Source organism: Neopsephotus bourkii, unplaced genomic scaffold (assembly GCF_033783945.1).
Source record: "Neopsephotus bourkii isolate Nb327-2 ecotype Australia unplaced genomic scaffold, CSIRO-AGI_Nbou_v1 NB_716, whole genome shotgun sequence".
Classification (NCBI taxonomy): Eukaryota; Metazoa; Chordata; class Aves; order Psittaciformes; family Psittacidae; genus Neopsephotus; species Neopsephotus bourkii.
In genome coordinates, this window is record NW_026901215.1 from 540,505 (window position 1) to 601,452 (window position 60,948).

General features: G+C 57.1%; 5 protein-coding genes across 9 annotated transcripts; 3 read left to right on the forward strand and 2 right to left on the reverse strand.

Annotated features, from left to right (window-relative positions):
• Window positions 1-727: 727 nt before the first annotated feature.
• Window positions 728-21,060, forward strand: ARAP3 (ArfGAP with RhoGAP domain, ankyrin repeat and PH domain 3). Of its 4 annotated transcripts, none has more exons than XM_061353942.1 (34): window positions 729-926; window positions 2,630-3,718; window positions 4,328-4,374; window positions 4,638-4,711; window positions 4,925-4,995; window positions 8,970-9,239; window positions 9,464-9,533; window positions 10,276-10,396; window positions 10,616-10,803; window positions 11,473-11,579; window positions 11,685-11,884; window positions 11,997-12,082; window positions 12,244-12,426; window positions 12,668-12,806; window positions 13,114-13,245; window positions 13,317-13,470; window positions 13,578-13,680; window positions 13,905-14,103; window positions 14,194-14,257; window positions 14,558-14,721; window positions 14,835-15,047; window positions 15,171-15,276; window positions 15,704-15,851; window positions 16,032-16,100; window positions 16,360-16,434; window positions 16,545-16,659; window positions 16,788-16,916; window positions 17,059-17,192; window positions 17,324-17,406; window positions 17,622-17,657; window positions 17,956-18,019; window positions 18,103-18,240; window positions 19,186-19,224; window positions 19,858-21,060. In XM_061353942.1, the coding sequence occupies exons 2-34, from the start codon at window positions 2,670-2,672 to the stop codon at window positions 20,419-20,421; spliced, it is 5,334 nt and encodes a 1,777-aa protein (XP_061209926.1). In that variant the 5' UTR covers window positions 729-926; window positions 2,630-2,669; the 3' UTR covers window positions 20,422-21,060. The 4 variants fall into 4 exon arrangements, with proteins under 4 accessions (XP_061209929.1, XP_061209926.1, XP_061209928.1 ...); XM_061353944.1 differs by having other exon boundaries at window positions 4,331-4,374; XM_061353943.1 differs by lacking the exon at window positions 729-926 and adding an exon at window positions 2,284-2,500.
• LOC133212475 (proteinase-activated receptor 3-like) lies at window positions 21,029-23,306 on the reverse strand. The gene is made up of 2 exons (XM_061353947.1): window positions 23,115-23,306; window positions 21,029-22,363 (listed from the first exon to the last, which is right to left on the reverse strand). Exons 1-2 carry the CDS (start codon window positions 23,209-23,211, stop codon window positions 21,339-21,341), a joined length of 1,122 nt encoding a protein of 373 aa, XP_061209931.1. The 5' UTR covers window positions 23,212-23,306; the 3' UTR covers window positions 21,029-21,338.
• A 1,377-nt stretch (window positions 23,307-24,683) lies between these two features.
• Window positions 24,684-29,771, forward strand: FCHSD1 (FCH and double SH3 domains 1). Its single transcript, XM_061353948.1, is given in 19 exon segments — window positions 24,684-24,761; window positions 25,015-25,112; window positions 25,372-25,417; window positions 26,282-26,355; window positions 26,559-26,703; window positions 26,783-26,919; window positions 26,996-27,059; window positions 27,154-27,282; window positions 27,477-27,599; window positions 27,684-27,779; window positions 27,863-27,970; window positions 28,074-28,178; window positions 28,430-28,660; window positions 28,749-28,832; window positions 28,943-29,099; window positions 29,185-29,390; window positions 29,514-29,613; window positions 29,685-29,754; window positions 29,756-29,771. Coding segments are annotated over 19 exon segments (2,010 nt in total). The 5' UTR covers window positions 24,684-24,740.
• Window positions 29,772-30,183: 412 nt separating this feature from the next.
• On the reverse strand, window positions 30,184-40,995 carry RELL2 (RELT like 2). 2 transcript variants are annotated; one of them, XM_061353951.1, is made up of 8 exons: window positions 40,297-40,525; window positions 39,705-39,918; window positions 38,038-38,103; window positions 37,894-37,960; window positions 37,405-37,593; window positions 33,062-33,632; window positions 31,272-31,314; window positions 30,184-30,987 (listed from the first exon to the last, which is right to left on the reverse strand). In XM_061353951.1, exons 2-7 carry the CDS (start codon window positions 39,910-39,912, stop codon window positions 31,273-31,275), a joined length of 1,143 nt encoding a protein of 380 aa, XP_061209935.1. In that variant the 5' UTR covers window positions 39,913-39,918; window positions 40,297-40,525; the 3' UTR covers window positions 30,184-30,987; window position 31,272. The 2 variants fall into 2 exon arrangements, with proteins under 2 accessions (XP_061209935.1, XP_061209934.1); XM_061353950.1 differs by lacking the exon at window positions 40,297-40,525 and adding an exon at window positions 40,571-40,995 and having other exon boundaries at window positions 30,186-30,987.
• Window positions 40,996-46,073: 5,078 nt separating this feature from the next.
• HDAC3 (histone deacetylase 3) lies at window positions 46,074-59,416 on the forward strand. The gene is made up of 15 exons (XM_061353949.1): window positions 46,074-46,228; window positions 46,446-46,528; window positions 50,187-50,329; window positions 52,033-52,114; window positions 53,031-53,087; window positions 53,179-53,234; window positions 55,076-55,209; window positions 55,484-55,564; window positions 55,648-55,721; window positions 55,933-55,997; window positions 56,711-56,800; window positions 56,915-56,973; window positions 57,338-57,417; window positions 57,786-57,943; window positions 58,195-59,416. Exons 1-15 carry the CDS (start codon window positions 46,174-46,176, stop codon window positions 58,262-58,264), a joined length of 1,287 nt encoding a protein of 428 aa, XP_061209933.1. The 5' UTR covers window positions 46,074-46,173; the 3' UTR covers window positions 58,265-59,416.
• The last annotated feature ends 1,532 nt before the right edge of the window (window positions 59,417-60,948 follow it).

Here is a 60,948-nt window from a genome sequence, read left to right on the forward strand (position 1 = left end):
CTGAAGGATGCTGTGAGATATTAACCTCAGACACACTCTGTGTGCAAGGTTGGGTAAGAGCAGAGCTGCACCAACTGCCAGCCCCACTGGGGCTCTTGCACAAAGCATTGCATTACAGGCACCCATGGTGAAAACACAAGGTCCTTGCAAGGGAGAAACCCTCCTGCCGTCCCCGTGACACCCAGACCCTGGTGCCATCCTGCCCCTCAGCTCACTCCACTCTCATGATGGGGCAGCAGCAGTGGGGTGGGTGCTGCATCCCCAGCATCCCTAGAGCTCAAGGCAGGGATCTGTATTCCCAGCATTTCACCCAGCCAGCACCAGCCCTCCCCTGTCCCCTCATAAACATGGACATTTCAGCCTATTTCCACCAGTCTGGCAGCACCTGCACCCTGCCTTGTTCTGGGCCATGATGAGTATCTCCTCTGCGTGTGGCCATAGGTGGGAGCAGCCCATAGACCTCGATACACCTGACAACGTCAAACATCTCCCTCAGCTGTGCAGCCTTTGGTGTGAGTGAAGGTTCCTCTATGGCAATGCACGTGGGGAGCAGGTCCTTCACTGGGAAGGTGAGGGAAGGAGCACGAGGGGGTGAGCAGGGAGGATGCAGCCCCCAAAGGAGGGCAGAGCGTGGTTGAGGGGCAGGACACGGGGCAGGCAGGGGCAGGGTCATGCCGGGGAAGGGGCAGGCCGGGGCAGGGATGGGGGCCGGAGGGTTGGGCTGTAGGAGGGACCGGCAGCGGGAGGCGGGCTGGGTGCCTCGAAGCCAGGCTGTGCCTGCAGCAGCTCCTGCGCTCGGTGCCTGCGGGCCGAGCCCTGTGCCCGGCGCACACCTTGGCATCACCCTGGAGCCCAGAGCAGGACGGAGCCCGCAGCGGCGCTGCCACCGGCCGGGGAGGGCTGCGGACCCCGCTGCGGGGCGAGAGGTGAGGGACAACCCCTGCGGTGGCAGGGGGCGGATGGGGCAGAGCTGCGGCAGAGCTGGGGCAGGGAGGGAAGGGCCCTGGCTGGGGCAGTTCGTGCCCGCTTCCAGCCCCCTGCACCGGATGGTCCTGCAGGGACAGGGACGGTGTCCACCTCCCTGTGCGATGCCATTGCCCGTGGGCACAGCGGGACGGCCCCAGAGAGCCACAGCCCAGCCAGTGCCCAGTGCCTGGCGTTGGGGGGTTTCTTGGGAGCCAGGTCCTGGCAGGCGGCTGCCTGCTGACCCCCCCCCCCACACACACACACCCTCCCCAAGCAGGACAGGCAGCCTGCAAAGCTGTCTGCAGGTCCCTCAGGGCAATACAGGCACCGGAAAGGGGGAAATTGACCCATTTCTGCTGGGTACAGCCCTTTAACCCTGTGGCAGTGATACCCAACCCACACCCTTATCGGCCATCACCCTCCGTACCCCCCTGCCCAGCCCTTTGTATAAGTGCTATCTCAACAGGCTGCAGTGTCCCCATGCCTTGCTCCCCACCCACTGCTCCCCCAGCTTCTCAGCCAGCTCCTGCCATGGCTGTTCCTACTCAGTGCACTCTGGTACACAGCCACTTGTCCTATGGGGAGCCCCCCATGCACACACACACACAGGGTTGGGCACACACATGTAAGCAGAGCCCTGCTCTTCACATGTGCTTGCTGACAGCATCCTCCTCATGTGCTCAGGGGCACCACAGCCACCAGCAGCGCACCAGCCCCATGGCACTCTGGTGCAGCCAGCAGTGGGGAGCAGGCAGATGCCTGCACAGGGATCGTGCAGCGGGAATCCTGGCCTGGCTGTCCCTCGGCTCCTGCGGGAGGGGGCAGGGGATGTGTGGGATCATGCAGGCAGCAGGAAGGAAGCCTGTGCTGAACAATAGGGGGAAATGGAGGAACTGGAAAAAGACCGAGTGGCAGCAGAGTCAGCACAGATGGTTTAGTGCGGAGCAGCGTGATTCATGGGAAAAAGGCCCTCAGCTCTCCGCAGAGACCACGGCTCTGTCCCAGAGCTGTGCCAGCACAGATGTGGGGATGGGGGTCCCGAACAGCGTGCTGAGCCCCCAGCCGTGCCCCTCTGCCTCGAGCTGTGGGTGCTGGCAATGGGCTGAGGTGGGTGGGAGGCTTCCCCCCCCTCTGCCGTGAGTCACGCTGACCTCTCCCATGCCCTCGCCAGCAGTGACAGAGGGAGATTATGGTCTGTCCTTCCGGCTGCAGAGCCCTCCCCGCGCTGGCCGGCTCAGGAGCTCATCCCCTGGGAGGGGCCCAGCTGCTCCCCCCCATTATCCGCCTCGGGGCACCCCTCTGGCTGCTCCCATCCTCCTCACACCCAGCCCCGTGCCTGGCAGAGCCCGCGATGTCCCCGAGCCCGAAAGCTGCGCAGAAACCCGCTCCCTCGTGAGCCCCCGCCTGCTCCGTTCCTGCCTGGTCTCGGGTCACGGCCTCGTCGACAAAGCGGGGCCAGGATCCGGCAGCTCCGGGGAGGGGCGAGAGGCTTGGGGCTGAGGAACAACAGGATGTGGGCTCCTGGAGCTGGGAGGTGAGCGACAACGGGGAGAGCGGTGAGGCAGGGGGAGCTCCGGGAGCTGCCCGTGCGCCCACCCACAGCTGAGCACCCCTGTCCCCCTCTCCTTCTGCCTCCTCATCCCCTTTCTCTCCTCTTCCACAGATGATGGGCTGAGCATCCGTCGCAGAGGCACCCCAGGGCCATGAGCTCTCCGTGTGGTCCTGACTCCGATATCGCAGACTGGCTGGCCACCATCCACTTGGAGAGGTACCGGGATGTTTTCAAGCAGCATGGGTACCATGTGGCCAGAGACGCTGCCTCGCTGGACAGTGACCACCTGCAGCAGCTCGGCATCACCGCCACTGGGCACCGCAAAAGGATCCTGAACTTGGTGCAGCAGACACAGGTGCTCAGTCAGTCCTGGAGAGGACCCGCAGCAGAAGACACCCATTTCCAAGCCATTGAGGGCCTGGATGCCCCCCAAACGGGCAAGGATGCCATGAAAACAGAGCCAGGAGGGGCCACTGACACCTTGGGGACACAGCAGCTTGCGGCTGCGCCCACCCAGGCATCACCTGCAGACAAGGACCCTGCTCCTCCCCTCGTGAAGCCCGTTCCCAAGCCAAGGACGGTTTTCCCTCGCTCCAAGCCGGAGCAGGGCTCAGCGCCTGCACTGCCAGCGCGCCCCACGGTGCCGCTGCACACACACAGAGACGGGGCCACTGCAGCCTTTGTGGTGCTGGAAGGGTTTGTGCCAGGGGAGAGCTCCACGGATCTGGAGAGCCCGGAGCCCCGGCCAGCGCAGGCGGTTGGGTCAGGGGCAGCCGTGGCCATGGGCATGGGGTTATCCCGGCTGCGGGTGCGGGACATTGCTCGGGAGGGGACATGGTCCCCGCCAGCTCTGGATCATGGACAAACCCTGGAGGCATCAGAGAAATTCCCCCTGTCCGCCCCGTTTGTCCCACCACGGCACAGCCACAGGGTCCCAGCAGTGGAGACCGGCACTGGGGGTGTTCCAGAGGCTCACCCTGCATCCATCCCAGCCAGGAGAGATCCCTTGCCATGCCCCAGAGCAGCCCCGCAGCCCGCCTCAGCGCAGGGCAGGATGGAGATGGTGTCCAACGTCATCTATGAAGGACTCAAGCGTCTGTCAGCACCCGCTGAGGACTCGGGAGGGGAGGAGGGTCCCCAGGGCCAGGCTCAGCCCCCAGCTCTGTCCCCGCAGGAGCCGACCCAGCTGGACAAGCCTGAGTAAGCAGATGCATTCCCTCCTCACAGCGAGTGGAGGGGGTTGCAGAGCAGCCAGATCCAAGGATCCGGAGACCCCCTCCATTCTCAAGACCCCATTCCCAGCCTGGCCCTGCCTGCCTCCCAATGCTGACAAGCCCCTTTCACCACCCTTCCCACGCCTCCCCCAGGCTCTGCATGGAGCCCAGCCCGCAGGGCAGCTGGGATCCCTCTGAGATGACAGGGTGACCATGGGCCCCTGGATTGCTCCACTGCTTGGGGGGAGAAGCTGCTGCCCCTCCTCTGCCCCCCCTCCCCAAGCAGCAGGGCTGGGGTCCCTGCCATGGTGAGGGGTGGCTGAGTGAGGGTCTGAGTCTGGCTCAGGTGGGAGATTGTTAGAGGGGGTCACCTGGGATGGGAAATGCCTGGCAGCCCCAGGGGCTATGGGAGGAGAAGGGAGCAAAGGAGGGCGCTAGGAGCAGGGAAGGGTTGCTGTGCATCCTTGGGGACAAAGCTGGGTTCTGCCCTGGTCAGACGCAGCCTCAAGCCCATCTAAGCCAGATGGAAAAACACGATGGAGAAATCCCACCCCATCCCAGCCGCAGCCACAATAACCCCTCTCCTGTTTTCCAGCAGTCCTGGATTGCCCCCCGTCCCACAGAGACCCACCAGCACATCAGGTGAGAGCACCCAGGGTGCGCAGCCGGGACCTCCTGGTGTCCCCAAGGAAGAGGGGTAAGGGGGACACCCTCTGCCTTGTCCCCAGGTCCTGCCCTGTGCCCCTGTCTCACTCAGGGACACATTTGGTTCACATCTCTGTGGTGTTGTGGATGTTGGGTTCACTGTGGTGGGCTCATTGGGGGGTCCCCTCCAGGCCTGTCAGTCCTGGCTGGTTGCAGCAAGCGCTGCTGACTTCCTTTCCCTCCCCTGTCTCTGCCCGCAGAGGTCAGTGAGCAGCTCGTCAGCCCCTACAGCGAGACCATCTTTGGGCACATAGCCCCATCACGGGAGCAGAAGGTGAGAGGACATGGTGGGGATGGTGGGTGGCCCTGATGTCACTGCAGCCCATCAGCTGCTGGTGGTGACACAGGGGTGCCTGGCAGTGCTGAGCATCACTGGTGGGCTGTGGATCACAAGTTAAGCCCCTTTGCAGTGGGCCAGGCTGGTTGAGGAGGTCTGGGGTGTGAGAAGGCAGAGAGGAGGGGAGATGTGACCAATATCTCCTCCCAGGGTGCTGGCATCTCCTCCGATCAAAGCTGCGAGGCAGTGCCTGAGCTGGACTTGGAGCGAGAAGCGTGCAGGTAGGAATCACCTCCTCTGGGCTCAGGGGCTGGGATTTGCTTGCCAAGGGACAGGGACACCCCTGGGGACAACCTGAGAGGCAGTGGGGGCTTTTCCCCCACTGCAGAGCAGATCAGGAGTGTCCGGGATCAGGCCAGCAGTCACAAGAGGAGCTGATGGGCTCAGAGACGAGAAAGGGCCGTGCTGGTGGGTGGCCCTCGAGGGGTCAGTGCTTGCCAACAGATGCTGTGGAGCCGTTCCAGTGGTTCTGGGCACCTACACACCAGGCAGAGCCTGGATTTGGCTGCTGGGAGCAGGAAAACCCCAGGGAGGACAGGGATCAGTCAGAAATGGGATGGCTCTGAGGACCAGATGAAGGAACGTGCGACCTCCAAAGGCTCCAGCATCATTTGATCAGCATTTGCTGTTCTGTCACACACTGTGGTGGACAGTGAGATTGAGGGGCACTTTAAAATGCTTTTGAAATGTCCTTTCCATAGCTCCTGATACCATCTCAGAAAGAGGAAGGAAAGTTGCTCTTCCCATTTCGGATGGGGAGGGTTCCTTTTCCTGTGTTGCTCAGAGAGGAGGCGCTGAGCTGCAGCTCTGTGTCCTACAGCTCTGCCGTGGCTTTGTTGGCCAATACATCCCCATGCCCCTGCCTCTCTGGTCCCAGTACTGGTTGGTCCAGCACTGGGAGTGAGTGTGATCCAGTGTCACAATCCCAACACGGGCTATGGGCTGGAATTGCAATTAGCTGGGAATAGGAGCTTTGGAAACAGAAATACTGACGTCGGCTGTGGAGCCACTGAACCAGCAGTTCAGAGCAGGGCTGGGTGCTTGTGGGTCACAGTTTCCATCCATCAGCTTCCAGGAAGCTGGGATGCAGAGCATCCTGAGGGCATCAGCTGGGTGCTTTCAGCCCTGGACCAACCAGGGTCTGGCTGAGAAGAGACAGGATGTGACCATCAGCAGCACCAGAGGCAGCAATTGACAGGGTTTTCTTGCAGCCTGAGCACTAAGGTTGGGGCATGGGGAGTTGAACAAGAGAGAAAAGCCTCTGAAGACCTTTTGTACTGTGCTCGTGAACCCGTTTGTTGGGCTGATCCAATGCTTTCCTCCCCACCAGTCCAACCATGATCCCCCTGGAACAGAGCTATGGGCTGTCTATATGAGATACCTTCTCTCACCCTCTTCTGGGGCAGTTCTGTCTGGACCACGCTGCTCCCTGGCTTGGAGTCTGGGCATTGAGGGTCAGTGTCAGAAATGAGCAGAGCTGCCTTTGCCAGCAGCAAGATCTCCTCAGCAAAGAGGAATGAGAAATTCCCCTTGAACCTGTGAGCTGCATCTCTGCGGGTCCAGCAGAGGCTGGAGCATAAGCTGGGATTCACCCACTCTGACACCGAGCACTTTCATCCAAGCTGGTGGTGCTCAGCCCCATGAAATGCTGGTGTGGAGGATAGCATCTGCCCTGCTTCAGACAACAGTCTTGGCAGGAGAGAGGTGGTGGCACAGCAGTGCCTGTGTCACCCCATGGAGCTCAGGGCACTGGGTCAGACAGCAGCTCTTTGTGGTGAAGACAGTGGACCTTACCCTGGTTTGCATCAAGACTCACGATGAGATGATCCACAGGAAGATAGGTACCCAGACTGCTGCTCCCCACACCTCAGGGCATCTTCTCTGTGGAAGAGAAATACTGGGAATGGTGTATCCATGACAGCTTATTCCTTAACTCCCTACCTACCTCAAGGTTGATTGTCTGGCCCATGACCCCCAGCTGAAGTAACCAGATCCATCAGCAGCTCCTTGGTCCCCTCACCACCTGCAGATCCCTTTCCTCCATCACCCACCCTCCATCTCCCAGATCCCCCATGTAAGCACTGACAGGCTGAGACTGCCCCAACTCAGTGCACCTCAAGCATCACGTTCCAGGCTCAGCTGACCTGGAATTATGCTTTCCTTGCCCTGAGGACTCATTTGGCCCTAAGTTTGGTTGTTTGCATTGCCCAGCACCAGCTGAAAGGGAGATGACTTGGCCTTAGCACACTTGCTTGGAGGTTTTGAGCTTTCCTCTACCAACCCTGTCCTCAAGGGCAGAGCTGGGAATTGGCCTGGGTCTTGGTGTGCTCCTGCGATGCTGAGAGACCCCACTCCAGCTGGGCCATGAGCTTTGCTTGTCCCTGCCGGATGCTGCTTGTCCTCCAGCTCTTTGTGGCGTCAGTGGCTGTAAATCATGGCTCAGGAAGGGGCTGTCATGGAGTTTTCCTCTTCTTATCTTGCCCTGACCCATTAAGAGCATCTCTCTCCCACTTGGCTCTGACATCAAGGCTGATGTCCGCCTATGATGTGCAGAGTCCTCCAGCTACCTCACTCCCTGGGCAGCCCCTCCTGAAGGAGCTGGACACCAGGCTGGGACTGCAGCCAGATCCATCACCCTGCCAAGGCTCTGTTACACTAATTCAACAGCAATGGTCATTGTGATCTGAGCCTCCAACCACCCATGGCCATTTCTTGTCTTTCTGGAGCCAAACAGGCCGTTTCACCTCTCCAGCCCCACACACTATCCCAGAGTTGACTCCAAGCCTGGATGGCTCCAGCCCAACATCCCCCCAGGCAGATTGCAGGTCTTGCTTTTGTCCCACATGGTTCAATAATGTCCAATGGCCTCATAAGGTGCTTATCCATGGCCAAAGCACAGGTCCATGCATTGCCTTGGTTCCTATGATGAGGCAGTGCTCAAAACAAGGTGTTTTGAGGATTTGCAATGAGGGAAGGTGTTTGCAGTCATTCTGGTCCAAAAGCATTCTAGCACATGGTATGGTGCTGGAGGTGGTTTCTCACATCAAGTAACCCCCAGTGGGTTTCTCCTCCTTACATTTCTCCTTCTACAACATCCCATAGTGAGGATTCCCACAGATCAGCCACTTCTGCACCTTGCTCCTGCTGGCTTTATCTGCTGTCACCCAGCTCCTGTGGCTGGAGCAGAGGTGGCCAGGAGATGCTTTTCTGCCCTTCTCATGCTGCTCATGGCTTCAGGAACCTGCCCCATCACTAACCCTTTCCCCACTGGGGAAGTGAAGCACCACTTGCTCAGGTGCTCCTCAGGCAGAAGCTGTGATAGGGCTTGGACCATCCTCGTTGCTTCTCTTGGAGTCTTTTCTTCATCCTACCATTGGATGCCACCAGCGATCCAGTGGTGAGGGTGCTCCGATGCTGATGCTGCAGCCAGGGTGTCTCAGCTTCCATGGCTCTCTTGTTGCCCATCATCAGTGCACCGGAGCAGCTCTGCTCTTTGCTCTGGGACTGTCAGACATTTCCCAGCACATTTCCTTTCCAGGGAAAGAGCCACTTCTGGCTGGGAGGGCTGAGGGGAAGGGGCAGGCTTAGCAGTTTATTTTCATAACTTCCTTTTATTGTTATGGCTGGATGGGCTCACCAGGCCTGGCTGGGGGTGCAGCCCAGCTTCCCAACAACAGGAGATGGCTGCAGGAGCTTCACCAGCTCATCTCTCCATCCCAATCCCTTTGCAAAACCCAAGAGCAGGCAGGAGGTGTCGCAGCAGCAGGACATTCCCAGTGCCATGAACACTGGAGGGGTAGAGGGAGAAGGAAGCTGAAACCCCTGGTGAGGAGGTCGGGGGTGAATTTAGAGTAGGGAGCAGGAGGTGGGACTGGGCTTGGTTTGCTGCCTGTGAAGAGGGGCAGGAGGTGATGCCAGGGGTTTGGAGATGTGCAGTGTTACCCACAGTGGGGAAGCCCATTTTGCCAGGTAGCCCCAGCCTTGCCACCATGCAGGACTGCCTGAGCCTCAGGCTGCTGGTGGCTATGGGCTCATAAACACTGAGCCCTTGTCCCACCCTGCTCATGGAGGTGCAAACACCGCATCATGGGGTGCCCCGAGGAGCTCAGGATGGGGGCAGAGCAGTGCGAGACATCCCAATGGGATGGCATTAAGCTACCATAGGCCGGCTCCCTCGTAGCCCTGTTTCCTACAGGATGAGCAGTGACTGCAGCAGTGAGGGAAGGAGTGAGGATGAAGAGACCCGGTCCCGGCTCATTGACCGCATCATCCAGAATGACACGGAGGGATACTCCACTGTGGAGGCACCCCGGGCCGAGGGCACCCCGTTCATCCTGCCTGCACATCTCTACCCAGACGAGGTCCTGGACGACCTCACCATCTCCCCTTATGCCAGCTTCACGTCGCTGTCCGAGCCCCGGCCCACCATGCTCAGCGGATGGCTGGACAAGCTCTCCCCACAGGGGTATGTGCCCACCCATGGGACAGTCCCCATAGGTAAAGCCCCCCCTTGGACAAGGCTGGTGAGGTTGGCACACTGGTCACCGTGCCAGACCTCCCCACAGGAGGAGCCTTTTGGGTACCACTGCACCGGTCTCTGTGCAGGGAACAGGGGTCTGTGAGCAGATGAGGGGTTCCTGGGGGGATCATCTCCTTCCCAACAGCCTCATTTTTCTGCCATCCCAACAGGAACTATGTCTTCCAGAGGCGCTACGTCCGTTTCGACGGGAAGAACCTGATGTACTTCAGCAGTGAGAAGGTACCAAGGGGCAGGATGTGGGCAAGGCGGGGAGGCTGCACTCAGAGCAAGGTGCCTTGACACCACGTGAGCTGCAATGTCCCCTTTGCCTCTTCCTGTCCTTCTGCAAGGAGCCAGCACTCCTTTACCATCACCAGGGCAGAGCAGCCGTGGTGGGGCTCTGAACACAGCCTCATGCTATAGGAAGCCCGGGGTAGCAGGGGTCCCTCTGGAAACAGGGAGCAGCAAGGGGGGGCCCTTCTGGCTCCCAAGCACTGGGGTAGACCACAAATGGGGGATCCCTGGGTGCCACCATGGACCCATCCCTACCTGAATCCTCATCTCCTTGTGGCTCAAGGCTCTTTGAGGCAGCACCCAGCTGAGTACCTAGGGATGTGCTGCACAGAGCAGCTTGTCTTGCTATGGGTGCTGCACTGTGGATTAGGTGCATGTGATGAAACAACCTTTTCCTGTCCCACATCCTCTCATCCTTCAAGCCCCATTTAGGCCTGATGTGGGGTGCTGGTGGCTGCCATACCACATGGGGTGACAGACACTGCTTCTGTGGCCTCACGTCAGTGGCACCCATGCAGAAACAGATACCATGCATGGCCCACAACTGCAAGAGCTTGCAGGCATCCCTGTCCCATCTCCTTACCCCTATGGTAATGGCACCACAGGGGCAAGTGCTGGCATGGGTGGGTTATGGAGGTGTCCCATAGGAAGGGCAAAGGGGGATAACCCTGCCTGGGGCTCATTCCAGGAGCCTTACCCCAAGGGGGTGATCCCGCTCTCCGTGATCGAGATGGCTCGCTGCACCAAGGACAACAAGTTCCAAGTCATCACCAGCCACCGCATCTTTGTCTTCCGTGCTGAGAATGAGGGTAAGCGAAGACCCCAGCCAGGGACCACCGGTGCCTAAGTTACCTTCCCTGCCTCCCTCCTCCCGTCAGAGCATCCCAGGGGTATCTCTCACCCCATCCCAAGCCATCCAGCCACGATGATCAAGGGGACCTGTCCCCTGCCGTGTCCGCTGGGTGCTCTGCTCCATGCCAGGGCTGTTGGGAAGGGCTCAGACCCGCTCCCTCATGCCTGGTCCCCAGCCCAGAGGAATGAGTGGTGCTCCACGCTGCAGAAGAAGGTGACGGAGCAGCGCCTGGTGGGGTCCCGGCCCCGGCCCGCCAACACCGCCCACTGCCAGAAGTCAGGAACCCTGGAGCTGAAGGGACAGAAGTCCAAGGTGTTTGCAACCCTGAGCCTGCCTGAGATGTGGCTGTACAAGAGCGAGCAGGTTGGTCGCTGGACCAGACACCGCAGCGAGCTGAACAGGATGAGGGCAGTGGAGGGGTGGAGGGATTTTAGTGCCAAAGGGAGAGCAGAGAGGAAGAAGACAGGTAGGAGAACAGGATGAGAGCAGGAAGCGAGAGGTGCTTCACACAGCAGAAGTAGCAGGGGCTTGGGCTTGGAGATGCAGGTACCAGGAATGGATCCCCCCCCTTCCAATCTTCTCACTATGACCTGCTTCCCATGGGGTTCCCCTCCTCCTGCCTGCTGAGCTTTCTCAGCACCCCTGTTTCTTTCCCAGTCACTTCATTTTCAGTTTGCAGACATGCACTGAGCATCATCGAGTGTCTGTGGTTTCTGCTCTAGTTGATACTTGCTTTATGAGTGTGCCTGACCCCAAAACGGAGGCACTTGAATGCCCTGATTTCAAGGGCTGCATGCCTTTCATTTTAAGGTATCACGTACTTGCAGGATGCTTTATGTCAGCCCTCATGAGGTACCTGAGAGATGTGACATGGTACCAGGTCTGCTTGTCCAGGCGAAAAAGGGATAGGGTGCTGGGGGTGCTGGATGCAGCAACCTGGCTCCAGCCCCAGCATCACAGGCGTGTCTGGGTGGTGCAGCCACCGCAGCCATGGTGCTGCAGAGCCAACAGCAGCGTCACTCTGAATTGCAGTTCTTTAAAATGGGCATTGGCATCTGCGTGATTGAGATGCGCGGCTCCACCATTCGAGAAGCCAAGAACCGCAGCTTCGAGCTCATCACCCCCTCCAAAATATTCAGGTATCCCAGTTATCCAGTGGGATGAGGTGGGGGGAGCAGGCGCATGCTGGACCCAGGTGCTGGTTGCTCCAGGCCCCTGAGTTTTGGCTGTGCTGGTGTTTATAGCTTCGTGGCAGAGTCAGAGCGAGAGAAGCGGGAGTGGATGGAGGCCCTGCAGGAGGCCATAGCTGAGATGCTCTATGACTACGAGGTGGCAGAGAAGATCTGGTCCAACAAAGCCAACAAACACTGTGCGGACTGCTGGGCTCTGAGCCCCGACTGGGCATCCATCAACCTGTGCGTGGTCATCTGCAAGCAGTGTGCAGGCCAGTACATCTCCCATGGGGGTCCCATGGGTGTGGGTCGGGGGTATGGGTGCGACTCGGGTACCACTCCCCCAGTGGGACCAGGGAGTGCTCACTCTCTTCCTCCCCACAGGGCAGCACCGCAGTCTGGGCTCCAACATCTCCAAAGTGCAAAGCCTGAAGCTTGACACCAGCGTCTGGTCCAATGAAATCGTACAGGTAGAGGCACTTGGGGCAGGATGCTGGGGCTGGCACAGCAGGCTCAGGGCCCAGGCTGCTTCTCCAGGCAGGGCATCGGGAGATGCAGGCATCTCCCTCGGGATGCAGGGATGCTGCTCCTCCTGCCTGACCCTCGCCATGACCTCGGGACTCTCCCACAGCTCTTTATCATGCTGGGAAATGACCGAGCCAACCGATTTTGGGCCGCTCGCCTCCCCGCTGCTGAGGCCCTGCACCCAGACGCCAGCGCCGAGCAGAGACGGGACTTCATCTCCCGCAAGTACCGAGAGGGACGGTACCGCCTGCCCCATCCCCACTACACCACGCAGGAGGACGTGCTCCAGGTAGGAACGGGGAACCTCGGGATGCAGGGAGGATACTGGGGTGCTGGGAACCAACCCAGAGCTCCATCCAGAGATACCAGCACCTCCTGCTTGGCTGTGTCTGCCCACACCCTTGTGCCAGGGGTAGGGGCTCTGGTAGGAGGTTGTACCCCACTTTGCCTGCCTTCAAGCACCCCCAGCAGCAGGCTGGGGGTCTCTGTGTGCCAGGACATGGTCCCTACAGGCACTTGTCCCATCGCAGGCACTGTGCACTGCAGTGACAGGACCAGCTCTGCTCAAGACCATCCTGCAGTTCTTCTCATCCACGGAGGCTGGGCTGGCGGCTGACCCTGCAGCCTGCGAGGTGGCACCAGAGAGGAAAAGGCTCAGGAACCATGCAGGTATGAGGAGCCCCAAGCCCCATCTGTCTGTGATATGGGGGTTTCCTCCTATCCACTGCCCCCTGCAGCATGCCCCAAGGCTGGGGACAGGCAGGACATTAGATGCTGTGGCTCACCCAGTGACCCCCCTGCACCTTCTTTTGCGATGGGGCAAAGCAGTGGGTTCTTCTGGAGCCCCTATTCAGGGAGCCCCATGCCTGGCACACCCGCTTACCCACACCTGCATGAGTGGGGTCTCCCTGCCCCTCCAGTAAGCACGCCTTGGTGGGTGCCTGCTCCCGCCCACTATCAGCATCATTCCCCACAGGGACCCCCTGCGCGCAGGAACCGGGTCCGGAGGGTGTCTACAATGAGATCACGCAGCCAGTGGCACACAGTGGGTACCTGTACCGGGCCACAGCCCCACACAAGCTGCCAGGCACCAAGAAGAGCAAAGAGGGTAAGTGTGGGCAGCGCAGGAGGGCAGCCAGGGAGTGTGCACCGCGGTGCCACTGAGCCCTGGTCCCACAGACTTCCAGCGCGCGTGGTGCTCCCTGGAGAGAGCCCTGCTCTTCTTCGAGACAGAGAAATGCACAGAGCCCCTGGGCCACATTGAGAGCAGCGACCTCCTCTCCATGGGTGTAAGCAGAGCTCAGGCAGTCACCAGCCCTGGCCCCACTGAAAGGTACCCCCAGCAGTGCCCCCACTGCATGCCCATGGATGGGCATTGCTCCTGCTTGGAGCAGGTTCAAGGTAAGGGGCTGCCCTGATGGGCTGCTTCATCCTCTGCAGGTTCCGCTTCACCCTCGAGCTCTTCCTCACTGGGGAGAAAGTGCAGCAGCTGGGAACCGATGGGCCTGAGACACTGCAAGCATGGGCCAGCGCCATCGGCAAGGTGAGCCAGCCCCAGCCCCATTGCCATGCCAATGGTGGGTCCCTGGGTTCTGCCCCTGCCTTCCCCTTGTGCTCCCCACACTCTTCATCCTCTGTGTCAAGCACCCTCCTTCCCTTTGCAGGGGCTCCCATCCTCCCCAGCAACCTGCCCCCATCCTCATGGGGGTCTGCGCTGGGGTGCTGAGCCCTGTCCTTACCCAGCTCACCTCTGGCTCCCTCCCGCAGTGGTTCACCCCCGTGAGCTGTCACTGCCTGCTGGGCTACGAGTTCCAGCGCGTGGGCCAGCTGCGCTACAAGTGCATGCTCAACCCCGAGCGGTGGCAGCAGGCCTTCTTCATCCTGCAGAAAGCCCACCTCTTCATCTGCCCCGCTGAGGACGATGGGGCTGAGGACAGCATCAACCTGCGGCGGCTGCAGGAGCTCAGTGAGTGCCGTGCTGCAGCCCCGGGACAAGGCACCATAGGGTGGGTGGCCACGCATGGCTCTGACCCCTCCGCTTCTCACCTCAATGCAGGTCTGGTTCCCCCCACGGAGACTCCAGAGAAGAAGGAGCTGCTGGTCCTGGTGGAGATGGGAAGGTGAGGCCTGGCTGTGAGAATGATGGAGGATGAGATAAGCAACTTCAGCAGGCTGCCCTGGATAAAGGCACTCATCCATGGGTTGATGCTGGTCCCAAGCCCACGGTGGGGATGCTACTGGAACAGCAGCGCTGTGGCTAAGGGGCTTACAGAGGTCACCCCAGCCCAGGGTCTCACTGGCATAGGGTGTCCCCTGGCTCAGCCTGGCTGTGCTTTGCTCCCTGTGCATAAGGGCAGGAGGGGGTAACCTGCCACCCCTGGCAACCTTCATTCCCTCTTTTCTGCCCTTGTTGTTCTCAGGACATTTTACCTGCAGGGCTTGTCACGGGCAGACTCAGCAGCGTGGTACAGTGACATCCAGGCATCGGCAGGGGGCCGGGGCAACGCACTGCGGGACCAGCAGCTGAGCCGGGCAGACATCCCCATCATTGTGGATAGCTGCATCGCCTTCATCACGCAGTACGGTGAGCCCGGCATGGGGACCACAGCCACAGCATCCACCAACACACATGGGGTGGCCAATGGGGCCAGGTAGCGGGCAGGATAGGGCCCCTATGACCCCCTGTCCCTGTCCCAGGGCTGCGGCATGAGGGGATTTACCGCAAGAACGGAGCCAAGTCCCGGATCAAGGTACTGATGGAGGAGTTCCGGCGGGATGCCCGCAATGTCAAGCTGCGCATCAGTGACAACTTCATTGAGGATGTCACGGATGTGCTGAAGAGGTTCTTCCGAGAGCTGGAAGACCCTGTCTTCACCCTGGAGCTGCACCCACAGTGGAAGGAGGCTGCAGGTACATCCTCCTGCCATGCTGGGCTGCCTGGGGTCAATGTCCTCCAGGGCAGGGTCCTGGTACCCTGTCAGCTCTGGACCCACTGGGTTCACCATTAAGCCATGACCTGTTTGCCTCACTCAGAAATACCCTCGAAGCCCCAGCGCCTGGAGCGGTACAAGGAGCTCATTCAGCGCCTGCCTCGCCTCAACCACAAGACCCTGGCTGCGCTCATCGGGCACCTCTACCGGTCAGTGGGACGCCTCCCTGCAGGGTCCCCTGGTCCAGCCGGGGTATCCAAGGCCAGCCAGAAGTGTGGGATCACTCCATTACACAGGGAATGCTGGCTGCCATCCCAGGGAGACAGGAAGAGCCCAGTGCCCATGCCCTGCTTCATCACCCCTCCAGCTGCTGGGGTGTGATGAAGCATGATGCTCTGGGACACTTTGAATGTTCCCAAAGTCATCCTGCAGCAAGGGGAGTGACAGGAGGTTTAGGAGTAAAGGACACCCCCTGTAGGGTGTAAACTTCACCCGGTGCCCCAAAAAAGGGGGGAAAAAAACGAATTCCACAGCTGTTTTTTTCAGGAGAGTTTGTAGAAGGCAGAGGAGGGTGTCTGGGGCTGAAGCCCCATCCAATGTGGGATCAGCCCCTCATCTCTGTCCTCCTTGTCCCAGGGTGCAGAAATGTGCAGACCTCAACCAGATGAGCACCAAGAACCTGTCGCTTCTCTTTGCACCCAGCCTCTTCCAAACTGATGGCAAAGGGGAGCATGAAGTCAAGGTGATGGAAGACCTCATTGACAACTATGTCAGCATCTTCAATGTAAGCTCCCTGCAGGTCCTTGCCAGCCCCCTGCATGATGGCTCTCTCTCCCTCCCCCTTTATCCCTCCATGCTGCCCATCCCTGCCTTGCCCTGCATCCCTCCATCCTGGCAATGCATCCTCACTCCACATTGACTCCATGTGTCTCCCTTCTCACCCTGTGCATCCTTCCTCTGGCAGATTGATGAGGACCAGGTATCCCAGATGGATCTGGAGAACAGTCTGATCACCACCTGGAAGGACACTCAGGTACTGGGGATGTGCTTGCCAGTGCCCATCATGTCAGGGACCCCTGGGCTGGTGGGACTTCCAGATTCCCACTGTCCCACACCAGATATATGGGGATGGACCTTCACCAACTTGTGTCCCCTTCACCCATCACCTTGAGGCTCCTGCCTAGGGGATAAGCACCCCCATCTCCCTGGGCCACCATCCCCAGCCCCATAGAGAGGGGCTATGCACAGCACAAACACCAGCACAGCACCAATGCCACCCTCTCTTCCCTCAGCTCTCACAGGCAGGGGACCTCATCATCGAGGTTTACCTGGAGCAGAAGCTGCCTGACTGCTGTGTGACCCTGAAGGTGAGTCCCAAAGGAGACCATGCTGCGGGAGACAGGGCGGGATGCAGGCACAGCCTGTCCCTGGGATCCATCCTGCCACCACCTGCAGCTCCCCGTGTGTCCGGCCCCAGGTGTCCCCCACGATGACAGCAGAGGAGCTCACCAACCACGTGCTGGAGATGCGCAACGTGGCAGCCAGCCTGGACATCTGGCTGACCTTCGAGGCCCTGGAGAACGGGGAGCTGGGTGAGTGTGGTGGGATGGCACGGGGGGATGCTCTCGGCAAGGCAGGGCTGGTGAGGAGAGGTGTGGGGTAAGGGGGGCAGCTTGCTGCTGGTGACAGGGAAGGGGACACAGTGTCTGTGCCTCCCTAGAGCGGCCCCTGCACCCCAAGGAGAAGGTGCTGGAGCAAGCTTTGCAGTGGTGCAAGCTCCCGGAGCCCAGTGCCGCATACCTGCTGGTGAAGAAGGTCCCCATCGGTGAGGGGAGCTGCCTCTTCACAGGTAAGGCAGTCACAAAGGGTGTCCCCAAGGGGGACAGCTCTGCCTGAGTTTCCCCTTGCCCTGGCCACCACCCTGCAGCCATCAGGGGCACATCCCTGAGACCACAGTGGGACCCTGACCGCTGTCTCCCCAAACTGGGCAGGCGTCAAGCGCGAGACCCCCAAGTGTGGGCTGCTGAAGTGCCGTGAGGAGCCCCCCAAGCTGCTGGGGAACAAGTTTCAGGAGCGCTACTTTGTCATCCGGGATCGGAGGCTGCTGCTGCTCAAGGAGAAGAGGGTACCCAGGGGATGCTGAGGGAGGAGAGGCAGGGAGGGGAGCCTGGGGACAGCTGTGGCACAGTGGTGACTGTCCCCCTTATGGGGTGGCTGGCACCAAGCTGGGCTGACCCCATGGATCTCCTTCTCCAGAGTGCCAAACCAGAGCGTGAGTGGCCCCTGGATGCAGCCAAGGTTTACATGGGCATTAGGAAGAAGCTGAAGCCACCAGCCCAGTAAGTGGGACCTTCCCTGGGGCATGCATCCCTCTATTCCTTGGTCACCCACATGCAAACCCAGGCACTGGGAGCATGCCAAGCCCCAGTGGCACCCAAAACCACAACAAGCTTGGATCCATGGGGGAGCTCAGCCCCCTGCTACTGCCCACAGTCCTTGGGCTGTGTCTGAGCTCGGTGGTGCCTCCTCACAGCCCATCTCTTCCTTTGCCCAGGTGGGGTTTCACACTGACCCTGGACAAGCAGCAGCTGTGAGTATCTGTCCCTGCCACCCTGGGGCTGGGGGTGTTGGGATCAGTCCCCAGCTTCAGTGGCAGTGGCACAGCCAGGGGCAGTGCTATGGGCCCCGGGGGTCAGGGCAGAGCTGGTGCCTGGCTGGGGCACTCAAGGGACAGAGTGTTAGGGCCATACGCGCCCTGGCACAAGGTGGGAGCCAGGCTCTAGGGGCAGTTGTGCCTGACAGCCCCGTGTTCACAGGCAGGGGGACAAGGGGACATGGGCCCCACTGGCCCTTGCACCTTGGCAGCGTCTCCACTGACTCCTCTGCAGGTACCTGGTGTGCTCGGGGCAGGCTGAGCTGTGGGACTGGACCACCAGCATCCTCAAGGCTCAGGTGGGTGCACGCTGGCTGTGCTGTGGTCGGAGGGGGCTGTCAGGGCAGCCCAGCATGACCCCGCTCCCTCTCCTTGTGCACAGCACGATGACCTGCGCCCCGTGATCCTGCGCCGGCGCTCCTCCTCTGACCTGGCCAAGCAGAAGTTCGGCACCATGCCGCTGGTGCCGCTGCACGGGGACAGCACCGATGCCACCATGCTCTCTGCCAACCAGACCCTGGTAAAGCCCCACAGCTGCCCCTGCCCACAGGGGCTTCTGCACCCATCCCAGCTCCATGCACCCACCCAGCTCCCTGCACCCATCCCAGCTCCATGCACCCACCCAGCTCCATGCACCCATCCCAGCTCCATGCACCCATCCCAGCTCCATGCACCCACCCAGCTCCATGCACCCACCCAGCTCCATGCACCCATCCCAGCTCCATGCACCCACCCAGCTCCACGCACCCATCCCAGCTCCACGCACCCATCCCAGCTCCACGCACCCATCCCAGCTCCACGCACCCACCCAGCTCCCTGCACCCATCCCAGCTCCATGCACCCACCCAGCTCCACGCACCCACCCAGCTCCACGCACCCACCCCAGCTCCACGCACCCACCCCAGCTCCACGCACCCATCCCAGCTCCACGCACCCATCCCAGCTCCACGCACCCTCCCAGCTCCACGCACCCACCCCAGCCCCACGCACCCACCCCAGCTCCACGCACCCACCCCAGCTCCATGCACCCACCCAGCTCCACGCACCCACCCAGCTGCACGCACCCACCCAGCTCCACGCACCCACCCAGCTCCACGCACCCACCCAGCTCCATGCACCCATCCCAGCTCCACGCACCCATCCCAGCTCCACGCACCCTCCCAGCTCCACGCACCCATCCCAGCTCCACGCACCCTCCCAGCTCCATGCACCCATCCCAGCTCCATGCACCCACCCAGCTCCATGCACCCACCCAGCTCCATGCACCCATCCCAGCTCCATGCACCCACCCCAGGGCCCCAGAGGCAGGTGCATGTACAGGTCCGTGACGGATGCTTTCGGGTGGGTGTCCCTGTGCTTGGTGCTGTGCTCATGTCCACAGCAGCTCCCTGCTGCCTGCCCAGGCACCCACAACCCTGCTCCGTGCTATCTCGTGCTTACCTCTGCCCATCTCTTCTGTTTCCAGCGCCGCCTGCACACGAGAAGGACTTTGTCCATGTTCTTTGTAAGTACCAGCACACGTTGAATTGCATCCATTGCTGGCTTTGAACTTTGCTGGCAATGGGATGTCATCTACACTTGAGACATACCCAGGCCATCCTGCCCACACTGTGTGGCAGAGGACAGGGTGCCCATTAATCTGGGTGTCCCATACCCAGGGATGGGGGTCCCTGCATGGCCCCGGTGTGTGCAAGCAAGACCACAACAGAACAGAGCAGCTCCCACAGTCTCTCCCATTGCCCAGAAACGATCAACATAAGAAATGTGAGGAAACAGGTTTAAGTCCTCCTCACCATCAAGTTATTTGCATGGGGGCCACCTGGCTGGACCTCACCTCACCTGGCTCTGTGCTCTACGTAAGCACCCATCTTCCTTCCCCACCCAAGACCATATCTGCCAAGGGATGCAGGGCTGGTGCTACAGCCCGGTGGTGAGGACCATGCCTCAGCAGGCACCAAACTGCTCATCCTCCATCAGCAACAGGGAAGAAAGGGCAACAGTGCCTGAGCCAAGAGAGCTGATGGATAATGGTTCCATGGCAGGGATTGCAGGGAGGGCAAGCTGAGGGGGGATGGAGGGGTACCCTGCTGAGCGGTGTGGACAGTGCCCCTCACCGTGACATCCTGCCCTCCTGCAGCCTATGAAGGCTCACCAGGACTCCCTGGAGGAGCAGCAGGAGAAGGAGGCAGATGCTGATCCTGTCTACGAGGAGGTGGGCAACTTCCCCGAGCTGGCCACGCTGGAGCTGGGGCAGGGGCTGCTGGCAGACCTGTCGGCTGTGCCCCCCATGGACAGGTCCAAGCCATCCCTGTTCCCTGAGCATCCCCCCGCCACAGCGCTGCGTTCCTCGCTGCCCGCCAGCCCGGCCCAGAGGGTGGCAGGTCCCTCTGTCGCCAAAGCCCTGTCCCTCGAGAGGGGCTTGAACCTGGAGAGTGACAGAGCTCCAGTGCGGGGGCTCAGACCCACCAAAACAGCCTCTCTGGAGAGGAACATGGAGCCTTTCCTGGCACTGGGCAGGGACTGGGAGCAGGCAGCCACGCCAGGGAGCAGCCCCAGTGCAGACACCGCTGTGGAGATACCCAGGAAGAGGAGCGTGCAGCCTCCTTCACCCATCAATGACAAACTCATCCAGGAGCTCAGCAGCGTCATCCTCAGGAAGAATGAGGGCCAGCCGCCGGGGCCAGGCCAGCCGGTGACGTGACTCACTGTGCCAAAGGGGTGGCCACCAACCTGGGGGTCAAGTAGTGCCCAGCAGCAGCGACAATGGGTACCCCACACTCCTACAGCATGGAGCACGCACCCTCCTCCTCCTCCTCACCTGGGAGTGGGGACCAGTGGGGACCTGGGGACTAGTGGGAACCAGAGGACTAGTGGGGACAACGATGCTGAGCCATGGTACCCCCTCTTTGGAGGGCTGGGGATGCTGCCCCATGTGCTCTCCCTCCTGGGTGGCATCTCTGTCACTAGGCCCAGCACCATGGGAAGCAAGTAAAAGGGAAAATAAAAGCAGAAACATGGAGCCTGCATGTTTCAGCAGCATCCACAGTGTCAGGCACAGGGCACATGGTGCCTGCTGCCATGGGGGAACACAGCGTGATGTCCCCTCTCCAGCATTTGGCCCATGGGACACGTCAGGACACCCAAGCCACCCCCCAGTTCCCTTCTTGTCTCTAGCATGGTGTATTTGTGGGGGGAGAAGAGTGATCAATGGGAGCAGGGCTGGCCATGTGTGCCTGGAGCACGGTCCTGGCGATGGAGGACAGCTACTGCTCAGCCAGGGTATTTATATATACCTCTTCCTTCCAGCAGCAAGGAGAAATAAAGGTTTATTTGTACTCTGGAGGGTTTGGTCACTGCAGGAGGAGCAATGAGGGATGCTGGCATCCATTAGATGGGGAAATAAGGGTGCCAGGGCAAGGCGTGCAGTTGGGGGGCCCATAGGATGGGGGCACCACCAGCAGAGGAGCTATAAAACTGGGATGAAGCCCAGATCCAGGGTGGGATCTTCTGCCTAAGGCTGATGCCAGCCTGGGATGGAGCAGCCCTTTGTGGTGGCACCACACCGCAGGATGTCCCCCTTTGGTGCAGGGGGACACAGTGCAGCACCCCAAGCCCTGCCTACATCTGGCTCTGCTCATTGGACCGCAGGGGCAAGGCTGCCTTCTCCAAAGCCCTTCCCAAGGAGGTGTTGAGTCCCCTCAGGCAGCAGCTGCCTGCATCCCGCACCCAGACCCGGAAATCCCGGGAGACGTAGAAGTAGACAAAGGGATCGAAGCAGTTGTTGAAGGCGCTGAGCACCAGGGCCACAGTGTACCACAGGTATGTGGCGTTGTGGCACCCCGTGGCCCTCAGCATATAGTGGATGAAGAGCAGCACATTGCTGGGGGTGAAGCAGATGATGAAGACCAGGAGGACCACGGCCAGGACATGCACCACTTGCCTATAGCGTCTCCCCTCGGCCAGCAGCCGCACTAGGATGCAGCTGTAGGAGATGGTCATGAGCACAAAGGGCAAGCCAAAGCCCAGCCCCACCAGGCAGAGGAAATAGTAGACAAGGAACATGTGCGCATCCTTTCCTAGGACATCGTGGCACGTTGTGATGTTCAGGCTGGAGATATGATTTGTCTGGGGGCACAAAAGCAGGGGGCTCATGCCCAGCCCCACCACCAGCCAGATGCCCACACAGACACCTGCTTTGATCCACATCTGACTGGAGCCCTTCCACAGGAATGGGTGCATAACAGAGATGTAGCGCTCCAGGCCAACACAGGTGAGGAAGAGGATGGAGCTGTACATGTTCCCATAGAAGAAGGCCATCATAGCGCGGCACAGGTAGTCCCCAAAGAGCCAGTGGTTGCCCAGGAGGTGGTAGGAGATCTTGAAGGGAAGCAGGAGGGCAAAGAGCAGGTCGGCACTCGCCAGGTTGAGCAGGAAGAGGGTGCTGGAACATCTCCTGAAGTTGGTCACCAAGACCCAGCAGGCCAGAGCGTTGGCTGGCAGCCCCACGAGCAGGACCACAGAGTAGAGGGCAGGCAGGAGGCGAGTGGTGAGGGTGCTGTTGAGGAAACCTTCCACAGAAGCACTGGGGCAAGCGGCTTCTTCTTGGGCAGTGAGGGGGATGAGGGCTCGCCATTTGTCACGCACTGTGGAGGGGACAAGGATTAGGCTCAGCTCTCACTGCCCCTTCCCACTCAGGACCATGCAGGAGCTGTCATCAGCAACAGCAGGACCTGGCATTGCTCTGCCCCATGAGCCCAGCACAACGGGTCCCCTGCGACACAACAGGATCAAAAGGGCAGACAAGAAACCCACAGGGACAGGGCTGGGATAAGACCACCCATGCCAGCACAGGAGATGTTCTCCCAGCGGGGCTGCTTCCTCCTCCTCCTGGCCAGGCCCCCAACTTGAAGGCTGCCTCCTTGTTTTCCTGCACTCTGAGGCTTTTCACTGCATGCTCAGAACAAAAGTGAAGAACAGGAAGGTCCGGGACACCAGACAAACAACTTCTGATCAAATCCCTCTTCTGTCTGGCTCAGAAAACATCCAGGCTTTGCTGTCCTGCAAGTCACCCCCAGCTCCAAAGGCCCCATCCAGATGGTCCCCAGAGGACTCTGGTTACATCCAATAGGTTTCCCACAACCTCTGCCACCTCTGCGCATCCAGGGCACAGGGGAAATTCAGGACACAAAAGCAGCAAACAGTTTTTGCCAAGTGGACCAGGGGTGGCCAGGTTTCAGGTCTTCCTTAGGTTTTGAGCGTGGACACCCAGGGAAGGCAGCAGAGTAGTGCCCCGAGCTTTCACCACGACACCCAGATATCCCCTCCAAGTATCACAGGACACGATGTGTGCCCCTGTCCTGCCCCATCACCCTCTAGACCCACCAAGGCACTTACCTCGGGAGACTTGGACTGCCAAGCCAAGGCAGGCGCAGCCGAGCAGGAGGGTGACACAGGCAGCAGCAGAGCCGGGTGATGGCACCAACCGGGACATCTCTGCGGGGTGGCCTCTGCACAAGCTGGGTCTGCAGGAGCATCACAGGCAGGCCTGGCCCCTCCGTGCGTCACTGCGGCAGGACCGGCGCCAGCCCCGACCCACTGCCTCCTTCCTCTTTCACTCCATGCCGTGCCTGCGACCACATCCTCGTGCTGAGACGAGGCGGGAGCTCCGGATGACCGTCAGCTGCCGCCCCCGATGAACACGCAGGGGACAGGGGACGTGCTTGAGGCTGGGGTGATTTCCGGCTGCCTGCCCACAGTGACACGCTGTGGGGAGGGGGAAGCAGGCGCAAGGCAGCCATCGAAAGTCGTGAACCGCAGCAGAGCCGTACATGTCCCACGCAGAGGGCAAGAAGGATGCAGTTGGGTTTCAGCCTGGTGACGTCTTCAGCAGTGTTCCTTGGGACAGGCGTCGTAGTCATCACCTTGGTCTGGCTGACAAGCCAATGTCACCCTGTAGATGGGGCCAGCCTGCGTTGTCCCACTCTGCTGTCCCCTTTCTGCCACCGAAGTGGGTGCTGAGTGGCCCCTCGTTCCTTTTCCCAGCTCCCTCCTGAAGCAGAGGGGGCATGGATGGGAATAACAGACCCAGTAACACAGCCCCAGCCCATCCTTGTGCGTTGACATGCATCAGCCAGGACATGTGCAGCAAGCACCAAAAAAGTGAGAGAAAGAGCAAGGGGGAAAAAGGGACACTGGGGAAACCCATGAGCTCTGCAGGAATCATAGGCAGAGAAAAAGCACGGAAAGAGAGATGAGAGATGAACGGGATGGAAGAGGGATGGGACAGGGACAGAGGGAACGGGAGACAGGCAGGGCAAAGGCTGGCTGGGGATCCCCCTGGGTTCTCGGTGCCCTCCACCGAATGCCCCTGCTCAGATCTGTCCCTGTGTCCCCATGGCACGACCCTGCCATCCAGGGGCTCAGCATTCTCCACCTGACGTGGAACCCCACATGTCCCTGTGCCTGGGGGCTGAGGCCCCACTGCCTCACATGCTCCCACACCCCAGGACCAGTGCCCCAGTACCCCACATCACCCCAGCGCACCAGGGGTCACCGTGTCCCAGGACCATTGCTCTGTGAGTCCTCAACTCAGCGTTCCCAGTGCCCCTGTGCCCCAGCATTTCCCAATTCCCCCTGCTCAAGGACATGGCCCGCACTGCTCCCTGTGTCCCCCCTGTACCCATGTCCCCATCCGTGTCCCACCGCTTCGGACAGACGCGCGGCGCCGACCACGAGGGGGCGCTGGGGAGACGGCGTTGGGGGCGTGGCTTGCTAGCCACCGTGGGCGGGGCTTGCTCAGATGAAGGGGCGTGTCATCGGGTGGTCCACAAGTGGGCGAGGCTTACGGGGGCGGGGCTGTGGGCGTGGCCTCGGGAGGGGCGGGCCCGGTCGCGGCAGTTCCGGGCTCTGCACGCGCGGGGCGGGAGCCGGGTACCGGGAGGGCGGCCGGGGCTGGGATCGGGATCGGGATCGGGATCGGGATCGGGACCCGGACCCGGACCCGGACCGGGCATCGCAGCGATGCAGCCGCCGCCGCGCAAGGTGAGCGCGGGCTCGGAGCGGGGCACCGGGCGCTGGGGACCGAGTTCTCCCCGGGTGCCAGCGGGGCCGGGACCTGCAGAGCGGGAGTCGCCCCCGGCCGACCCTCACCGGTGCTGGGCCCTGGCTGCCGGCACCTGCAGCGGCACGCGGTGTGGTGGGCAGTGGGGACTTGTGCCGGGGCAGCTCAAGCCGGCAGGCCCGGCCCGGCCGGGGTCGCAGCGTCGCCGTGGGCTGAGCGGTGGCTGCCCCGCAGGTGAAGCTCACGCAGGAGGTGCGGGTCCACGTCCTGGAGCAGCTCTCGGGCCTGCAGGGCAAGCAGCAGCGGGATGCCGAGCTGCTGGAGGACATCAGGTAGGGCCCTCGCTGGTCTGTGTGTGTGTCCCCTCCAGCGCTGAGACCGGGCAGCTCATCCCACGTGTGAGGCGAGGGCCCAGCCCGCCGGGCACGGCTCACCTTGAGCCTGCCGCGCCGAGGTCGTGGGCTCCATCACCCGCCGGGGTAGCCAGATGGGGGCATTGCGCGGTGGGGTGGTGGCAGGGGGGTGATGGCAGGGGTGGAGCGTCCCTACCCTCCTGTGTGGGTCCTCACCCGCTGTGCCCGTTCGCCACAGGTCCTACAGCAAGCAGAGGGCTGCCATCGACAGGGAGTACGGGCAGGTGAGGCGGTGCCACCAGTTCAGGAACCGATGGGCTGGGGGCACATGAGACCAGGCTCCATCCTCCCTGTGTGGGGGGCTCTGGAGCAGAGCACAGCATCACTCAGTGATGGGCAGAGCTGGAAATCATCCAGCCAACAGGGCTTGGCTGGTCTTTGTCAGCCATGGAGGGCTGTGGTGATGGGTGAAGCGTTTTCCCTGCTAGAGAGGGGGGGGCTGACACACTGACCACCTCAGGGCACCCACTGGGATGCTTTGCTGAGCACAGCATGCCTGAGCCTCACGTGTCTGGGGGGCCTGGAGGGAAAATCTTGCAGTGGGAGGAAGCTGCTTGGCTCTGCTGTCTGCTGGGTCATCGCAGGGCTCTGCTCTTAAATGTCAGAGCCTTGGTTTGCTCTGTAAGATGTCCTCACAGCATCCCTTGGGCACAGCCTGCAGCGGAATTGCATCCCCCCTCCCTGCAGCTGGGCTCCGTGCCATCCTGCTCCCTCTCTGCTCTCCAATCTGGGGGGGGGCCCATGCCCTCAAGATTGGGGTCTTGCTTTGCTGGGGACTCCCCTACCCCACCTCTGCAGCCAGTGTCCCTCACTGGTGTCCCTTTGCCAGTCTTCTGCCCTAAAAGCCACAGTAAGGGGGTCATCTCATAGTAGTGGCTGTGCCCCAAAAAGCTTTTCCTGCAGGAAGCATGATGGTATCCCTGCTGACATCCAGCTGCTGTGAGATGCGTGCCCTCCCTGCTCTGAGGATACCCATGGGGTGAACAGATGGTGTGGGGGACCCCAATTTCAGCCCCAGAGTGGGATGGTGGGATGCTGGAGTGCTCAACAGGGTTGGGGAGTGCTGGTGATGCTGGGTCTGTCCACAGGCACTGCAGAGGCTGGCAAGCCAGTTTGTGAAGAGAGACTGGCAGCGGGGCCGCGGCGAGGCCGGTGACTCAAGGTGGGAATAAGGGGCTGGGGCTGGGGCTGGCTGCGCACATCCATGGCCCTCCCAGCTGGGAGATGCCTAATGCCAACGAGGATTTAGCATCCCGGGGATGGGGTGTAATGAAGGATGCGGTACCCGACTCAGATGGGAGTGGGGACGCTGGCAGGGAGGCCGGAGGGAGCCCTGCCTTGTCCTAACCCTCGTACCCTGCACAGGAGCGTGGTTGCTGTCTGGAGGGGTGTCATCGAGGGGACCGCACATGCCGGGCAGGTCCGTGTCACCGCCTCGGAGAGCTACCGTGCCCTCGCTGCAGAGGCCGCCCGCACTGCCCGGCTCTCCAAGGAGAGGATGCTCAAGAAGGTACCAGGATGAGGACGTGTCCCCTGTGCCTGGGCAGTGGGGACAGCTCCTTGTGTCCCACTGCTGGCACTCCTCACAGGGCATGGAGCGGCTGCAGAAGGCACAGGCAGAGCTGCTGGAGACGGTGAAGGAGCTGGACAAGGCAAAGAAGCAGTTCACCCACCTCCAGCGGAGCAACGAGGTGGCCAAGGACAAGGCGGCTGATGTGGAGGCTCGGTGAGCAGAGGGGATGGTGGGAGAGGGCTGCCATGGCTGCAGGGTGGGCTCACATCTCCTTTCCTACCCTCCCTAGGCTCCGGAAGAGCGACCGGAGGATATTTCACACCAAGGCCAGCCTGCAAAAGCTCAGTGCCAAGGTCAGCAGCACCGCGTATCCAAACAGCAGGGTGCAGGGGGATGGGGCGGTGGCCCCCAGCCCATCACCAACCCCTGCTCTCCCCATCCCTGCAGTTCTCTGCACGGCTGGCCGAGCACTCGAGGCAGCTCGCAGGGGTGCACAACGAGTACAGCTTTGCCCTGGTGTCTGCTACTGCCCACCTGGAGCACTACTGGCGTGTGGAGCTGCCTGCTGCCATGCAGGTAGGAGCTGCCTGGACCATCCAAGTCCCTTCATGAGGTTCCTACAAGAAGCATCTCCCCAGTGCCGCTGCAAGGGGATGCAGCAGAGAAGGTCCTGATGATGCAGAGAGGGCAGGGATGCTTCTCAGGGGATGCAGGTAGTGCTGGGGGGATGCGGGCAGTGCTATGGGTGGCTCCCACCTGCTCTCCTGCAGGCACTGGACGGTGACCTGTACGAGAGGCTGCGGGAGCACTTGTCAGCAGCCAGCAGGACAGAGGTGGAGACCTGCCGGGCCACACGGGACTGTTTCCAGGGCGTTGCGGAGGCATCTGCACGGGTAACAGCCCCCCTACTCCAGGAGGGGGGAAAGGCAGGAGGGGATGGATGAGCCCCCCAGCCTCACACTGCTCCACTGCTGCAGGTGTGCCGGGAGCAGGACCTCATCCTCTTCCTGCAGGAGCATCCCTCCTTCACCCTGGCCCCTGAGCAGCGCCTCCAGCTCACTGGGATGGAGGAGGTAGGTGGTGAGTGATGGGGCATCACAGCAAGGTGGGGGGGCTGCACAGCCAGCCCCTTCTCAGCCACCGTGTCCTCACACAGGTATCCCTGATGCCACCGGGGGATGACGGGGCCAGCCTGGAGAAGGAGGCACGGCGCTGGGCTACACGGGTGGCCCGGGACCGCAAAAACAAGGCGCACAGTGAGGAGGTGGGTGCTGTCCTTCCCCACGGGGCACAGGGAGTTCAATGAGAGGCTTTCCTTGCTTTCTCCCCTGCTCCCACTTTCCCATTGACCTGTGGTGCCCACTTAGGTGCTGCAGCGGCTGGAGGCCAGGCGGCAGCAGGTCACAGAGGTGGAAGCAGCTGCTGTGGAGCGGCAGATGGAAGAAGTGAGGGAGAACATCCGGAAGGCAGAGGTGGGTCCCTCTGTCAGGATGCTCAGGGTGGGTTCCAGGTCTGTCACCCACAGGGTGGCGGATGCAGGGATGGGAGCTGTGGTGGATGCAGGGATGGGGAGGTGTAGTAGATGCCAGGATGGGAGGTGTGGTGTCTGGGGATGCTCTGCCACTATGACAGTCATGCTGGGGACGAGGGTGATGGGGCTTGCTGGGCTGTCCCTGCACCCCATAGGTGTCCCCATAGACCTGGACAATGTGTGTTTGCACAGCTGAGCCGAGTGAAGGCAGAGGCACGGCTGGCGCTGCTGCGGGCAGCAGGGCTGGATGTGGACACTTGGCTGGCAGGGGCCATGGTGGGGGCAGGAGAGGAGGCTCCCACAGGGCTGGATCCAGCCGAGTTTGATGACTACGAGGACAGTGATGAACCGGATGAGGACGATGAGCCTGGCCCTGCTGCCCGCACCTACCCCTACACCTGCCGGGTGATCTTTGGGTACCAGGTACAGCTGTGGGTGCCTGTCCCTCACCCTGCCTGCCCAGGGCCAGCATCCTCAGCATCCTTGCCACTTTGTCACCTGTACCCTGCAGGGCTGCCAGGCAGACGAGCTGTCCATCACCCAGGGAGAGGAGCTGGAGATCATCGAGGATGGGGATGCAGAGGAGTGGGTGAAGGTGGGAATGGGATGAGTCCCTCCACCATGCTGGGGGGGACACATTATGGAGGTCCCTGGTGCTGTCCCCTCTCTGGGGCTGGGATGGTTATATGGTTTCTGTCCCCTCAGGCTCGAAACAAGGCTGGCCAGGTTGGCTACGTCCCTGAAAAGTACCTCCTGTCCCTGGGGGGTGAGCCAGGGGCCGGGGCTGGTCCTCCGGGACCTTCTGCATTGCACCGCCAGCTCTCCAGTATCATGGCTGCAGAACTGGTGCTGGAGCCCGGAGGTGGGTGCTGGAGCATCCCCGCAGCCGTGGGGATGGGGACAGGTCACCCAGAGTGTGCTGAGACCCTTCCCCATCCTCCCCACAGCCTGGCTCGTGCGAGCTCTGTATGACTATGAGGGGCAGAGCCCTGAGGAGCTGAGCTTCCCCGAGGGGGCCATCATCCGGGTGCTGCCCCGCGCTGCCGGCGAGGTGGACGATGGCTTCTGGACGGGTGACTTTGATGGCCGCATTGGTGTCTTCCCCTCGCTGGTGGTGGAGGAACTCACCGGGGCACGGGGGCCAACTGGGCAGGTCTGTGGTCCACATTCGTTGTATCCCCTTGGTGTGGGGCCGCCCCAGTCTTGTGCAGTGGCTACTGGGGGTTAAACTCCCCCCTTCCCGCTGTTCCTATCCCCCTTGGCTGTGTCTTCCCAGGAGCTGCCATCGCCGTCCCCACCGCCCTTCTCCCCTCCTGGCCTCACACCCGGGGCCAGCCTGGTCCCCAGCCCCTCTCCTGAAGCATCGTCACTGGGAGGTGAGTGCTGGGGTGCTGGGAAGGGGCCGGGGGTAGGCAGAGAGCTGGGCTGAGCTGCTGCGCGCTTCCAGGTTGTCGACAGGATGGCACAGGCAGCGGGCAGAGCTCCCCGGACCTGGCAGCCACCCGCCTCCGGCCGGTAAGCCCCATCACAGTGATGCTGTGTCCCCAAACCTGCTCCCAGCCCTCCTGTAACAGGGGACAGCACCATCTGTGTGCTTTGGGGGGGTCTGAAGGTGATGATTGGCCTTGGTACCACTTCCCTTCTCTCTCCACAGCTCCGAGCACCACCACCACCGCCCAGCAGAGCCCCTGAGCCTGACCCCGAGCTGCCCTTCAGCTGACCCTGCAGATCCCACATCGCTCCCTGCTCCTCAACTCACTTCACCCCAGTGAGCCCCCATGGGCTGCTGTCCTGCAGTAGAGGCTTGTGCTGCCTCGTACCCTGAGCTGGTCTCTCCATGGGCAGCATCCTGCCCAGCGCCGCTTGCAGAGTGGTCCTGCATCCCTTTACAGCACGTGGCATCCTCACAGCCCCTCTGTAGGTGTGCTCAGTGCTAGGGCTGGGCCCCATCTCACCCACCTCTTGCCTCTGCCCCTTCCATCACCCATGCAGCCCTAGTGCAGCCCTGGTTCCTGGGGGCGCTGAGCCCTGCGGTCATCTCCCCACAGGCAGGAGTGGGCACTGGGGGCTGTGCCCCAATAAAACCGGTTAAGCCTCTGCCGAGGGATTCAGCAGCTTTAATGGTTTTAGCTTGTCTATGTACAGTGCGGTTACACACCAAAGCTCGCTGCAGGCACGGGGGCTGCCCGCTGGCCTGGCTCCAGTCCTTTCTGTGCTGCGAATGGGGCTGGAAGCTCCTCTCTCCACCTCATCCCACAGGGACCTGGCCGGGTCCCTTGCCGGTGCAGGATGTGTGCCTGTGCCCGCTCTGCATGGCCGGGGTGCCCAGCGGGGCTGTGCTCTGTGGTGAATGTGCTGGGTGGGTTGGGGGGTGCTGCCCCACACCCTGGGGGAGCTCAAGCTGCTGCCTCCATCCTGCCCCTCGCTGCAGCCCCTCGGGTCCATCCTTCCCCCGGCACTGGGTGGGCAGTGGGGACCGGGTCCTGTCCTGCCCCTGCCAGGCCGGGGGGGGGTCTCCAGGGCAGGTGCAGTGGGTGGGAGTCGGGTACCTATTGCCAATGGGATGAGGTCTGGCGCCGAGCGCGTTGTCTGTAACGTCGGCGTGTCGCTCCGGCCATGCCAAGCGCGTAGCTGCCAACCCAGGCCTGGGGCCGGCTGCCCCACGGGTACCCCATGGCAGAGCCCCCAGTCCGGCAGGGGTCAGGGGCTGAGCACCTCCTGTCCACGCTCCAGCCAGGAGCGGAGAGGAGCTGTAGGGAGAGGGGCAAGAGGATGGGGATTGTCCCTGTGGCCACAACATCCCCCATCAGCCACAGGCTGTCCTGGCCCTGTGTCTGCCCAGAGCCAGCATCACTGCCTGGGGCTGGGCACACTGGTAACAGGACCTGCCTGTGCAGGACTCAGGGCACTGGGAACCAACCCTACTGGAGCAGGGGTTCATCCTCTCTCCATCACCAGATAGTGACCCACTAGAGCAGGGACACTGCCACTTCCCACCCCAGCCATCACCCAGGGATTGGGGACAAGCACTCACGTCACACAGTTGCTCCTCGGTCCTGCACCACGGCCCTGGGCTCCTGTGGGATAGAGGAGGGATATGGATGTCAGTGCTCCTGTGGGAGCAGGATGCTGGGGTAGATGGGCTGGTCTCCATTGGCCACAGCAGTGATCCATGGGCCAGTGAGCAGAACCCTGCTGAGGCTCCAGAAGCTGACAACAGCACAAACACCATCTTGCTGCCCTTCTCCATCACCTGCAGGACACATTGAGCAGGACCTCATGATGGCCCTGGCTGGGACCTAAGGATGAGGAAGCAGAGTGGTGCCAGGGCTTGCTGACAGACGTTCTGGTGAGGTCTCATTACTGTTCTCCAGGAATTCCATGTCCTGGAGCTCACCGAAGCAACAGCCCAAAGCCTGGTGCAGGGTCCAAGGCAAGAGCCTGGCACCACAGAGGAGAAAGAGGCTTGCCCTGGGTGTAACTGCTGCTCCAGTGATCAGAGGGGCCACAGCTATTGCCCAAGGCACAGAGGGTCATGGGAGGAAGGACCTGACACCACCTCTCCAGGTCTCTGGAGGAGGGCTACAGCCCATCAGCTCTGTCCTGTGTGGATGCCTTAGGCTGCCCTTCATGAAACAGTTGGAACCTTCCAGCCTGGCCCCCAGAAAGCAAAGAGAGGACCAATAAACACAGTGAGTTCCTGCCTTTTCCTTACCCTGCCTTCAGCCAGGTGCCTTTCCCTGGCTCTTCAATGCTGATGCAGTCAGCTCCATCCCATCTCCCTGCCAAGGGCTGCAGGATGGTCCATGCCTGGCCCATGGAGCTCCAGCACTGCCAGCCCCAGGGAATGGCTCTGGCTCTTTATCCAGATGGTTTGCTTCCCTTTTCTTCCAAGGGCTTTGCCACACGTGTCCAGTGCTGGTTTGGTGGGATGAGCCAAGGCCAGCTCCTGGGGCTGCTGATGCAGGTGGGGTGATGTTGCATGAGGTGCCCTCCCCAGCTCCCTTCACAAAAGCCTTTCTCCATAGCCACAGGTGAGTTGAATGAATGGACACACTGGGTGGCTGCTGCCACCACCAACAGCCTCATTTGCTCATTGATAACAGCCACTGACAGGGAGCAAATCCCCTAAAATAGGGGCTATTGATGGCCAAGCAAATGGTGTCCTCTCCAGTGCTCTCTGGCACCTCCAGCAGGGTGGCTGGCTGGGATGGTTGGGAGATACCAGGATGCTGGGAGCTCCAGCTATGGTGGCCTCCTGTCTAAGCACAGCCAGCACCAGCCCCTCTGGAGCAGGGAAGAACAACCAAGAACTGACTGGTTGGCTTTGCTGTCTCCTAGACTTCAAGGCAAGAAAGGCTCCTGGTGCTATCTGTCCCTGCCTGGACATTGTGCTGAGGCCATGTTGAGCATTGTGGTGAGGCTGCAGTGTCAGAGGGACCAAGCTATGTGCAGTGATAGAGCTCCTGCAGCTCAAGTAAAAGCCACCCCAACTAAGAAGCAACCTCATCCCTTGCCCTAGGAGCAGCTGGCAGCAGGTCTACAGCATCTCCCATGCAAGCCAACCAGTGACCTGCCTTTGGCCAGCAGTGCAGGTACTGGTGGGATGGGAATTGTCACAGTGACTGCATCCCCCAGACATTAGAAACAGATGGAATCACGAAATATGAGCAGAAACAGGGCGGCAGGCCAGGTCCCATGCCACAGCTCACACCACCACACTGGGGCTGGTTGATGTTGTCAGCAGCACTTGGGATGCTGAGCTACAACCCAAACCCCCCAGCCCAGAGGACCCCACAGGGACAAGGAAGAGGAGGAACCCACCTTCTGCCCCACATCCCCCACTGCGGGCTGTTTCCTGCTGCTGTCATCTCTTCCCAAGTCATCGACCTGCTCATGCAGACTCAGGCTCCCGTGAATATCCGACACTTCATCTGCCGACCCCAGTCCGATCTCCTCCAGGCAGATGCTGGCTCCTTCCTGCACCAGCGCTCCCGGGATGCTGGGACTCGACCCTCCGAGCATCCGCTGGCTCAGAAGCTTCCTCTGGCGGCTGGTGCTGCCGGGAGCAGTGCCAGCATCCTGCAGGGATCCCGCCGTGCCGGAGCCCTTGCCCGCCCGCCGACTGTCGCGAGTGCCGGAGCTGGCTGGGGTGTTCGGGGCCGGGGTGGTGGAGCAGCTCTGCCCCCCGCTTTTGCCACCCTGGACACCCTTCTGGACGTCTCCGTTCTGCAGGCCACCCGTGGGGACAGTCCCATTGCGCGCCCGCTCCCGCTGGAGCCACTCGCTGCTGTGCTCCAGCTCCTCCGTGCTCAGCTCGCGGCTGCCGTCGGGCAGGGGCCCATCCTGCTGCTCATGGAAAGTGGGTTTCTTCCCGATGTGTGTGACACGAAACCTGGAATCAGGGCAGGATGGATCAAAACCCTTTCCCTTCTTTTCCCCAGCTGTATTCCCAGTTTGCCTGCACCTCCAGCCTTGGATCTCCTCTCTTTGTCATCAACTGGTGATGATCTCCGACCTTCCAGACCCACTCAACACCACTGATCCCCACTCTAACATGCCCCCACTGACTTAATCCCATTTTCCCCTTCATTTTTGGCAGACCAAATAGAGAAGGATGAAAAGGTCAACCCAGATGTTGTCTGGTGCAGGCACTGCCAGCCTGCTCTCCCTGTAAGATGGGTCACAGCTCTTGGAAATGCTCCAAGGTGCAACCTGGGTGAGCAGGAGCTTGCACAGAAACTCGGGTGTTGATTCAGAAGGTGAAATGCAAACCTGCTAAGCCTGGTAAGGAGGGGATGCTATGAAGAGCTGCATGGACGTTGGTCTGACACCCTCAAAGGATTAGTTTATAATCAGAGGTGATGCAGTATTGCACATGGGGAGGAGAAGTTAGGGAACTGCTATAACATTGGGATTTGTGAGGCGTAATGCGTGGGCAAAGCCTAAGTCTGAACTGCAAGCAAGCTGATTGTGACCAACACTGGAAGCAAGGCAGGAGACTGCTAGACCAGCAGATGGGAAGGCTCTTCCATGTGAGCTAGTGTCCACCAGCCAAGGAAGACTGATCCCATCACAGAGATCTCCCGCAGTCCATGACTCACCCAGCAGCCCTGTGCTTGAGTCACACATGGAGGAGCTGCAGATGGCCCTGGGTGTGTGGAAGCTCAGCTGTGAGCCAGCACTGGGGCAAAACACAACTTCAGCAGCAAACCTCAGGCTGCTGGGGCTGAAAGAACAGGGCCCAAAGGTCAAGGACATGGCAGTACAACCACTCAGAAGGAAGGAGCTGAGAAGAAAGGTCCAAGAGATAAGAAGAGATGCCAGATAAGATGCCAGATGTAAAGGAGACCGCTGCCAGGCTGAGGAGCTGGTGGCAGTCTGTGGGCAGCACAGACCCCTCTGCGGATTGCTCTTGATTGGAAGGGTCAGGAAGAGAAATGCTCCAGCTCCAGTCGAGGTACCCACAGGACTGCTCGGGTCAGGCCAAGCAGCAGCAAATGTGATCTTTCAGGTCTATCCAGATAATTGGAGATAAGGCACCAAGCACTGCTATTCGGGAAGACCAGAGAATGTTCCAGACCTGAAGAGGGCCAGGGAGCAGGCACAAGTGACAAGACCATTGAGCAATGCCAGCCTGGAGGAGCCAGGAACAGGTTCAAAGGAACAGGCAGGGTTCAGACTGGAGGGAGCACAAGAGGTAACGTAGCCAGCTTCTGTGTGGTGAGGGAGGGGAAAGGCAGGAGAGCGCTGTCTGTCTCCTCGTCAGCATCACTGGGGCATTTGATTCAGTAGGATGGAACACTGTGGCTGACCGGGCTAAGGATGGAGGGTCAGACCCTCCAGTGGACAAGATGTGCCGCTGACAACTGGCTTCGAGAAAGCCCTGGGATAAATGGTGAATCAGTCAATAATGTAAGAGTGCGGATCATATAACGCTGATTGCCTCAGAATTACATTTAGGAGCAAAGAGCCCTCGGGAGGTCTCCAGTCCAACCCTCTGCTCAGAACTAGGCCACCTCCCACCCTCAGGCACGTTGCCCAAGGCCCCATCCAGTTTCCAAGGCTGGAGACCCCCCCGCTCCTCTGGGCCCTGCTGCAGGGCTGCACCATTCTCATAGTGAAAGGTTCTTTTCCTCACGGATATTCTGGATTTCTCTTGCTGCAGCTTTTGGCTGCTGCCTCTTCCCTGTGCATCCATGGAAGAGTCAAGCCCCACCTCCATTTAAACTCCCCCTTCCCTTTGAGTGGTTTTAGAGAGCAATTAGATCCCCCTCTATTACTTCTTCAGGCTAAATAAACACGATTTCCTCAGCAGCGCCTCACATGCCACATGCTCCAGCCCCTGGACCTCCACTATCCTCCCTCCTTTCCACTCCACTAGGGATGAGGCTGCGCCTACCAGCTGCCAACCAGACCCAGTCAATGAGCTGTAGGTAACAGGGAAGGGTGCTGGACTCTCAACCACTGTGTCCAAGACAAAAGCAACAGCAAGAGAACAAAACCTGAGGATTGCAACAGAAGAGGTGAGTTAAAGGAGCTTTTGTTTGTAGCATCAGTCATGAGTCAAAGCACTTCATGCAATCAAGATATTCCTAGTAAATAAGGTTCAGCAAGGGCAGTCCCAGAAGAGTCATCCAAGATCTGGAGGAGCAAAGGGGCCAGCTTGGAAATGAGAACCAGAATCTGGAGGTAGTTTTTTATGGTCTCACAGGACCCTTGGCACATGGACCTCATAGCAAAGAGATTCGGGAAGTGGAAACTTCAAATACAGTCTTGGAGAGATGCTATGACTGCACCATGGAGAAGGCTGTGTAGCCTTATCTAGGTGTTCCTGCTCCGGCAGGGGGATTGGACTAGATGATCTTTTGAGGTCCCTTCCAATCTCTAACATACTGTGATACTGTGAAGGCTGGTATGAAACAGGATATTAGCAAGGTTGAAGAGAGAAAAAATAGATTTGCAGGAAGGTGCCTGTAGGAAAGGAGACCATCTTCTCTGGCACTCAGAGGTGACTGAGAGGAGATTGACAAGAGCATGGCTAAAGGGCACAGAGAAGTGGATGGAGCTGGGCATTAGCCAGGGAATGAGACTAGCCATGAGCATGCGATTGTGCAGAGATCTGGCCACCAACCACCACCACCAAGCTGACAGCTACAGGCAAAGAGGAAGCCAGAAGCCATCAGCCACCATAAAGTGAGATCATAGCTGGAGTTCAGCATGGGGACGTTCAGCGTGTGTCTCCCCCAGCTCCCCATAAAGCCTCCAATTCACCTCCCCACTGAAACTCCTAGCTGTGATGGTGGAAAAACCCAAAGCTCACCCCTGTGATGCCCACTCTGGCTCAACATCACCACGAACAACCATCTTTCTGGACCACAATGTGCAGCTTCAGCAAGTCTTATGCTCATAAAGACTCACTGCAGGATCTGAGCACAGCAGAGCTCTGAGTCTCACCAAGGTGTCCATCCAGGGACCAGCAGTTGCTCATCATCCTGCTCTGGTCAGCTCAGACTGGAGCTGAGCCCTGGAGGACTGTGCTGGGGAATGAGGCAACCCAGGCAATGCTGCAGATGGTACTAAAGGTTATGGACTACATAGAGACCACAGGAAGTCCCTTGAGGTGAAACCAGTTGGGGACTGGAAAAGTATCTGTGGGAAGTATGAGGTACACTCCCCTGTTCTTATGTTCCTGCCGTGTCATCTAATTACAGTCATCATTTGACAGAGACCTGGAGGAGCACAGCCACCCTTTCATTCTGATGATGGTGGCTGGTAACTTGGACCTGGGCCTGGCTGTCACCTCCTCTCCTTCCTAATGAGATCCCTAAAACCTGGGGTCACTGCTGCTGTTGGGCAGCAAGAGTCCTGATTGCACATAGCTGGGACAGCAGGCTTTGAAAGGACATGGATTTGGGGCTCTGCCCAGCACTGAGTCAGCAGAACAACACAGGCTTGAGTCACCTTCCTCAAGGAGAAGGAGGGAAGCCACCACATGAGCATCATGGTCTGCCACATACCACAGGCATTTCCAGGTCCAAGAGGCACCTGGGTCCTCAGAACTGCAAGTAGGAAAGGGGAAAGGATCAAGGGAACTGAGAAGACTCTACATGATGCTTGCTACACCAGAGCAGATGGGCTGTGCCTGTCAAGTGTCACTGAGGTACCTGCCCACTGAGAAGACGGTGGTCTCTCCAGGATGCATCCTGCCTTTGCCATCCTTGGACCGTCCTTGTCGATGCAGTGGGTGCCTCTTCCTCTTGCTGCAGTGGATGCAGGGGGCCTGCGTGGAGCCCAGATGCACTGTGTGGTGATGAGGTGGGCCCCCATCCTGGCTGTTACGGTGGGGACAAAGGCTGCAAATAGAAGGACGTGACAGGTCATGTTATCTGGATACTTCCCAACCATGGAGCAGCCTCACTGCAGCAAGCCTTGAGAAGCAGCAGCTCTGAAGGGGACCTCCTGTGGGGAGAGGAATGAAGAAGAACTATTCCCTTTGACAGTGGGGCAAAACAACCCTTGGGAGAGCAGGACTTCTTATTGGGAAGACGCTTTATAACACCTTGGAAAGGGGCTGGCTGCAGCCTCCAAACCAAGGTGATACCCAAAGGCTGCTCCTCCCTTACTCCCCACAAGCTGGTATAGGCTTCCCTCACCTGGGCACTGGCACTGGGATGTCCCCTTCATTGTCCCCCAGCATCTCCTTGAGGGCTTCTGCATTTGCTGAAGAGAGAGGAAGAAGGGAATGCATCAGCTGAAGTGGTCAGCACGTCTCCAGGCCAGCACTAGGAAGTGCTCACCTTCATTTTGTATGATGCATCTCACAATCTTCTCCACAGTGTCCTCATTCAGCTCCTCCTCTTCATCTGGAAAGAGAAAACGTGGCACTGAGGGCTGGGATTTGGGCACCAGTCCCTCCCCAGAGCAGCCACGTCAACAGAGAGGTTGGAGAAGCCTCGTGTCCCCATCAAGCTGCGGAAGCCATGGGGAGTAACAGATCCCTCACCCTGGAAAAGAAATGGCTAAACCAGGAGTCATGTGTGTGTGGAGACACATACAGGGGTTGTGTTGCTCCTTCAGAACTGGGGGTATCATGAGAAATGAGTGGGGAGAAGGTTCAAAACAAATTAAGAGTCCAGCCCTGGAGCCCCTGGCTGCAGGATGCTGCTGGTGCTGAGTGTCAAAGGGTAAACAGGACAAGCTCACAGTAAAGAAACCTACTGGGGCCTGTTAAATATGGAGAAGCCATCCCTGATGGAGCAAACCAGGAGCTGCACACTTTTAGAAGCCTAACAGACTGTGCTGGGGAAGCTTGGCTTGGTGTCTGCTCCACTGTAATATTCACCCTCAGCATCCTTCTCAACCTGCTTCTGGCCACTGTCAGAGAGGCAGGAGGCTTGGCTGAGTGGACTTCAGCCCAGTTCACAGCATTACATGTTCCAGTGAGCAGATCAGAGCCATGGTCTGGAAGGCAGCTGCCTCAAAGGGCATGGTCAAGGGCTACCACCATAATCCTGGGAGCCCATGGAGATGTTTCCCTTGGCTGTGGCATATCCAGAAGGCAAAGCCAATCCTGGAAAGTTCAGACACTATCTCCATATGCAGCCAAGTCAATTAAGCCAAAGGAGTGTATCCAAGGACACTGGGAAGCTCCTCTTGTGTCCATAGGTGAGCTGGAGGAGCCACGTTACCTTCCTGTGCATGAGAAGTGGTAGCAGGAGGTGCTGAACCCCCAAGTACTGGCGATGGCACAGGGAAGGTGGAAGAGGTATGCAGCACCTTTTGACCTGCAGAAGCAGCCAGAGGAACGTGTCTTCTCCATTTCAGCAGAGGTTCATGAAACCATTAAAAGTCAGATCTTGCTTGGACCAAGCTCTAGCTTGTACCCACAATTGATGCTCCAGTGACTTCCCAGTCCAACTACCCAAGAGTGACACAGTGAAGTGATGGAGAAAAACCCTAAAAGTCACCTTCCATCTCCAGCCTTCATGAACACAGCAGGGACTGGAAGAAGACATGAGTGATAGCAACACCATGCTGCCTCCATGCTGGACTTCCTAATGCTAAAGGGGCAGAGGGACAGCTGGCTGAGGGATGCTTTCTTTGTAGGGGACATGGGGCATAATTTAGGTTCTGGGGATTCAGCAGGACCTGGCTGTTCATCAGCATTATCTTTTGGTGATAATGCTGCTTTGGGAAGAGCCAGGTGCTGGTTCCCACCTCCTTGACACCACCAGACTTTCCAGCCTGTGGAGCCAGCAGTTCAGAGGGCTCTCCAGACAACAACACTCCCAATCCCCAGGGAACACCACACTGCCCACCCCTTTTTCCTAGCCCAGCAGCACGTGATGGGTAATCCTCCCATCCCCAGCCCACATCACAGGAGTGTGTTTAAAGGAGCATCAATCCACGCCAAGCAAAAGATAGCATCGGATCCCCACTGAGCCCCCCGAGCCCCAGCACTCACTGGCCTGGAGCTCCGCCAGCACATCTTTATTATCTGGGTCGAGCTCGTCCCGGAAGGTCCGGCACCGGTAACCCTTCTTCTTCAGGACATGGCAGATCAGGAAACCCACCAGCCCCATGATGAAGAAGACAAGGACGAGGAGGAAGACCATAGACAGGCTGTGCTGGGGGTCTGTCTCCCCATCGTCGGTGCTGTGCTGGTCTGACATGCGGATCTAGGAGAAGGGGGAAGGCGGCTCAAAGAACACAGTGCTCACTCCCCATGCCCATCCTCTCCTCCCTAACCTTCCTCCTGTCCACCTTCAGCAAGAGCCACAGAGGTGGCTCTGTGCAGTCTCCCAAGGACACTGCTGCCCCACATGCACCCGGCAAGAGGCATCCCAAGGGCAGCGGTGGCAGCATCCCCGCAGGCCTGCCCGGCCCCCGGCTGCGGCGCTTCCCTATCCCTTGCAAGCAGCTTCCCAAGGGCACCGGTTCCTCGGCCTCCTCCGGGCTCTGCGGCGAGCGGCATCACCCCGCTCGCCCTTGCAGGAGGATGAGCACCCTCATCGCACAGCGCCGACCCGCCACCCCCTGCATCCCTCGCTACTCACGGCCAGGGGCCTCCACCGGCACAGGCAAAGGCACGGGCAAAAGCAGAGGCAGGGCTGGCAGGGAGCTGCGGCAGCCGGGCGGGCGGAGGGCCGAGCCGGCCGGCAGCTCCAGCATCGTCCTCCCGCAGAACCGAGCTCATTCCCTGCGCCCCGGCTCCCCTGGGCTTTCCCATCTCCCTTCCCGGGGGCTCAGAGCGCGGCCGCCCCCTCGCCGGTTCCACTTCCCGGTAAGAGGCAGGGTGTCCCCCGCCTGTCCCCGCTGCTGCTGCGGTACCTGGGCCTGCGGTCCTCCGCAGCGCTCTCCTCTTCACCTTCACCTGCCTCCTAGCAACCCCGCATCCCTGCGGCCCGGGACCGCGGCGAGCATCCTCTGGCCCCTCGGCTCCCGGCTGCCTCTTCCTTCCTTGGAAGGAGCCGAGCTGCTCCTGGGAGACGCGGCAGCCCGCCGCTGCCTGACAGCGAGAGCTGCCCGCCTGTCCCGGGGCTGGGAAGAATCACTCCGAAGAGCTTTCAGGGGAGGAAGGTGCAGAGGGAAGCTCAGGGAAATGCCGGCGGCTGCAACGGGGAGCAAACAGGAACGCCGCTCAGGGAAGCCGACGTTGGCAAGCTGCTGCCCGCCCCGAGGCGAATAACCTCACCCACATGCGAGCCAGCCCTGGTTCCCCCGGCACCCTCCTTTCCTGAGCGCTCGGCGATTTTTAGAGCAGTGAGCCGTGGTGAGGGGGCCACAGGGGTAGAAGTGGGGCTCAGCTAGACCAGGAGTGGTCCTGCACCGGTGTGTGCAAGGGGAGAGGGGTGCAGACACCCTCACTATGATCACAGCACTGAGGACAGGGTGGAAAAGGAGCCCCTGGAGACCCCACAGCCCAACCCTCTGCCCCAGCCAACGATCTCTCCCTCCTTCCTCAAAAGGGATGGCTGAGCCATTTGAAATCTCCAGCTGTGGTGGTCCCAGGACCTCCCTTTCCATCACCACATTACCCTCACTCTGGGAGGCTTCACCCAACTCTCCTACTGCAACCTAGGCTTGCTCCTCTTCATCCTTAGCCCACCTGCCAGTTTTCCACCTAGACCCTAAGAAGCACAGGCAACCCTCCCACCCCATCTCTAGCAGGTTATCAGTCTATATACACATTCAGTTGTAGGAATTATCCCACCATAATCCATATTGCCATGAGGAAACTTGCAGATCCTCATCAACTGTGTAATGATGAAGGCTCCTGTCCTTATCCACAAGTGAGGACAACTCAAGTGAGGACCAAGAATCACCTCCCAGGAGTGCAGGAGCTCCATCACTGTAACATCAGGAGGTCACAGCATCATAGGTACCACTCATATGTCTGCTGTCCTAGTAGGGGCAGCTAAGATGGACCATCTAGGGCAAGATCACAGGCAGTGAGACTTATTTCTCCTGCATGCATTGCTACAGCCACAGGAGATGTCTCCTAATGCTGGAACACGCTGCATCATCCAAGTTTCTGCTGATAAGACCTTAAAGGTAGTATACTCCTTGCCCTTGTTTCTTTGAAGAGGGGGACCTCACAGGAATGGGTTTCTGCAGAGCCCAAAGGGAATGCAGTCATTGTGAGCTTATTCCCATTTTCCTCATGCCCACACACGCTGTCCTGCACAACAAATCACTCTTTCTCCTCCCAGGCATTCCCGCCCACCCAACGCATTGCTGCACCCTTCCAGCTTCCAGCCTCCAGCCATGCCAGGCAAAAAGGGCCCAGGTTGCTCAACCCTCCCCTCTTGGAGGGAAGATTTCCTTTTCCCACTGCTTCTGGTGTCGAAGTATTTCCACAACTCAGCAACCCACCTGGGGACAAATCCTGGTCTCAGTGGGGTGAACGGGATGAGGAGGGGGCTCCACTACTTGTCATAGAATCATAGAATAGTTAGGGTTCGAAAGGACCTTAAGATCATCCAGTTCCAACCCCCCTGCCATGGGCAGGAACACCTCACACTACACCATATCACCCAAGGCTCTGTCCAACCTGGCCTTGAACACTGCCAGGGATGGAACATTCACAATCTCCCTGGGCAACCCATTCCAGTGCCTCACCATGCTTACAGTAAAGAACTTCTTCATTATATCCAGTCTAAACTTCCATTGTTTAAGTTTTAACCCATTACCCCTTGTCCTATCACTACAGTCCCTAACGAACAGTCAAGCTGCTCCTGCCTGTCTCTGCAGCTGGGTTATCTCAACCCATAGTGTTTCTCTTCCTAATGCCTCCCTCCAGGGAATGGTCTGAGTCTCCATCCTGCTTCCACCAGCCCAGCTTCAGCATCCCTCTGGGCTGCTCAGTCCTTGTCCCACTGTGGGACCCCATTAGCACTTCAGTGGACAGACTACGAGCCTTGGCCCATGCAGCGTCTCACAGGTGATCCAAGAAAGAGACCACGGCTCCTCTCTGCCCCAAGACCAGGCAGCATGGCAGGCATGAATTCACACAGCTGAGATCACAGTTCCAAAGAGGCTGAGTCCATCCTGGCCAAGGGGATGGTCCCCACATGGGGCTAAGCTCTACACCATGCCTGGCAGTGTGCGCTTGCAGCCCAGAAAGCCAACCATACCCTGGGCTGCATCGAAATGAGTGTGACCAGCAGGTCGAAGGAGGTGATCCTGCCCCTTTACTCTGCTCTCATGAGACCTCACCTGGAGTATTGTGTGCAGTTCTGGTGTCCTCAACATAAAAAGGACATGGAACTGTTGGAACAAGTCCAGAGGAGGCCACGAGAATGATCAGGGAACTGGAGCACCTCCTGTATGAAGATAGGCTGATAAAGTTGGGGCTGTTCAGCCTGGAGAAGGCTGCATGGAGACCTCACAGCAGCCTTCCAGTATCTGAAGGGGGCCTATAGGGATGCTGGGGAGGGACTCTTCATTAGGGACTGTAGTGATAGGACAAGGGGTAATGGCTTAAAAAAACAGGGGAAGTTTAGATTGGATGTAAGGAGGAAATTCCTTCCTGTTAGGGTGGTGAGGCACTGGAATGGGTTGCCCAGGGAGGTTGTGAATGCTCCATCCCTGGCAGTGTTGAAGGCCAGGTTGGATGAGGCCTTGGGTGATATGGTTTAGAGCGAGGTGTCCCTGCCCATGGCAGGGGGGTTGGAACTTGATGATCTTAAGGTCCTTTCCAACCCTAACTATTCTATGATTCTGTGCCAGGGAGGTGTGAACATGGCTGTGGGCTGGATGCTCATGGCTTATCCAGAAGCTCGGCTCTGCATCCTCTGCCCCCTCCTAACCCCATTCCAGCTCCTGTCCCCATCCTGTGTGACCCCACCAGCCAAGGCAGCACAAGCTGAGACACAGCACCAATCCTGCTGGAGCTCCAAGTCCTTAGAGGCTTTGATCCCTCATGTGCCGTTGCCTGGAAGCCCTTAAATTTTAAGCCACCAGATCTAGAGGTGGCATGGGAGGGAGGAGACAGAGCAATAAGAAGGGGTGGGAGAACAGTGTTGTCCCACATCACCCCATACCGTGGCCAGCTCTGGTCCCAGTGTATTGCCACTTTACCTCTTGTCTATTCACTTCCCATGCTTCCTCCGCAGCCATCACAACAGATGTCACCCCACAAGCAATGTGAATGCTCCCGCTCAGGGTTTCATCCGCCCTGGCCCCACTGCTTGTCCACGTGGCAGCTAAACGGGACAGATCACCTGGCTCCAGCAATCCCACGGGCATGCTCCAACCATGGTCTCCACTGTGATGCTCAGCTCAGAAACTGCCATCATCTCTGCAGCAGTGCTACATCCCATTGCATCAAACATAAATAAGCCTTTATTTAAGATTTTCAAAGATCCCCAGCAAGCTAATGGCCTTTAAACCATAGCGTGGTTTTGCTCTCTGGGCACAAAGAGCATCCAAAAATACCCTTCTCCGATGCTTTCTTAGCACCACTCCAAGACTCGTAAATATGCCCAGAGCAGTGACTGGCCTCCAGAAAGGGAGCTGGGCCACCAAAGCTGGAAGCAGGGCCATGTTTGTTCCTTCCTCACCCCTATCCCCAGCTGGCTGGATGCTATCTGGTGGCAGCGCCTTGCAGAGTGACAACCGGGTGATCGTCATGCTCAGGCAGCAGCACCACTGAGACGTCAGCACGCTCCTTGTGCTCCCTGCTACACCCTTGTTCTGCATGTTCAAAGCCTGTTTATTGAAATGGTGCTGGGCTCAGTGCTCACTGTGCCAAGAATCACAGCTCTGAGTGTCCACAGCCCTGTGGGGTCAAGGCTAGAGGGTCTTGCATACCCTGGAGTATCCATGAGTTGGAGCCAGCGTCCCAAATGGAAACACTCATGAAGAATAGTGTGAAGGGAGCGGCGCCCCTGCAGTAAGCGGCAAAGCCAGCCAGAAGCATCATTTAATAATCCCATGATTTAATGGCACCTTGAAACTAGTCCCTCACCTGCTTGCTGCCAGCACAGACCTCAAAATCCCATGCCATCACCTCAACGCCCTGCCAGCCCCATCCCGTACACCCCAGCCATGCATGAAGGAAGCTCTCCTTGCTGCATGCCGAGGGGTTTCCCTCCCACACCTTTATTACCCAGCACCAAAATCCTGCTGCTGAGAAGCTATGGAACATCTTGGTGCCAATCTGATGCGACCTCCATCCATACCCAGCTCTTGGTGTGTCCCTTGGCTGTCCTTGCCTTTTGCCTGTTGCTCCCTGACACCCCAGTAGGTGGTTTGGGAAACCTGGCTCCAGCTCAGCATCCTTCACCCCCAGCCTTCTGCCCGTGGGAAGTGACCAAGCAGACCAGCAGGACCAAGACTTTGCCAAGTGTTGATTTTGGCTGATGTGTTTTCCAAGCCTTTGGACAAGGCCACCTGCTCCTTTCAACCTTCCTTCTTTCCATCCCACAGGGAACAGTTTTTTGCCACCAGCATCACTCACAGCATGGAGCCTCTCTGGCTCCAGGGGAGGTTCAGGGTTTTCCATCCATTCCACATGGCTGCTGTTTTGTACACAGCAATTTTCCATGGAGCTTTTGTCCACCCACCTGGCAGTGCCTCCCTGTCCCCACTCCCTGCCAACCCCATCAGGTTATTGTTGAAGGGGGGACCTGCAGCTGGAAGTGCTGCTTGGCCGGGTGACAGCCAGTGGTGGTGGTCCTCATCCGGGCTGCTCCCCAGAAGGAGATGCAACCCAGCAAGGCTTTTGGTGCCCCATGGGAACCACACCACCCCATCCACTGTGCCTTGGCTGGTGGGCTGAAGCAGCTGGGGGTGACTGGGAGACAAGTGGGAGTAACTGGTGAGCAACTGGGAGTGACTGGGGGGCAGCTGTAGGGCTAAAGAAGAGAATCCAGGGGACAAAAGCTATCAGCTTGGAGTAACTGGGGGCAGCTGAGAGTGACTGTGGGGTAGCTGTAGGGCTACAGAAAATAATCAAGTGGGCAACTGGGATCAGCGAGGGGTGACTGGGGCAGCTAAAGGTGACTGGGGAGCAGATATAGGGTTATGGGAGAGGATCCAGTAGGCAGCTGGGGTAATGGGCGGTAGCTGGGAGTGACTGGGGGCAGCTGGGGGCTTGTAGGGGGCAACGAGGTGAGACTGGGGTGCAACTCGAGGTAACTGGTGAGCATCTGGAAGTGCTTGGTGACACCTGTAGGGCTACAGTGGGCAACAGCGGTCAGCCGGGGGTAACCGTGCAGCGAGCAGGGTGCAGCGGGCAGGGTGAGTGGGGTGGGCACTAGGACCGCGGAGGGGCAGCAGCGACCGCCCCGCCCCTAGCCCCGCCCCTTGCCCCGCCCCTTGCCCCGCCCCTTGCCCTGCTATTACAGGCGCTCAGGGAGGTTAGGCCTGACGGCGCGGCGTGATGACGTTAGCCGCGGCGCGCGGCGGCGGGTCTCGGTTTCTCCGCCATGGCGAAGACCGTGGCCTATTTCTACGACCCGGACGTGGGCAACTTCCACTACGGTGCGGGCCGGGCGGAACCGGGCCGGAGGCACCCGGGGCCGGGCGACGCAAGGGGCCGCGCCGGGGCTGGGGCCGGGGTCTGTCTTGGCGCGGGGCGGGGGCATGGCCTAGCCCGGCCTGGGGTCGGTGCCCTCACCGGCGACTCCCGGCACGGCCCCGGTGTGTGGGGAGCGGCCGCCGTCCCCCGGCGGTGACTCCCCTTGTGTTTCCCATTCAGGAGCCGGGCACCCCATGAAGCCGCACCGCCTGGCGCTCACCCACAGCCTGGTCCTGCACTACGGGCTCTACAAGAAGATGATCGTAAGCAGCGGGGCCGTTCCTGGGGCCGGGCGCGGCGACAGGGGGCTGCGGGGGGCGGCTCTGGGCAGGCAGCCACCACAGCTGGTGTTCGTACTTCAGTACGCATGGAGGGTGATGGAAAGCTGTGCTGTCACCTGCCTGCTTGAGTTGTGGCCTCCGTAGTAGGGCTTGACCCATGTTAATAGGTTCTTCACAGCTTTCCTGTGGTGCTGCTTGTCCTGCAGCTCCACTTTGGCCCAGCAGGTAATGGAGTTGTTACAGACAAGGCTTTGAGCAGTCGTGAGCCCCCACTGTGACATCCAGCACTGATCTGAAAGGTCCCATCATTAGTGGTCAATGTCTTGGTCAAGTGTGTCTGAAGCTGCAGCAGGGCTGCTGTGTGGCATTCCTGTGTCTGTAGCCCCTTCCTGAGTTGACCCAGTGAGCACTGTGGACTGTGTGATCATAGAACAATTAAAGCTGATCTCTAAATCAAACCCCCAAGAGGCTTCCTTATTCACCTTGATGCTGTAATGAGGTTCACTAATCCCATCTCACAACTGATGGCTGAGTGCACAACCTGCTCTTCAATGCTTTTGTTGCCCAGCCAGCTCCAACTGAGTCTAGTGGGCTCTTAGTGTTGACCTGACAGAATGTAGTCAGCGTAGAGTGATAGTCAAAAAGCAAACTTAAGTCTTCCCTCTTCTAAGAAATGATCTACTTTGGGGATAATGGCATATAACTGTGAATGTGTGGAAGCCCTTTCTGACATCTGTTTGATGTCTCTTGGTGCAGGCAGGGTTGAACCCTGCACCTTTCCCTAGAATCCTTGTTCACTTTTCTGCCCCTTCTTGTAGAACAGAGCAAATGAAAAGCTCTCAGGAGCACGGGGCATGTAACTTAATACCTCACAATACAACATCAGGGCAGGAATGATGAAAATCGTCCAGGTTTGGCCCTATTGAGGTGGCTTTTGTGCATTTTTATGTGCAGAACATGCCACCTGCAGCTGCTGATTGTCTTGGGGCAGCTTCTTCAGTCTCTTGGGGGTTTGTTCTCGCTTTCAGTGAGTTGTTTTGAACACTGAGTGATTTAATTCCTGGCTGGCCTGTTTCCAGGCAGTGCTATATGATACAGAGGCTGGGTGTAGCTGCTGCCTATTGTCTGTGATCTGTTTGATGAGCCCTGGGGAAGGGCCTGTGTCCAGAATGTTCCTCCTATTGTAAACTACAGCTCCAGGCACTCCTGGGTTTATGTACGTATATGTATGTATTTATATATGTACATACATGGGCACACACACTTATGCATTTACAGTGTCTTTTCATGGGAAGTACCCTGTTAAAAAAGGTAAGAAGCACTTCTGTCACGGTCATCATTGTGCATAGTTAGAGAATAGGGAGGCAAGGTGAAAGAAGGGCAAAAATGCACCATTACTCTGATCTGTGAGGCTTGTTAGGACTTTCCTATGTCCTTCCTCTTTCCTGCATGTTCCTCAGTCTTCTGCAGTCAGGTTCTGCTCCTTGTGATCCTCTGCAAACCAGCAGCTTCCCTTGTTACTCATGAGTCTGAACAGGGATGCCCCATCCCTGGCAGTGTTCAAGGCCAGGTTGGACAGGGCTTGGAGCAAGCTGCTCTAGTGGAAGGTGTCCCTGCCCAGGGCAGGGGGTTGGAACTGGATAAGCTTTAAGGTTCCTTCCAACCCAAACCATTTTATGGTCCTATGGTAAGTGGCTGACCTTGAAGTTTAGACTGCAGTTTGTGCTCTCAAAATGACTGTAGAACTCAATCCTGGGTTGTTGTTTGCAGTTGTTTGCAATTGTAGATGATTGCAATGAACTGGTAATAGTTGGGCTTGTTCTGTGGCTGTAGAGAAGAAATCAGGATGTCTCATTGCTGTATTTTCACACCTGCAGCAGCATGCCTTAGTACTAAGTTGTGAGCTGCTATGAAAATGTGATTGTGCAGAGCTGCCAGACAGAAATGTGTCACTTCCAGTCCCCTCCAACAGCTCCACATCCTTCTTATGCCATCTTAAAGCTGGAAACCACAGAGGAAGCTGCTTCCTGAACAGTCAGTGACTGAGAAAGTTATGAGCAAATAAAAGCAGGGACTGTGGTCAGCTTTGACTATAAAAGGTCCTGTTAAGGTTGCGTTGTGGTTACATTGTTATGTGACTTCTCTGCCTCCTCCAAATAAAAGGCTGCCATCCTGTCAAGCTGGGTTTGCCTCCTTCCACCTTTCCCAGCTTCCCTGTGGCTGTGGTGGTGCGGGAATGCAGTGAACTTAGGGGTAAACTTAAACAGGGGAAGTACAGGTTAGATATAAGGAAGAAGCTCTTCCCTGTGAGGGTGCTGAGGCGCTGGCACAGGGTGCCCAGAGAAGCTGTGGCTGCCCCATCCCTGGCAGTGTTCAAGGCCAGGTTGGACACAGGGGCTTGGAGCAAGCTGCTCCAGTGGAAGGGGTCCCTGCCCATGGCGGGGTTGAAGCTGGATGAGCTTTAAGGTGCCTTCCAACCCAACCCATTCTGTGATTGCTGGGAGCAGGGTAAAGGGTGGAAGGAGGCAGGTTGTTTCCTCTGCCAGCAGCTGAGCCGGTCTTGAAGCTTTTGGTTTTCCCCGCATTTTCCTTTCTGCTTTGAATCATACATCCTTACTTTTTGTTCTCCAAGAGAGCCTCTGGATACCTTTGAGAATTATTTCTTCTCCATTATGACTCTTTAGCTTTGGTTTTGGTCTTGTTTGATTTAATCAACCATCAGGCTTTCTGGGAGAGCCCTCATGGGGTCAGGAAGGCTGCAGCAGCTACTTCAGCAGCTGCACTACAGGCTCATGCTGTGAATTGCTTCATCCTCCTTCTTTGAGTTGTCAAGAGGCAGCAGCCTCTGAGAAACACCAAACCCCACACATCTATGTGGAAAATTCCATTATTGCACACAGATGGGATCAGGAAAGGAGATGACAGGTTTGTTCTGTCTGAAAACTAACAATTCTCCTTCTTAGCCCTTTCCTGGGTACTTTGGTGCAGGTGCCCTCATAAATTTTCCCTTTGGACACAAGTTTGTGCACTTACATTTTCCTCATGTTCCACTTTTTCTGTAAAGGGCCTTCTTTAATTAAAGATAAATTGGGAAGCATGTAAAAGCTCTCTTGTTGTTTTTAGTGCAACTCAGATTGCTTCTTGCCAGGTACGTGGTGTTAATTTTTAACTCCCTGTATATTGAGGTATGTGCGTTAAGTGCCAAACTGGCAAGTCTGTATTGTCACAAGGGCTTGAATTTGAATCCATCCACTTCCCTGAGCGTTTTTTGCCAGCTTTCCAAAGAAAACAAAGCTTATGCAACAATTCATCTGTCTGTGAGCTTTCTGCAAGTAACTTTGGAACCTCTCAGTCCACTGCAGGCAATTCCAATGGAGGGACCAAAACCATCCTTATGTCAAGGACTTAAAATTGTGTGAAAGCTGATAAATAGTGCCCCCAGCAAAGAGAAAGCTTGGTAGGAAAATGGGCTTTGTGGAACTCCTGGAACTTAAATGAACAGAGATGTCAGGAAGCCAATGTACTGGGATGGGTTTTGATATATCACATGCAGGTTGTTTGTCCATTAGCTTGAGACTTCTCACAGCCAAAGCAAACCCAAGTTTGGATGGGAAATAAGTCTTGCCTTTCTCTCTTGAAGGTTTTCAAACCATACCAGGCATCCCAGCATGACATGTGCCGATTCCACTCTGAGGACTACATAGACTTCCTGCAGAGAGTGAGTCCCAATAACATGCAGGGGTTCACCAAGAGCCTCAATGCCTTCAACGTGGGAGATGACTGGTGAGTGCTCTGTACCTCCTCCACAGTCAGAAATGAGGTGCTCATACATGGCTGTGTCCAGAGAGCCCATTTAGGATGTCCCATTTCTTTGTTTTTAACCAGGCTGAGCTTTGTGTCCCTCTTGTGTCTCAGATTACTAGAACCTCCTCAGTTCCTTTCATTTCTCCTTAGCTCTTGCAGTCTTCCTTTTTAGATCCACATTTAGGCTGTAAGCTTGTTGCATTAGAGATGATATTTCTGCTTGTTCTTGCAGAGCCTCAGTTCTTGAACATGCTGACTATCTCTTTGAATAATTTCCTGCCCTTTTAGCCATCTTAATATATGCATGTTAAGTTCAAGACAGCTTTTGAGAGCCTGAGTTCAGGTAGAACTAGGAGATACTCATGCTTCTGTACAAAATTATGAAGATCTTATTGAGAACATTCCGTACCAGCCTTTAATGCTTGTGAGAGATGAAAAACTTGAAAGAAATGTGTGGAAGGGCTCTGTGGCTGACTGAGAAAATGGCAATATGTCTTGTATGGTTGAGGATTATAAGGGCTGTCAGTAAGATTGTTCCTGTGTATCCTGTGGAGAGGAAAGCTTGTAAGTACTATCATGGGAGGAGTTGTTTTAGAGAGCAGTGTTAGCCCAAGAAGATACCAGTATAGCCTGGGGTTTAATATTTAGGCTGAGAATAAGAAAACTGTTCTGTAACCTTGCTGCTCTGATGATTGAAGACCATCTTAACAGAAATGAAAGGGGAAATAAGACCCTGTGGTCTTTGAGCCATTGCTTGACCATGAATGAAATGTGGGACACTATGTCAGCCAGCTGGTGACACAGGGGCTGCATGTCCTGTGCTTCTGTGCTCTCCCAGTGCCTGGGCTGGCTCTGTGTGGTGGAATGGATCAGACCTTAGTGCTGTCATAAAAGTTGTTTTCAACGTGACCCAGCAGTAAGTACTTGCAGCCCAGAAAGCCACCCATGTCCATGCAGAGGGGCTTTGGACAAGGGCCTGTAGGGGTAGGACAAGGGAGAATGTCTTTAACCTGCTAGGAGATATTAAGATCAGCTCTCGGGCAGAAGCTCTTCCCTGTGAGGGTGCTGAGGCGCTGGCACAGGGTGCCCAGAGAAGCTGTGGCTGCCCCATCCCTGGCAGTGTTCAAGGCCAGGCTGGACACAGGGGCTTGGAACAAGCTGCTCCAGTGGAAGGTGTCCCTGCCTGTGGCAGGCATTGGGACTGGATGAGCTCTAAGGTCCCTTCCAACCCGAACTATTCTAGGGTTCATCCCCAGTTGCAGTGTATGGCATGCAGGGCTGTGTGCCTGGAAGCAGAGTGGGGGCAGGATCTTCTAGATACAGCCATGGGGGAGATTAGGAGCAGACCAGCCCTCCCCTCAGCATCTCTCATCATGTCCCAGATCTGGGCCCATGTCAGCAAAGTTGCAGGACAGGCTCCAGCATGGTTGTGAGCAGGGAAGCCTTGTCAGGGCTGGCTTGCAAGCTTTGTTAATCACTATCAAACTCAGAGTTTCCCATTGTGTTTGCGTCTGGATTGCTCCCTGCTGGCTTTCAGCGTGTTATAAGCAGGGTCAGAGTGATCCCAAATGAATTGTTTCACAGAGAGTGAGTTGTGATCTTGCTCAGGTGATGTCCCTGGACAGTTTTATTCCTGGCTTTGTTCTGGAGAACAAGGTGATGTCCTGTGGTTTCTTTTCCAGCCCGGTGTTTCCAGGCCTCTTTGAATTTTGCTCTCGCTACACCGGGGCCTCCCTGCAGGGAGCAACACAGCTGAACAACAAGGTAAGGGAGCTGCTGGCCTTATCTTTTGAAATGCCATCATAAAAGCCAGCTGTGTTTAATTTAAGAAGAACCTTCTGGCTTTGTTCTCTAAAGCAGCATAGCCAGCAGTGCTGTGCTGCAGTGTGAATACCTAGTGCTACAGGACTGTTAAGCTTAAGCATGTTCCTATACTGTCAGAGGCAGCCATTCAGTAGATGTTTAATCTGAATGAAGTCGGAGGATAATGATGCACATACTAAAGCCATAAAGTTCTCTTAGCACTGGGGAATGAACCTGGAGTCCTCAGTGAAACTGGCTGCTGAGAGACCAAGAGTGCTGCTAGATCTGTGCTATGGGCATGCACTGAATGAGCACACACAGAAGGTCTGAAGAAGAGGGTCACTCAGGAGTGTATGAAAAAGTAATCTACGTATGTTTGAGTCAGAGACTGAGAAAGGTCTGATGAGAGGGAAGAGCAAGTGCAGAAACAAACTGTGTGTGCCTGGTGCTGGTCTGCTGCTGGCTGAGGAGGACGCAGTGGTGCTGCGAGAGGATCTTCTGTGCTCTAGCAGGGAATGTAGAGCACAGGGCTAATCCAGTATAGATGTGGTGTAGCCAAAACCAGTTACTGTGGGGATGGTGAGGCACTGGCACAGGGTGCCCAGAGAAGCTGTGGCTGCCCCATCCCTGGTAATGTTCAAGGCCAGGCTGGACACAGGGGCTTGGAGCAAGCTGCTCTAGTGGAAGGGGTCCCTGCCCATGGCAGGGCTCTGGAACTGGATGAGCTTGAAGGTCCCTTCCAACTCAAACCATCCTCCATAAGCAAAGGAAAGGCCAGAATGGTGTTTGTGTGCCACAGGGCTGGGCAGATTGAAGTGGGTGCAAGGTTGTTGTTACCACATTGTCACCTGAAACTAACTTACCTTTCCTTTCCTAGATCTGTGACATTGCAATAAACTGGGCAGGGGGCCTGCATCATGCAAAGAAGTTTGAGGTAATGAGGCAATTGTGTGTATTCCTGACTTGGTGAGGCCCCAGCTCTGTGTTCATCCTGTTCTAATGCTGTTCTGTTTTCTGTCTTACAGGCTTCTGGGTTTTGTTATGTTAATGACATAGTTATCGGCATCCTGGAGCTGCTCAAGTAAGTACCCGGGGCAAGTGCAGTCCTGTCCTGGTTGGCTGTAGTTTCCCTTTTCTCTTTTCTCTGTTTCCCTTTTCATTTGCCTTTCTAGTATCCAGGAAGGCCAGCAAACAACTCAATTGTTGTCCTGGCCTCTTCAAATATAGGAAGTGGGGCTTGAGAATTGCAGTACCTGTCTCCAGTTTCACTGCATGCAGGTTAAGAGATACAAAAGAGTTCTTCAGTTCCATTTCTCATCCATCTGTGAAATGCTCATTTCAGGGTCTCCTGATTCTCAGCATTTTGGCCACAGTGAGCCTCTTGTAGGTAAATGCATATTGTGGCTCACAGGAGGCAGGTAAATGACTCCAATTGGTCTTGTTTTGCTTGAGTGGCTTGCGAACAGGATTTGAGCAACACATGGATGATCAAAGGACACTTGCTTTGAGTAGGAAAGAGATTACTTTTCTTTTTAGAAATTGAAAAATAAATTCAGAGTGGAAGAGTTACAGAAACACCTCCACCATTTTTTTTTTTTTTTTTTTGTATTTTCCAATGCCCTCCTTGCCCCTGAATCTGAGACATAGAATTAAAAAAGATCTGAGTTGACCAGACAGCAATTACATGACTGGTGACAAGCCTGCTCGTTCTCAAAGTCAGATGCATGGGATGTACTGGGGTGTCCTGTACCTCTTTCCTCTCTTCCAGTCTTCCTGCTCTGTGCTTCTAACCTCAGGTCTTCACTGTGAATCTCTGTGCACCCATTTTCTAATTTCATGTGAGTCCCATACATCGGAGGCTTCAAATACAGCCCAGTTACCCCTTACAAGAAGTTATAATATCACAGAATCCCAGACTGGTTTGGGTTAGAAGAGACCTTAAAGCTCATCCAGTTCCAACACCTCCCACGAGAGCAGCTTGCTCCAAGCCCCTGTGTCCAACCTGGCCTTGAACACTGCCAGGGATGGGGCAGCCACAGCTTCTCTGGGCACCCTGTGCCAGCGCCTCAGCACCCTCACAGGGAAGAGCTTCTGCCTAAGAGCTCAGCTCAGTCTCCCCTCTGGCAGGTTCAAGCCATTCCCCTTGGCCTGTCCCTACAGGCCCTTGTCCAAAGCCCCTCTCCAGATTTCCTGCAGCCCCTTTAGGCACTGGAGCTGCTGTAAGGTCTCTCCTTAAGGAGCTTTCTCTTCAGGCTGACCCAGCCCAGCTCTCTCAGCCTGTCTCTGGAACAGAGGTGTATTTGACCATTACCCTAATGCATTTACTTGTGATGATCTCCCTGTCTCCATCCTGTTTCTGAGACCCAGCAGGCTTCTTCTCCAGTAAATTTAGTGCAGTCTGGTGTTCTTGGTGCGCACCAGCTGGGACATATTGCTGCCAATTCTCTGTGACATGGAGGAAGTAAGTGTTCAGCCTCCTCTTTGGCTAGCCTGTTTTTCATTTCCTGATATGATTAAAAAGTGTTGGAGCTCTTAATAATTTACTGATGGCATCTTGCTTGTAGAGGGAACCAAAGCCTGCAACCCATGGCACGGGGGTTGGAACCAGGTGATCTTTAAGGTCCCTTCCAACCCAAACCATTCTGTGATTCTATAAAATAGGTTCTCTGTAATATGTGCTTCCCAAGACATTTCTGGCCTCATCTGAAAACCTTTAATACCTATTTCCAAACACATCAGAAGTAAATGTTTTAGTGGTGGGACATGTTTGCCTCTAAAATGTCTCCTATTGCGTTCTTCTGGTGAGTGGCTTATGGGTGGATGTTGGTGATGGTGGTCAGAGTATCAGGTGATGCTGAGGCATGGGGGGAGCAGTGAGTTTGTGAAGCAGACAGTAATGCCATTTCCTCTTGTGTTCAACAGGTATCACCCACGTGTGCTGTACATTGATATCGATATCCACCATGGAGATGGGGTGCAGGAGGCTTTCTACTTGACAGACCGTGTCATGACAGTGTCATTTCATAAATATGGGAACTATTTCTTTCCTGGTACAGGTAGGTATTTTTCCGTTATAGTGTGAACCTGGCCTCACTTCAGAATCCTTTGGAAGCTCTGCTGGAGTACAAAAGTGTAAAACCATGAAATGAGACCTGCAGGGACAAATGGTGGAAAAAAGGGCATGGAAAAGCAGTCACAGGGGAGCAGAAGTGTAGTTATTTGTTAAAAAGAGAGATCCTAGCTAAGTTAAGAGGTCTCAGCCCAGATCTGGCCTTCCCACACCTCTGAAGCCTCAGAGCTGTTGTGATTCTCCTGTCTTTCCCTGGCCAGGTGACATGTATGAAGTTGGTGCAGAGAGCGGGCGTTACTACTGTCTCAATGTGCCTCTGCGGGATGGCATTGATGACCAAAGTAGGTGTTTCCTGCCCTTTCCCCATGCCAAGGTTTTTGCTGGTCTTTCTCCAGAGCCAAGTTAAATCTACCTTTCTCCACAGGTTATAAACACCTCTTCCAGCCAGTCATTAACCAGGTGGTAGATTACTATCAGCCCACCTGCATAGTGCTGCAGGTAAGAAAGTGTATTCATCCCTTTGAGGTTGAAGTGGGCTGCTATCAATGTGTTACCTCCTGTTCCTGGAGAGTTAGGCTTCGTGTGTCCTGGCAAAGCTGCTCTCCCTACCCTCTGGTGAATAAGGGTGGACAATGGGTGGGAATGCTGTTGTGTCTGGAAAGCAATGCCTCTGTAGCAAGAACACTGTTGTTCTTTTTCTGATCCCCAGTGTGGTGCTGATTCTCTGGGTTGTGACCGTTTGGGTTGTTTTAACCTCAGTATCAGAGGACATGGGTAAGTACAGCAGGGCTGGGGCACAGCAGGTGGTTGAAAGACCATCCTTTAGTCTGAGGGGCTCTCCTGAGTCCTGTGCTGCGAGGACTGAGCTTTGACTTCAGCCTTCCAGCAGCACTAGCAGGATTTTGGGCTTTTTTTTCTTAACTCTGGTGTGACAGGAGGGAGTCTCAGAATGAGGTTTCATAGAAGGTGCTGGCTCACAGAGTAGCACATGGTTCAGGCTGCCTAGGTGGAAGCCCTGAACTTGGGTGTATCACACCAGCCATGCTGACAGTGGGACCTGGCTGTGTGTTTTTGCAGCCCAGAGCACCCCATGTGCTGGGCTGCATCCCCAGAGCGTGAGCAGCAGGTCAGAGAGGGGATTCTCCTCCTCTCCTGTGCACTGGGGAGACTGAGCTGAGCTCTTAGGCAGAAGCTCTTCCCTGTGAGGGTGCTGAGGCGCTGGCACAGGGTGCCCAGAGAAGCTGTGGCTGCCCCATCCCTGGCAGTGTTCAAGGCCAGGTTGGACACAGGGGCTTGGAGCAAGCTGCTCCAGTGGAAGGTGTCCCTGCCCGTGGCAGGGGGTTGGAGCTGGGTGAGCTTTAAGCTCCCTTCCAACCCAGACCATTCTAGGATTCTGTGTAGTGGTGTTTTAGTGCGTAGTGACATTTCTGACATATGGATGTGTGCTGCAAGTAACAGCTCTGGCATTTTTCTTTTGGGGTTTCTAGGGAATGTGTGGAGTATGTGAAGAGCTTCAATATCCCCTTGCTGGTGCTGGGAGGAGGTGGTTACACAGTCCGCAATGTGGCACGTTGTTGGTGAGTCTCCTCTGCTTGTTGAGGGTCACTGGATAAGCAGTTGCTGTGGGCTGTGTCCCTTCATGCACTGCATAGCTTTCTCTGGACTGAACTTCTCTTACTCCGTGTTTCCAGGACTTACGAAACATCATTGCTTGTCGATGAAGCCATTAGTGAAGAGCTCCCTTACAGTGGTAAGTTGGAGTTTTGTGTTTTCCTCATGAGCTAAGCTATTTGTTCCATCAGCTTAAGAATTAACACTTCTGGTCTGCATTGACCAGAGGTAGGAGAAGGGTGAAAGAGGCCTTGGTTGTCTTCTACCACCCACTTTGCTGGGCAGACACACCATTACTGTCATGTATCATTTAATCCAGATTGTTTCCTTCTTAGTGACCTGAGTGTTCATTTTACTGGCTGTTTCATACAATTTCTTGTGGATGCAGAGCTATAAATAGCTCTGATTTTTAGGGTCTGGTCCCTCCTAGCATGGTGGGAGTGAGCTCTGCTCTCCGCAGAGCACTCTGGGCTCTGTGCTGTAACTCTCTCATTCCATCACAGAGTACTTTGAATACTTTGCTCCAGACTTCACCCTTCATCCTGATGTCAGTACAAGGATTGAAAATCAGAACTCCAGACAGGTAAGTCCTTGCAGCCTTATTGCAGGGGTAGCTGGTAGTAACAAAACCCTGGGGTTGATGCTGTGCCCTGTAAAACCAGGTAGAGGTTTCCAGGCAAGGAATTCTTGTGGGGCTGTGAACTGACCAAGAACAAGTAGAACCTTTCATTTGGGATGTCAGGAAGTCTCCCAGCATTTGAAAGCCTTGCTGGGTTCCCTCTTTTGTGTGTTTGAGTTTCAGTGACTGAATTAACTCCTTCCTCTGTCTGCTCTGAGTTTCTTGCACACTTTTGCTTCTCATGGCCACCACACAGGTGATGCAGGCAGGTAGCAGCGGTTGATGCACACTGCCAGATCTCACTGTGGTCATGCCTGTCTCTTCCTATATAGTACTTGGATCAGATCAGGCAGACAATATTTGAGAACCTGAAGATGCTGAACCATGCTCCCAGCGTGCAGATCCATGATGTCCCTTCTGACTTGCTCAGCTACGATCGCACAGATGAGCCTGATCCAGAGGAAAGAGGCTCTGAGGAAAACTACAGCAGGTACCAGATCCTATTCTGGAGAACGGGGCTTCCCTTCCTGTCCTGATACACTGGAGGCCATCTGTTTCCTAGAAAAGATACTAAATCATTTCCAAATCTCTGGTTTTATCCAGAGAGCCTCTATCTAGAAATGTGTGATCTCCTCACATAACATGTTACGGGCTATCCTGGCCTTCAGTGGTGGAAGGCATTCTCTTGTGGCCTCCAGGGTGCCAGGGCTGTCCTTGCTGATGGTGATTCTCTCCCCCCAGGCCTGAAGCTGCCAATGAGTTCTATGATGGTGACCACGATAACGACAAAGAGAGTGATGTTGAGATCTGAGAGCTCTGCTGTGGGGCAATGGACTGTGGGGAGTCCCACATTGGACATGGGTGCTTGGAGCAGGTAACTGGTGTAGGACCCAGTTAGCCCTCCCTTTGAATTTGATTGTATGGAGTGGCAGCAGAAACAATACCACTGCAGGCTTCTGCTACCTGGAGAGGCAGAGAGCAGGGAAATGTGTTCCTTCCTTTCTACTGTGTTATGGTTCCAGTTGTTGCTGCTCTGGGATATGGGAACTTGAGTAGCACTCTATCTGTGCTGTGTTCTGCCTGCAGCTGTGTAGCTGCCTTCAGAACCTGACCCATGGTGGTTCCTTCACCTCATATAACTCCCATGCAGGCTCCTGCCAGCAGCATGGAGCTGGAGCGGTTGTGCCTACGATCTCTGCCTCTCTTCTGCAGCAGCACCTGATACATCCTGCCCTCCCCAGCCCTCAGTTCAAGTACCCAGTTGCCTGTCCTCTGAAGCCTGCACTGAAAGCTGCTTCCTGATGTCCCTCCTAACTGTCCGATGCTCCACAGCTCAAGGAAAACTTCAAGAAGACAAGGCCAGTTGTGGGATAGGGGTTGGGAGAGTCCCTGGGACAGGGAGCAGCTTGATGGAGCAGGATGGAGGAATGGATGCAGGGCATAGTCTTGTTCCTCCTCTCTCCTTCACCCACTCAGTTTTTGTGTTCCAAATGAGTACTGCAATACTTTGAGTTGGACCTAACTTCCCTGTTCTCTGCATTCTTCAAGAGGCTAAAATCACTGGAGCAGAGGTTTGGGTGTTGTACTTGTCAGTACAGAATGTGTCTTGCACCTCTAATACACCTTCCAGCTGTGTTGTCCAAGGTCACACATGGCCCTTCTGTGTGTCAGCAAGCGATTTGGGCTGCTTGCTCAGAGTGGAAACCATTCTCTCTTCACTGTAAGATGTTACTCTGCTTATGGGCGAAGGAAGCTGCTTCCTCCAGGGCCTGCCTACTCGCCCTCACACAGCAGAGATTTCCCTTGGCCATCCCTCAGATCCCAGACTTTGCTGCTCCTCCTCCCAGATCATCACCTGGTACCTGGTTTGGAGCGCATTTGGGGAGGCGGGAGGGCTTTAGCCTCTCTCTGTACTGCTCTGGTTGTTTACCGATGTCTTTAAACATTAAAGAAGAGGCAATATTTTTCTTACCTGATCTGTTGTTTGTCTGTTTAATGCTCACACCCCTGGCTCCTGTCCTCAAGACTGAGAACATGAGACTCATCCCCAGCAGGGTAGTGTCTGAACATGAGGGCTATAAACCCATGAGTGTTGGAGGGGGTATCTCCAAATGTTAGAGGAGCATCAAATGAAGCTAGAAAGGGGCCAGCTTAAAAAGGAGATTGCTTTGCACACATGAATGTGAGCTGTGCAAGCTTTTTTCACCAGATAATGTAAATGTGGCTTAAGAAAGGACTTGGGGATGGGAGGGAAATCAAGGCTATCAATAAGAGACACTTCTGGGTTCAGATTGGTGGTGGCTGGGTGAGTGCTCTGGGGAAGCATTGCTGATGCTTGCCCTGTGCTTGTACCATTCCTGCCTTTGTCATTTGGTCACTGCAGGGTGGGCACAGGGCTAGATGGGCCTTTAAGCTCTAAGATCCCTTTCAACCCAAACTGTTCTAAGATTCTATGAGACAGGATTCACAGTGCAGAGCTGCCTTTGGACACCAGGTGGCAGATGGATCTCTTGCTGTGTATGGAGACTTTTTGTCCTGCTGCTGCCTGTGCTTCCAGCCCTGGTGGGAGCCTGCCAGGGGGGCTTCAGACCTGGAGGAGGGATATGGGGGGAGAGTTTAGGGCGACCCCAGTGTGATGCAGCTGCTGCAGGGCCCATCAGAGGCAGGGGATCAATTCAGGCCCACCATATTTCAGGTTAAAATCAGTGCCCCTTGGTTAATACTGAGCTCAGGGTTATCCACAGGCCAGGCAAAGCTTCTGCTCTCCCCAGTCCCACTGCAGCCAGAGAGTGAACCAGGAGCCTGTGCTAGAAGCGTTCCTTCTGCCTGGGAAGAAATGAGGGAGTCAAAAAGTGCAGGTAGGATAATTAAATCACAGAACCCCAGCCTGGTTTGGGTTGAAGGGACCTTAAAGCTCATCCAGTTCCAACCCCTGCCACGAGCAGGGACACCTTCCACTAGAGCAGCTTGCTCCAAGCCCCTGTGTCCAACCTGGCCTTGAACACTGCCAGGGATGGGGCAGCCACAGCTTCTCTGGGCACCCTGTGCCAGCGCCTCAGCACCCTCACAGGGAAGAGCTTCTGCCTAAGAGCTCAGCTCAGTCTCCCCTCTGGCAGGTTCAAGCCATTCCCCTTGGCCTGTCCCTACAGGCCCTTGTCCCAAGCCCCTCTCCAGATTTCTTGTAGAACACTGCCAGTCCTGTTCCATTTGCCACCCACCAGCATGCTCAAGTCCTTCTCTGCAGGGCTGCTCTCAACTCATTCATCCCTCAGCCTGTACTGACATTGGGGATTGCCCTGGCCTCTCTGAGCATGGTGTGGTTTGTATGGCTCCAGCCTGTGCAGGTCCCTCTGGATGACATCCCTTCAAGTCCATCACCTTCTCCACTCCTCCTGCCTGCAGGTGAATCCAGGCTGTGGGTGCACTCAATCCCACTGTCTCAAGCCACTGATACTAAGTAGTGCAGGTGTCAGTATGGATCCTGGAGGGGGACAA

Excerpts from the sequence above, each read along its gene's own strand:
- HDAC3 (XM_061353949.1), top strand. The coding sequence starts at position 46,174 with ATGGCGAAGACCGTGGCCTATTTCTACGACCCGGACGTGGGCAACTTC. Across the intron at positions 46,529-50,186 it reads GGCTCTACAAGAAGATGATC|GTTTTCAAACCATACCAGGC; the intron begins GTAAGCAGCGGG and ends TCTCTCTTGAAG. Across the intron at positions 56,974-57,337 it reads TGAAGAGCTCCCTTACAGTG|AGTACTTTGAATACTTTGCT; the intron begins GTAAGTTGGAGT and ends ATTCCATCACAG.
- RELL2 (XM_061353951.1), bottom strand. The coding sequence starts at position 39,912 with ATGTCAGACCAGCACAGCACCGACGATGGGGAGACAGACCCCCAGCAC. Across the intron at positions 33,633-37,404 it reads ACCGTCTTCTCAGTGGGCAG|GTTTCGTGTCACACACATCG; the intron begins GTACCTCAGTGA and ends CCCTGATTCCAG. Across the intron at positions 31,315-33,061 it reads TGGGGGATGTGGGGCAGAAG|GAGCCCAGGGCCGTGGTGCA; the intron begins GTGGGTTCCTCC and ends TCTATCCCACAG.
- LOC133212475 (XM_061353947.1), bottom strand. The coding sequence starts at position 23,211 with ATGTCCCGGTTGGTGCCATCACCCGGCTCTGCTGCTGCCTGTGTCACC. Across the intron at positions 22,364-23,114 it reads GGCAGTCCAAGTCTCCCGAG|TGCGTGACAAATGGCGAGCC; the intron begins GTAAGTGCCTTG and ends TCCCCTCCACAG.
- ARAP3 (XM_061353942.1), top strand. The coding sequence starts at position 2,670 with ATGAGCTCTCCGTGTGGTCCTGACTCCGATATCGCAGACTGGCTGGCC. Across the intron at positions 4,712-4,924 it reads CCCCATCACGGGAGCAGAAG|GGTGCTGGCATCTCCTCCGA; the intron begins GTGAGAGGACAT and ends ATCTCCTCCCAG. Across the intron at positions 15,277-15,703 it reads CTCATCGGGCACCTCTACCG|GGTGCAGAAATGTGCAGACC; the intron begins GTCAGTGGGACG and ends TCCTTGTCCCAG.